The sequence below is a fragment of the Chionomys nivalis genome, chromosome 18, assembly GCF_950005125.1.
Source record: "Chionomys nivalis chromosome 18, mChiNiv1.1, whole genome shotgun sequence".
In the NCBI taxonomy this organism is placed as follows: domain Eukaryota; kingdom Metazoa; phylum Chordata; class Mammalia; order Rodentia; family Cricetidae; genus Chionomys; species Chionomys nivalis.
In genome coordinates, this window is record NC_080103.1 from 10,958,080 (window position 1) to 11,030,168 (window position 72,089).

Below are 72,089 nucleotides of genomic sequence, written 5' to 3' on the forward strand. Positions count from 1 at the left end.
CGGTCCACTGGATCGGACAGGAAGAAGGAGAGGTGTGAACGAAGCCAGCCGTCCCTCAGGTGGTGGCGCTGTTTTATTTGCTGGGCACACGGCATCCTAATGTACAACAGCTGCTCTTCTCGGACGCTACCAAAGTGGCCAGCGTGTGACAGAAGTAGTCAAGTGGTTGAGCACCATTTGTGTGGAAATACGTACCATTCTTAGTTCTTAAGCTGCTATTGATTCTTTGTGGATTTCACACCGTGCATCCTGATCCCACCCATTTCCCTATACCATTCTTAAAACTGCCCAGGAGATGGACAAAAGCAAAAGAAGAGCCCTTTGATGACTGTGTGGCTATTGCGTGGCTATTGTAAAGCTCAAAGTGGGGCTCCCTTAGAGAAGCCTGCACCTATGCCCTCTGGTATGTCTCGCCTTCTTTCCAGAGTGCCTCTTTCTTTCTTTTGACCTTGAGCTTAAAATCTTTATTTAAAACGTCCTTTAATAAACCTCAATTCGGAACTGGCAAGATGGCTCAGCAGGTAAGGTCTCTTGCTACAGGCCTGGTGACCTGAACTTGACCCTGAGATCCTCCAAGGTTTTCTGACCTTCACACCTGCAACAGAACTTGTGCCCCACCCTGAACCCCAGAACAATGGTACTTGTGCCCTACCCCGAGCACCAGAATAAATGTTTAAAAAAATTAAAGGAACCCCAATTGTACTTTATAGTGACTAGCTACACTGAAGTTCTTTTCTGCCGCAAAGCCAAAGATCTGATTTTTACCTGATGGAGGTCCTTAGAGATAAAGGGACCCTGTAGAGTGCTGCGGGCTCCAGCATAGAACTGTGCCTGCCCTTGTCGCCACTGACAAGGACACAGTGAAGTCAGGCAGGATGCTGATCATATATCTAGGCGGTCCAAAGTCTGCTCACTGCCCAGTATTCTCCCCTGTGTTGACCATGGTCATGAAGAAACGCTGTATAGAAATTTATGGCTGGTGGATATGACCAGTGAGCAGTTTACCCAAGATAATTTTATCATGTAAAGGTTTTAAGAACCACTGCATAAACAGTGCCTGACTAGCTCAGTTAGTAAAGCGTGAGACTCTTAAATCTCAGGGTTGTGTGTTTGAGCCCTACACTGGCTGCATAGCAATATTTTGTGGGCTGGAGAGATGGTTCATTCTTCCAGAGGTCCTTCAGTCCCCAGCAACCACACGGTGACTCACAACCATCTCTTGTGGGATCTGATTCTCCCTTCAGGAGCACATGAAGATAGAGCACTCATATACACAATAATACATACATAAATACATAAATCTTAAAAAAAAAAAAGAATACCTCACCAGTCAGCCATATTGTTGCACGCCTTTAATCCCAGCACTTGGGAGGCAGAGGCAGGTGATTCTCTGAGTTTGAGGCCAGCTTGGTCTACAGAGAGAGTTCCAGGACAGCCAAGGCTACACAGAGAAACCATGTGTGGAAAACAAAAAGCAACAACAAAAAAGATGACGGCCTTCTCTTCGGGATGTGCTCGAGGCCATGGGACTGAGCAGGGACACATCCCTGAAGATGTGCATTCACAAAGAATGCTTTGTAGTTTGAAGGAGGTTGTTCAAGACGACCTGATAAAGAAGGGCTTCTCCATCTGGCTGATCCAATGGGCATCTTTTCTCACAAGTCTTTAGTGGTTAATCTTCAGGCTGTAAATATGGCCCAAATATTTTATTACCAGGATCTGGGAGGGCATCAATATTATATATTTTAAAAAATTAAAATTGTATGTGTATGTGGTGTTTTATCTGCATGTGTGTCTGTGTACCATGTACATGTCTAGTACCCAGTGAGGTCACAAGGGGACGTCAGATATCCTGGGGTTGTTATTGAACCTGGGTCCTCTGACTCATTTCTCCAGTACCCCATTACCATATTTTAATAAAGATTTCTGTACCTGTCCTAAATTAATTATGTGTTGATCATTATTTGGGTTTGTTGGAGCTATTATGGTCAGAGGTTAGAAAGGGCCAACGGTTGCCGGGCAGTGGTGGTGGCAGGCCTTTATTACCAGCACTCGGGAGGCAGAGACAATCAGATCTCTGTGAGTTCGAGGCCAGCTACTACAGAGTGAGTTCTAGGACAGAGTCTGTCTCAAAAAACAAAACAAAAAGGAAGGAAGGAAGGAAGGAAGGAAGGAAGGAAGGAAGGAAGGAAGGAAGGAAGGAAACAAGCCAACAGTAAAGCCTCTCACAGGGCTGAAGTATGAGGAGACCTTATGAATAATTCTAGTTCTTTGTGCAGAACAGCTTTTCCTAACTAGGATGTTGTGGAGGTGAGGATTTATCTCTGACATTTCTCTTCCTACATCCTTGCATTCCACAGTTAGGGACACCAATGTCAATAAGACCAAACTGTCACAAAAAGTCCTGATGTTTGGATTGTGTCTCTCCAGTGACAGCACCTGAACTTCTAAAAGGATCAAAGTCAGTTTTCTCTTAACATTATGGATTCTTTGGGGACTTGTCAAAAATTTCTATTTCCCTCAGAAACATTAAGCCCCTTTCCTCCTTAACCTACCCAACCAAATGCTTATGTTGTTGTTGTTTGAGATACATTTTATATACCACAAAACTCTTGTGGAGTGTGTACGGAAGTGCCATTTAATTTATTCATAGGCTACGACCTTCAAAGTTATCTGCTGCAAGAACGTGATCTGGACAGGAGCCATTCCCAGCCACCAGCCACTGTAATCTATTTTCTGTATGTATTTTTCTATCTGCATTTCTTTTGGGTAGTAAGTCTAGCTAGCTAAGCTCCTGTGTGTGCATTTCATATACGTGAGATTGTACATGTGACACTTTTTATGACAGATTTCTTTTTGGGGGGGGGTTGTTTTGTTTTGTTTTTGTTTGTTTGTTTGTTTGTTTTGTTTTTCGAGACAGGGTTTCTCTGTGGTTTTGGAGCCTGTCCTGGAACTAGCTCTTGTAGACCAGGCTGGTCTCGAACTCACAGAGATCTGCCTGCCTCTGCCTCCTGAGTGCTGAGATTAAAGGCGTGCGCCACCACCGCCCGGCATGATAGATTTCTTTTACAAAGATTGATGCTATCAAGATTCCTAGTGGAAATGCCAGAGGCGTATAATCACTGCCTTGTGTTCCTATGACTGAATCATATTCCTTTGTATAAGTTTACCCTGATGCCTGTGCCCTCATCTGCTGATGGGTAGGTGTGTGTGGCTCCTGGGACTGGTACTGTACATGCTTTAGTGTGGAAATCTAGCTTCAGCTCTCTTGGCTGTGTGTGCTTAGGAGTGGATTGCTGACCTCTGGGCCCAATGTCTAGGGCTCTCTCTTGGGAACTGCCAAGCTGACTCCAGCTGCAGCTGCACCGCATTGTCCACAGCAATGCATGTCTATCTTATCACCACCTCTACTTCTTTTCTCCTCCTTTTCTCCGTCCTCCCCTTTCTCCTCCACTTCTTCCTCTCCTCCCTTCTTCTTCATCTTTATATAGGGTCTCCTTATTCAGGAGACCTGAACTCACTCTAGAGAAGAGGACATCGCTGAACTTCTGGTCTTCCTGCCTCCATCTCCCAAGTGTGGTGGCATTTCAATTGTATTTTAATAAATAAAGACTGTCTGAAGATCTGAGAGTAAAACAGTTCCACTGGTCAGCCTTACAGACCAGGTTATGGTAACACACACCTTTAATCTCAGAAGCCACAATGACACGCACCTTTAATCCCAATAGCCACAAGGACACGCACCTTTAATCTCAGTGGTGCACGCCTTTAATCCCAGCCCTAGAGAGGAATAGAAAATGGAAGGAGACAGCTCTCAGACACACAGTCTCATTCTGAGATCCCGGGAGGCAGGGTCGCCATTTCAGACTGAGGTCGAGATAATAGCCAGTGGCTGGCTGTTTTACTTTTGGATCTTCAGGTTGAACCCCAATTTTTGACCCTGAGCTTTTACTAATCGTGCTTCACCCTAAGTGCTGGCATAGCAAGTGTACAGCACCTCACCGGCAGCTCTGTGGAAAACGGACACACGTTTCCTACATTCTAGGTAGGCAGGTAGGTCCCTTACCATCTGACCTACATCTTATCCTTCTTACCACTTACCATACGCTTTGATTGTTTAAAAAACTCAATACTCCTACTAGTTATAAAATAGTATCTGGTGTTCACTTTCAATGCCAAGTGGCTAATGATATTGAATATCTTTAAAAACATGAACTTGTTGGCCAGCTGTATACTTTCTGTATATCTGCAAAATGTTTTATCTCTTATAAATTGACTGTCTTTTAGTTGCTGAACTGTAATCAGTTTTAGTGATTTTTTTTTAAAAGAGAACTTTTTTTATATATATATATATTTATTTATTTATTCTGTGTGTGTCTGAAGGCCAGAAGAGGGCGCCAGACCTCTTTACAGATGGTTGTGAGCCACCATGTGGTTGCTGGGAATTGAACTCAGGACCTTTGGAAGAGCAGGCAATGCTCTTAACCACTGAGCCATCTCTCCAGCCCAGTTTTAGTGATTTTGAGGATATAAGGGTTTTTTTTTTTGAGAATACAAGTTCTTTACCCAATGCATAAATTACAACTATATTCTCTCCTTACCAAGAGATCTTTTTCTTGAATTCACTTAAATATTTTATTTCTACATACAGCAGGGATGATATTTTGGATGCAGGGTTTGAGTGTGTCAAACCCAATGAATTCAGGTCACTCCAGAGACTCAGTGGGAAAGATACTCAACACCATTATTGATCCGGATCTGCCTAAAATGGGGTGTCATGAGGAGCCAGTGATGGCTCCACTGCTTTGTTTCAGTGGTAACTTCTGAAGAAAAAACAAACCCTGGGCCAAGAGAGGTGGCTGAGAGGATAAGGGCCCTTGCTGTTCTTTCAGACGACCTGAGTTGGGTTCCCAGTGCCCACATTGGGTGGCCACAGCTGCCTGTTAACTCCAGCTCCAGAGAATCTGATGTCCTTTTCTGGCCTCCATGGATGGCTGCACACATATATACCACCTGTGACGGCTCTATTCTTGGTTGTCAACCTGACTACATCTGGAACTAACTAAAACCCAAAATGACTGAGCACACCTGTAAGGGACTTTTTCTCAATTAAGCATTTGAAAGATCTTAGAGGTGGGAAGATAAACCTTTAATCCAGATTGGGAGGATTCACCTTGATTCTGGACCACACCTTCTGCTGGCAGTCCACTTAAGAACAGGAAAGAAGGAAGCTCTTTCTCTTTGCCTGAGTTGTCTTGCTTTCCCTGGCAAGTCCATTCCTCCACTGGCATTAGAGCCTCCTTCTCCAGTACTCCACTGTGTACTGAAGACCAGCTGTTGCCTTTAAACCCAGCACTAGGGAGGCAGGAGCAGGCGGATCTCTGTGAGTTCAAGGCCAGCCTGGTCTACAGAGCTAGTTCCAGGACAGACTCCAAAGCCACAGAGAAACCCTGTCTCAAAAAACCAAAAAAAAAAAAAAAAAGCCAAAAAAAAAAGCCAAAAAAAAAAAAAAAAAAAAAAGACCAGCTGTGACATCTAGCCTCATGAACTGAACAACTAACTACTGGATTTTTGGACCTTCCGTTCGTAGGTAGCCACTGTTGGATTAGCTGGGCCACAGCCTGTAAGCCATTCTACTGAATTCCATCATATATATAATTAATTAAAATTAATCATTCTTTAAAAAATAAGCAAGCAGCCGGACGGTGGTGGCGCACGCCTTTAATCCCAGCACTCGGGAGGCAGAGGCAGGCGGATCTCTGGGAGTTCGAGGCCAGCCTGGTCTACAAGAGCTAGTTCTGGGACTGGCACCAAAGCTACAGAGAAACCCTGTCTCGAAAAACCAAAAAAAAAAATAAGCAAGCAAACAAAAACACCTGTGTGTTAGAACACGGTCCATGAATGAAGTTGCGTGAGAATTCTGAGTGCTTGTGGGGAAACTCAAGAAAACAGGACAAGAGTCTTGTGACCTCAGAACGCCAAAGCACAGGGTCCTTCTTGGCATGTGCTTTTGTGCGCTTCTCAGGTGTAGGAAATAGGAGTGGGTTTGCTTCAGATTACCCATTGCCATTCACTGTTATTATTCATCCCTGCACAGCATGTCCTTGTGACTGTATACAGTTGGAACTCATAAACGTTGCTCATATGACCTTGCTTGACCCACAGAGTATAAATTGTCTGATGCGCTAAATAAGATTGACTATTGCATCAAACTTTAGTGTGCCTCATTTACAGACTCCATTTTCCCAGATCCCACGGCTTCTAAAGCCGTCGCTGTGAAACCAAACAGGGGCCACATTGCTGTTAAGAAGCCACATTGTTATACATTGCTATTAAGTCCCCATACCTTACAAGTATAAGTTTCTGTTTCCTAAGCCTGACATATCCCGTAGATCATGGTTTTCAACCTGCATTGAACTTGTGACCTCGTGACCTAGATCCACCTCTTTGCCTGGTAAACTCCTCAACCTGTGATATATGACTGTGCCTTTGCCTTATGAAACTGTGTCTTCCCAGACACCTTGATGCCTGCCCTCCCGCACGATGGATTCTGGCTCTTACTTTTATTGCCTCATTTCTAACCACCAACAGCTGTTTTCTATCCCACTTCTCTACCCCACAGGCCCCCTTGTGCCCTGAGCCCCTCCCCCTTCTGTCCAGGTGCTAAAGGCCAAATTGTCTCACAGCTGTAGTCAATCAACCTTAACCCGTCGCCATAAAAGGGACCTCAAAAGCCAGTGAGGGGTCGCTCTCTGAAACCCCGACTTAGGGGGAGGCAGTCATCTGGCCGTCCCTTTAGCGCTTTGAAAAACAGCTTGCTTTAATTAGAATGCTGTGGAAATGGTTTTGGTTTTTTTTCCTGCAGATCCAGCATAACACCTGTGGAAGGCTGCTGGGTTCGACTGTAAAGCGGTTCCCGTAGGCTCAAGTGTCTGAATACTTGGTTCCCAGCTAGTAACACTGTCTTGGAAGGCTCTGTTTGACCTTTGGGAATGGGAGGCATTCAGGAACAAGTAGGTCACTAGAGATCAGCTTTGACACTAGATAGCCTGAGCCTACTTCCTCTCTGCATTCTGCTTCCTGATTTGTACTCAGTATAATGGGGCATCTCAGGCACCATTCTGCCCTCACCTTTATTACGAATTGTGTCCCCTTGTACTGTAAATCCAAGAGAACCCTTCCTCTCTTAATTTTCCTAATGTCAGGTGTTTGGTCAAAGCAACAAGGAAAATAACCAATTCGAGGAATAATAGAGAAGGTTGTCAGCATGCTAATTCTGCTTGTACGGTGAGAACATGAATCCCCACATCCAACACAAACAAAAGCAAGTCATAAAGAAAACAGAAGAGCACTGGGCATGGCTTACACCTTTAATCCTAGCATTTAGGAAGCAGATCTCCAAGAGTTCAAGGTCAGCCAGGACTAGGGCTATGTAGAGAGACCTTGTCCCCAAAAAAATGGAGAAAAGAAAAAGGAAAAAGACGAGGAACAAATGTCTGGGACCATCAAATTTCCCCTTTCTGTTGGACAAGCTGTTTGCAGGAGCGAGGTGGGCTGCCTTCAGTCAGTCTTCTCTGGGCCTGTGCAAACCCCAAGGACTCAGTTATCATCAACTGGAAAGCAACCATGGAATATCAGGCAGGCCAAGGCCCAGGGAGCCATTTCCATCAGTGAAACAGAATCAGACATGTCCTGGTGTTAGCATTAGGAGACAGGACTTTCAGTTATTATGCGTGAATTCCATAGGCCCAGATCTTCAAAAGGAGATTCAGAATGTGTAAAATCAACCAAGTGAGATAGCAGAGATTAAAAGTAAGATGTTAGAGAAGGCAGCTTCCTTAGAGGGATTAGTAGCAAGTTACACATCGCAGAACACCCGATCAGGGAAATATATCCTTGAGCAATTGAGAATGTCCAATCTGGGGCTGGAGATGGCTCAGGGGTTAAGGCCACTGACTGTTCTTCCAAAGGACCCACGTTCAATTCCCAGCACCCACACAGTCACCCGTAACTCTTACTCCAGTCTCGGGGTCTGGTGCCTTCTTCCGGCCTCCTAGGGCATCAGGCACACATGGGTTGTGCGTTTATATATGTTGGCAAAACCCTATACGTATATAAAAAACTTAAAAATGTAAAAAGAAAATATTCAAACTGAGATTTAAGGACAAAAAAAGACTTGAGGAACTCAATCCAGGAGTCATTGTGCAGAATAAGCCCCAGACAGGCTGTAGTCAGCTCCAGGGAAAACAGTGTTGAACATGCACAGGAACAGAGAGGAAGCACATGTCAGATTTCTTTCTGCAATTCCCAAGACTCCATCTGACGGCATGTAAAAGAGGACACAGCAAGGAAAACCTATGCTATAACATAATCTTTTATGTTATAATCTTTTTGTACACTGTGAAGATGTGTCTTTGCCAAGGTGCCTTCTGATTGCTTTAATAAAGAGCTAGGCAGGAAGAAGTGGGGGGGGGGTGGGCAGAGAGAAGGAAAGAGAGATAGGAAGAGGTTAGGTGGGACTTCCAGCTAGAGAGAGAAAGAGGAGATGAACTTAGGCTCTGGAGAGACATCAGAGGACATGGAGAGGAAACAGGAGGTACAAGATGGACGAGAGGTAAGAAGTCACAGGGCAGTTGTAAGCTAATTTAAGTTCTAAGAGCTAGTGGGACAAGCCTGAGCTATAGGCTAAGCTCTCATAATGAATAAGACCATGTCATTATTTGGGAGCTGGCTAGCAGAACAGAAAAAGACTTATTAAAATAATATTTATCTTCTAAAAATTGATAAAAAAAAATTCAGGCATAGACCTGAAATCCCAACAATGGAAAAACTGAAGCAGGAAGATGGGGAGTTCAAGGCCATGTTCTACACATAGGGAACTGAGGCCAGCCTGGGCTACATATGGTGCTACTTTAAAAAATAAGTCATCTAAAGAAGGGCACTTCCGGAGATGCTGAAATATTTCACTGAGAGATGACGCACTGCTTAAGTTGGAAAGGGAAGAATGTCATTTAAACATGGTCCGTGGAAAACAAAAGGATGTCAGACAACCCTATAGCAAGTACTAAAAGAGTTTTAGAAAATACACCTCCAAAGGAGAGAAAAAATTAATGAATGTTTTAAAAAGTAAAATATATAAACACTAAAATAGGGCAACTGGGCTCCCCCACCCCCAGAAAAACTAAGATCAGGCCGGGCGGTGGTGGCGCACGCCTTTAATCCCAGCACTCGGGAGGCAGAGGCAGGCGGATCTCTGGGAGTTCGAGGCCAGCCTGGTCTACAAGAGCTAGTTCCAGGACAGGCTCCAAAGCCACAGAGAAACCCTGTCTCGAAAAACCAAAAAAAAAAAAAAAAAAAAAAGAAAAGAAAGAAAGAAAAGAAAAGAAAAACTAAGATCATTGGTCAAAGACATGGGGACAAGAAGGGAACCAAAGCTCATGTCAGAACCAAATTAATTCAAATTGACACAGAAAAAAGGCAACGGAAAAAAAAATGCCTCTATGGTGAAAAACTCCGAGACTACCGGTGACTGTTTTGTTGTTTCTTTTTTTTTTTTTTTTTTTGGTTTTTCGAGACAGGGTTTCTCTGTGGTTTTGGAGCCTGTCCTGGAACTAGCTCTTGTAGACCAGGCTGATCTCAAACTCACAGAGATCCGCCTGCCTCTGCCTCCCAAGTGCTGGGATTAAAGGCGTGCGCCACCACCGCCCGGCCCTGTTTTGTTATTTCAAAGAGTCTGTGTACAGCGGGTTTCCTCGTTGGCTCTTTGAAAGGATCCCAGGGAATGACTTTTAACTTTTATTTTTCATTTGACTATCCCGTTGTTCTTTTGAGTAGGGTCTTACTGTGTACCTCTGGCTGAACTCACTATGTAGGCCAGGCTGGTCATAGCTTCTCGAAGTGCACCAGACACAGCAAAGACTTGGAAGGCAATGAAAGTGTCTTGCGAACAGAAGCACAAAAAGAAAAATGAAAGTAGCGAAGGATCGAACTTTTTACCTTCATCTCATCACACACCCTCACTAGCCAACTGAACCACAGAAGAAAACAAGAGTATCTTCTCTCATTGCAGCAAGAGGAAGTCTCTAGCTCGATGCTAGCCGCAGCCACAGCCTTCTGTGTCACTAGAAACAGATCCATCCGCGCCCCGCTCGCTTCCGGCAGAGCAGCGGGTAGTCGACTTACCAAGAAGGTATCCCGGGAGAAGCAGACGCCCGGATCAGTGCTAGGCAGAACTGAACTAAGGCTTGGACAATTGTGCGAGCGCCGGTGACGTCTGTGTCGTTCGGTGTGTGGCTCGCCGTGATCGTATAGTGGTTAGTACTCTGCGTTGTGGCCGCAGCAACCTCGGTTCGAATCCGAGTCACGGCACTATCGTCCTTCTGCCCGGCGATGTTTTGCTCCAGCTCTGAGCTCGTCCCTGCCAATCCTCTCCTCTGTTCAGCAGAGCACAAACACCAGGAACTGCTCTCTCTCAAGCCCTGGGATGGGCGACGACACTCCCCCCTCTCCACTTCCTCCACTCCTTTACCAGCAGGTGGCAACCTTACGCTAGGGCCAGCAGGCACTCACAGCCTCACAGATGTTCCTAGCTTCACCTCCAAGATCTGATATTCAGGCAGATTTCCAAATTCAGCTCCGTTTTTTGTATTTATATTTTCTTAGGTGCTATTTAGCATACATTTGTATATCAACGTATCACCATCTCCTTGAAGTACTTTATCAGTAAAATTTAAGGTTTGGTCTGTGACACATCAAATTCAGCTGGGTGATATTAGGACTCAAACCCAGGACCTTGTACATGCTAGGCAAGCCCTGTACTACCTTAAACCCACAGCCTCAAATTCATGTTTATGTACAGTGTTCTACAGAAATACAGTTGATGACGTTTTGTTCTCCACCGTGGACACTGTGTTAAGTTGTTCTGACGCCATGTATTAACGCTATTTTCTTTCCCTCTCTGAACTACTTCAGCTGAAACCTAATTGATTAAATAACTACGAATTGATTTCAAATCTCATTATTGGTGCTTTATGTATTTGTGCCTCCTGTTGCTACTACCCGTTGTCTAGTCTGACGTGGCTTTCACTAACTCTAAAGTCAAGTAGTTTGTCCGTTTCCTCCAACGACACACCACTGGGCATAGCAACCACACTCCCGAGCAGGCCTGTGTTCAGGAATAGTTGTCCAGCAAAAAATGAATTTCTCATTTGTTTTGTGGACTTTTTGTTTTGTTTTGGCATCTTTTGTCTTATTGTGTTTTTGTTTATCTGTTTTTATTTTCAGTGTTTTGTTTTGAAGAATGTGAGAGGGAAAGGGCGTGAACGTGAGTGCTTGGGAGGATTCGGGAGGAGTCATGGGAGGGAAAAACAATAAAAATATATTGTATGCAAAAAATTGTGCCATTATGTCTGCCTATATTTCATCTTCTTTTTTTTTTTTTTTTTTTTTTTTTTTTTTTTGGTTTTTCGAGACAGGGTTTCTCTGTGGTTTTTTGGAGCCTGTCCTGGAACTAGCTCTTGTAGACCAGGCTGGTCTCGAACTCACAGAGATCCGCCTGCCTCTGCCTCCCGAGTGCTGGGATTAAAGGCGTGCGCCACCACCGCCCAGCCTTCATCTTCTTATATAGTTCAAAATATTCTGGGATCTTACCCTTCACAGTCATTGTGAGTACATGCCTTCCAATACGGGCTGGTTGTCCCCTGTGGCCAAAAACTCCAGTAGGCCAGGCAGGGACTGGAGAATTAATATTTTCAGGTGTGTGACTTTTGTTTATACTGCATTTGGTTAACTTTGTGAAGCTGTGGTTCTTTGCCTGTCTAAAACACCTGATGGTCTAATAAAGAGATGAATGTAAGGGTGATCTGGCTGTGACATCTGTCACCCCCTTGATCGCCAGGGTTGATTCGGCTGATCTGGATGGCTAGGCAGGTTGTCCCCTTCCTCCCTCACCGCTCCATGTCCCTCCAGAAGCTGCACCCAGTCAAAGAGGACGACCTTCCCTGAATAGAGGAGGACCGGTCTTCAATCAAGGGTACATGAGTAGCTGCGCTCCCCTGCTAGAACCTCCAAACAAGCTCTCTAGAGATGAACGGCCAATAGCGAGGCAGAAGCAAGGATTGACAGGGCTGGCAGGCAGAGGGAATAAATAGGAGAAATCTGGAAGAAAAGGAGCAACGAGAGAACAAGGGAAAGAGGACATCAGGCCAGCTATACAGCCAGCCATCCAGCCACGGAGTAAGAGTGTAAGTAAGATACACAGAAGTAAGAAAAGGAAATAGCACAGAGGCAAAAGGTAGTCAGAATAATTTAAGAAAAAAGTCAAGCTAACGCCGGCATTCATAACTCAGAATAAGCCTGTGTATGTGTGATTTATTTAGGAGCTGGGTGGCGGGTCCCCCAAGAGTAGAACATCCACAACATGGAACACACTTACAGACCAATATATGATGCTGTATTGGTGAATCCTAAGTTGGAATGGAGAGCCGAAGATGTTGGAGATGCCGGGGTTGTAGGCCTACCTCCAGCAAGGACAGGCACAAAGCTCTGGATCAACCCAGCAGCCTGTAGCAGCTCAGATTCCCACCCTGCTGTCATATAAATCTGCTTGCTTTTCTGCCTTTTTGCTCCTCTCTCTGTCCCCCCTCCCCAGTAGGCCTTGGTAGGGTGATCCCCAATAGATCTGCTTTTCTACCCACAGAGTAGTCCAATTGGGTAGTTTCTCTGTCCAGTCAATTACACTCATTTGCACCCTTTTGGAATGGGGATATTTATGGTTTGCCATTGTATATTGAAAGTGTGTAACTTGAGATTTTGATTTCATAGTGAAGAATCCAAGAATAAGAATATAGAAATATAGGTCCCACAAGTAAAAATGTAGAAATACAGAAGTATAAAGTTGTAAGCCCAGAAGAACGGCAGCGGGCTGTTAGCAGCTTTTTCAGCAGCTTAAGGATTAATTGTTAACAGTGGGGGTACTTTGCTTTACAATCCATAGCTCTGTCTGCAAGGCTGAAGCAGCTCTCTGCAAACCGAGGGTCAGCTTTTAGATAAATAACCCTGGCCACTCATGACCAACAATTGATGTGAGCTGAGTTAGCCTTGAAAGGATGCGGTGTATGTGACTTTTTGGTTATACACTGTCCCTGCTCTGTAAAACTGGCAGCATCGGGGGAGGGCAGGGAGAACAACGACTAAAGACAAACGCTCCTGTAACTAAAATCCCTGCTGATGGAACTAGTAAAAAAAGGGCAATTTGTATCTGAGTTTTACCTCAAAATTGTAAAACTTTCTTGTTGCTTCTTGTTATGAAAAGGGGAGTCCAGAAACACCCCATGACCACAGCCATCTCTGGCTGTGGCCTCAGCTAGCTGGTAAGCTTTTGTGCCCCATGGAGATTTTTTTTTTTAATTTTATTTTTTTCCTGGAATAAAGTCTGTCCCCATCTTTGCACTACCCCTATGGGCCCAACAATAGTTAAGAATTGTCTTGAGTCTCAAAAGTGACTGAGCTGCTGTACGGTGCTGGAACTGTTGAGACTACGGGACTCTTGAAGGTGAATTGCACTTTGCTCTATGAAATGACTCTGATGGAGGAGGAGCAGAATGTTCCGGCGTGAATATAAAATATCCGCTCCAGGCTCTCGGGATGGAGCACACGTTCCCCTGTTAAGGGGCTATCCAGAGAGCTTGTCTTTCTCCGCCCACCAAGATGTGGATACGCACAGTGCAAGGGCTGAGCTACTGTAGCTGCCCTGCCTTCTCCCCTGCAATGCTCTGCAGTCTCTGCAACAAACAAGAGTAAACCTCTCTTCCCTTAGGGTTCTCCGCCGGGTCCTTGTCACTTCAGTGAGGAAAGTGAGTGGTGCAAGCAGAGATACAGGGAGGAGACATAAGCTAGACTCTGCAAGCTGAAATTAGGGCCTGAGTCTGGACACCTGATTTTGGAAGACACTGATGGGCTCATGCAGACAGGACAGTCACTGGAAGCAGCAGATAAATGAAGGACATTTTACAGTTTTCATTTACATGCGATTCTCTTTTTTTCCTATTTTTGTAAATATGGTGACCCCAATATGTGCCAAACGTTTGGTTTTGTTTGTTTTTATGTTTTCCAAGGCAGGGTTTCTCTGTGTGATCCCCGTTATCCTGGAACTTATTCTGTAGACCAGGCTGGCCTCAACTCATTGATCCACCTGCCTCTGTCTCCTGAGCGCCGGGATTACAACATGGGTCACCATACTTGTCAAGTTAAATACATTTTTGCAATAAACTGTTGTGTCCCCAATTTTAGATAAAAGAGCTCTTAGAAGCAGTAGAGCTGCAAAGTAAAAATCTTCATCATGGCACCGGGCCTAGGCACTCCCCACTGGAAGAAGGGGGGAGTGGCAGCAATATTGGGATACACACACAATTGATGGGGGAATACAGAGATGCAGGGGTCAACCATAGGTCAGCCAATCAGGACGGACAGAATATCCACAACATCACAAAAGCAGAACTGCCTGTTTACAGAAGAGTTTAGCGAACGATCAGCCAACTGGAGTAGGCTGCATGTTTATAACCTTAAGATTAGGACAAACTTGGTATCATTCCTTAATCATCATTGTGACAGGTTTTACACCTCATGCATTTTAACCACCTCTAAGGACTTTACAAGTCCATGTTTCTGTTGTGGGATATCTGTACACTGTGTGAAGGTGTATTGCTGTGGTCGATGTAAGAAAGAGCTGAATGGCCAGTCGGGCAGTGGTGAAGCGTGTTTTAATCCTTGCACTCGAAAGGCTAAGGCAGGCGGATCTCTGTGAGTTCGAGGTCAGCCTGGTCTACAGAGCAAGCGCCAGAGACAGGCTCCAAAGCCACAGAGAAACCTTGTCGGAAAACAAACAAACAAAACAATCAAACAAACAAAAGAAAGAAAGAGCTGAATGGCCAATAGCTAGGCAGGAGAGGATAGGAGGATTTCCCAGGAGAGAGAGGAAGAGGAATCTAGGCGACTGGATTTCACCAAAGACTCTTAAAAAGTTGGACATATGGTACAGATCAGAGGTAACCAAGCCACGTGGAAGAGTGCAGACTAAAAGAAACAGGTTAAGCTGGGGGGGGGGGGTGCTCGCCTTGAATCCCAGCACTCCAGAGGCAGAGGCAGGCGGATCTCTGTGAGTTCGAGACCAGCCTGGTCTACAGAGCTAGTTCCAGGACAGGTTCCAAAGCCACAGAGAAACCCTGTCTTGAAAAACCAAAAAAAAAAAAAAAAAAAAAAAAAAAAAAGAGCTAGTGGGACAAGTCTAAGCTAATAGCCAGGCTTTTCATAATTGTTAATAAGTCTTCATGTAGTTACTTGTGGGCTGCTGAACCTGATGAGAAAGTATAACTACATGTTTTTCCTAAAGCAAATGTTTTCACATGTGTTTTTGTTTTGTTTTGTTTTGTTTTGTTTTGTTTTGTTTTGTTTTGTTTGGTCTGCTGGTACACACCAAAACCAGCGACAAGGCTGTGAGGCCATAGCGGCGGGCAACCATCAGCTATTTGGAAATTGGAGATAATTCAAGATGATTTGTCTCTGATCCTGCAACACTCCATCCAGCTCTCCGCTAGCAAGAAAGTTCACCAAGCCTACAGGGCAAAGGGGAGGAGTGTGATGTCACCCCTGGGTGCCGGTTGGAGGCGGGGTCTATGCAGATGAGGGGCGCGCAGGGACTGTCGCGTCCGCAAACTCTGCGGAAACGCGAGGGATTTCCAGTGCGGAGTGGAAGTCACCGCGGGTTCACCAGTAGCAGCGGGGCCCAGGAATGGGGTGCGCGTCCGGGGAAGTCCTGAAGTATGCACGGCAAAATGACCGTGTGTTCAGAGCGCAGGGCCGGTGGGGCTGAGTCTGGGCTGCAGGACAGCAAAGCATACTTACCTGGCAGGGGAGATACCATGATCACGTAGGTGGTTTTCCCAGGGCGAGGCTCACCCATTGCACTTGGGGTGTGTTGACCCCTGCGATTTCCCCAAATGCGGGAAACTCGACTGCATAATTTTTGTTAGTGGGGGACTGCGTTCGCGCTCTCCCCTGGTATGATTGTAAGAAAAACAGGCTATATAAACCGCGTTTGTGTTTCTAGTTAGCTGAAATAGACGTGAGAAATTTGCAACATTTTTACTTTCTTCTTATGCACCTGCCTTTTCCTGCTATTTGTTAAGAAAATTGGTATTGACTTTATAGAAGTTATCCCTTCGGTACTTACTGTGTTAATGAGAAAACGTCGAAAGCTTTGAAATTATGAGTTTTTTACTTGAAAGCCTGGCTTGAGTACTTTTTGGCAACGGTCAAAATCTAGGTTGGTACTCCACTCCAGCCTTTTTTGCCCTTGGTTCCGGTACTTAACATTCACCAGACCCTGACTGGGGAACAGCACATCCCTTCTCAAAGCGTGTTTAAATTACCCCTAATTGATACCGTTGTTAGGAAGCAATTTTTTTTTTGTCCCTCCTCAGGTGTTTTTACTGTCACACACACACACACACACACACACACACACACACACACACACACACACCCTCATCCTAGTGGAATATCGTCTTCCCAACACGCTCCAGTCTCTTAATAGTCACGGATCAAGTTCGTCCACCTCTCTCCCGTCCGGACTTTCTGAGCACGGGCACCACACTCGACGCCTTTCCTACGCGGGCCCGCTGAGGCTCCAGCACACACCTGGGGTGACCAGCCCCTCTCGCGTCCGTGCTCGAGGTCTGCAAAGGACCGGACCCTAAAGCGCACTTGGGCTCTTTCCCCGACCCCCAGGTGGCGACGGGGTCACAACGTTCGCGCGAGGTTGGGGAGCGGGACATCCAGGTGCCCATCCTGTTGGCTTTGAGTCTCCCTGCTCCAGATGCTCGGCTGCAGGCGGGCTTCCCAGGTGTGGCCGCCGTGGTGACGCCTGACTCACCAAGGAGACAGGGCATTCGTTTGTGCACCGTCTCTGTGGCGCAATCGGTTAGCGCGTTCGGCTGTTAACCGAAAGGTTGGTGGTTCGAGCCCACCCAGGGACGATGGCCCTCGGGCTTTTAACAATCCAAATACACAGGTTAGTCGCTCGTGTGCGAGCATACTGATTGTCAGTTTGAAAGTGAACGCTTCTGCTGCTTTCTCAATAAGCCTCCGAAAATCCCTCACTTAAGTGCCAGCCACACGTTTTTTACGGCCTGGCCCTCTGGCAGGGAAAACAACAAAGCTAATTTTTATTTGGGGCGGGAAGGGTGAGACCTGTGGACAACCCCCACCTGCTGTCTTTAGTTTACTTGGGGACGGGTAGAGTGGGAATCCTTTCTTAATAAAGGAAAACTATGGAAAACAAGTCACCAAAGCACAGGAAACGGACCAGATTTTAATAAAACAGGTAAAGTACACCCCTGGCTAAAGATTTGCAGACGACAAGGGCGATCTCAACGTAATTCCTAATCACAAACCCTAGAACCGATTTCTTTCGAAAACCATGTGGTGTGGAAACACCAAAATAAACCACAGAAACGGGCAGGCCCGGCCGTGTTTGGTAAGGAATCCGGGAACTGGCGGTGGCGGGTTTGGCCTCTGTAGGCGGGCAGCGTCTAGGAAGGCTCTGGACCTCTGGTTTGCTCCCTAGCTCTTCGGAAGGACCCCAGGACAGTTCGCCCCCTACCCGGGTACCCCAGTCGCCGCGGAGAGGAGGGCGATGGAGGGCTATCAGGTGCTGGAGGGAAATACTGCACCTGCAAGAGTGGCATCGACCCGCCGACTTCACAGTTAGCGACTGCCCTCCCTCACCACCCAACTGAGGCACAGACGTGTTCACTCGCGCGGGCGCTGCTCCCAAGCTCCCAACCCAACTGAGTTGGAGAAATTCCTTCTGCAGGACAGGCCGGTCATAAGTCTCGAAAACCAGCTCAGGCTGGCCTGCTCCCAGCTGCCCTGTGCCCAAGCGAGGCGGACTACTCCGCCCCCGCACCGATGCCAGAAGGGAACAGATGCACTTCTGGACTGAGCTTTTATCGTTAGTCGTGTGACTTGCCACGATCTTATAGTGCTCTGTGTTGTGGCTGCAGCAACCTGGGTTCGAATCCAAGTCATGACACTATTGTCTCTCTTGCCCATCCCAGCATACTGCTGTCTTACCCCCTGCACCCCACGCCTAGCTAATTTAATGTCTTGCCACAGACTCCAGTCTCCCTTGTTCAAGCCCAGTTGACCGAGGAACTCAAACATTATCATTACGGTTTGCTGCTTGCAGTCTTCTCTGTCAATCATGCTGTCTCAGGTGAACTCCCACAATCGCCTTCACTGTCAATCACCCTAAGACCCAGGGCATAAGAAGCACCATCTTTGAGCAAATGAAAGACCTCTGGATCGGGGAGACTCTCACTCAAGTCTGGGTTAATGTGACCCCCCCCCCCCAGGAACTCACGAGAGACCGTGAAACAAGAAAATGAACACACCAATTGAAGGTCGTGGGCTACATTTTTAGGTAAACATTCTGATGCTAGAACAAGACAAATAAGGCTCAGCTCACACCCTAGACCAAAATATTCTGTAGGCACACCACTCCCTGGGTGGAATCCATTGTTATCTCCTTAAGGGAGTAGGACCTTAGTCAGATCCTTAGACTTAGTTTGGGAAAGAAACACATCTATTTCTCTATTCCTGAAATACAAGGTCTGCATATTAGCCACACCTGCTGACAATAACCTTGAGAGAGCAGAACTCTTGGCTCTAAATCTAGGTGGGACCTTTTTTGGGGGTAGAATCAGACGATAACCTTGAAGGAATAGAGCTAAGTTCCTACTCTCTGACCTTCTCGCTCAAGGTGCTAAGTTCCTACTCTCTGACCTTCTCGCTCAAGGTGAAAATACGCTCACTTTTTTGGGCCTCCGCCCCAGAGTCTATTGGAGTCTGTCTCTCCTTAGCTCTCAATAATAAGGCACAACCTGTGGTGAGGATCAAACCAGCCAATCACAAAAACTATCCCTTCAGCAGTGGCTGGGATGTGGCACAGGGCACTGACTTATGGAGGGGAAGCGCTCCTACTTGGATCCCCACACTGCAGAATCAGGACGTCATAAAAACTGACTATGTTTAAGTTACATGCTCTGTACATGGATGCCGCAGACTCTGCCACACAGAGGAAACTTTGCTGTTTGCTCTCCCTGCTATCTCCTGGGCTGGGGCATCCCAGAAAACTGGAGTCCCCAGTAGGTGTGCTCCTCGGAGAGAGAGTTCAGACAATCTGCTACAGCATTCACTATGGGATCTTCTGCTTGTTACAAGGAAACGTTGCTTAGAATTCTAGCCTCAAAATCTGCCCAGATGGGGACTGGAGAGATGGTTCAGAGGTTAAGAGCCTTGCCTGCTCTTCCAAAGGTTCTGAGTTCAATTCCCAGCAACCACATGGTGGCTCACAACCATCTGTAATAGGGTCTGGTGCCCTCTTCTGGCCTGCAGGCATATACACAGACTGAATATTGTATACATAATAAATAAATAAATAAATGTAAAAAAAAAATCTGCCCAGATGGACATGGTTTTATTTTATTTTGAGGCAGGGTTTCTCTGTGTAGCCCTGGCAGTTCTGGAACTCTCCCTGCTGTGGGAAGTAAAGGAAATGACTCCTTTTGTCAGATGGGAACTGGCCACACAAGTTCCTAGGGAATGCTGACTTTATCTAACTGCCAGAAATCCTCCTGTAGTCCAGGCTGAGCTCGTGTCTAGATGCTTAGACTGCCTTTCGGAGTTGGGGGAACTGGAGTTTCTTTGGACTTGGTAGCCTCAAACTGAGAGATCTGCCTGCCTCTGAGTGCTGGGAATAAGGGCATGTGCTACCACATTCAGCAAGTTAAATGTGTTTTTGCAATATGCATTTAATTAAAATGGGTGATCATATTTCAAATTCTCATCTGTCACTATCCTGAATGGCTTCAAGTTGTCATCTTACCTCCACACCACTCTACAGCCTCCACAGCACATACATGTACATGACACACAGCCTCCACAGACACACATGTACACGACACACAGCCTCCACAGACACACACATGTATACGACACACACAGCCTCCACAGACAAACACGTACATGACACACAGCCTCCACAGACAGACATGTACATGACACACAGCCTCCACAGGCACACACATGTACATGACACACAGCCTCCACAGACACACACGTACATGACACACAGCCTCCACAGACACACACGTACATGACACACAGCCTCCACAGACAGACATGTACATGACACACAGCCTCCACAGGCACACACGTACATGACACACAGCCTCCACAGACACACATGTACACAACACATACAGCCTCCACAGACACACACGTACATGACACACACAGCGAAATTCTAATTGGATTTAATAAATAAAAACCCAAGTCAGATATGGAAGTAAATGCTGAAAGATCAAAGAAGCAGAGCAGACAGCCCCTGGTTCTTACCTCTAACAAATCCTCTGACTGAATGGGCGATCCTGTCTCTCCCAAGTACTAAAGTTAGTAACCTTTCCACCTGATTGTGGGAATTACCAAATCTTTGTTTGGGGAATAAAGAGAAAGTCACATTAGAGACAAAAATCACATAACTAGGTGGTTGTTTTGTTTACAGAAGGACCTGTTTTGGCTTTAGAGACAGCATCTCACTTTATAGCCCTGGCTAGCATGGAGCTCACTCTACAGACCAGGCTGGCCTCGAAATCACACAAACCTACTTGTCTCTGCTTCTGAGCGCTGGGATTAAGGCCGGGCACACCCTGTGGGCTATGTGATTTCTATTTTATGTGTACGGGTGTTTTGCCTGGGTGTGTAGTGTACTGATTATATGCCAAGTGCCTGCAGAGGCCAGAAGAGGGCTATGGATTTCTTGGAACTGGAGTCGTGGCCTTTTGTGGGACAGCGTGTAGATGCTGGAGAATAAAGCTGGGTCCCTGCAGACAGCAACTACTCCTAACAGCTGAGCCACGTCTCTAGCTCCCAATACAGTAGTTTTAAATTTTCTTTCAACAAAATTGCATTTTTAAATGTACCAAATATTAATAGCATGGATTGCAATGAGAGGTTAGTCCTGTCAAATATCAAGACTTGTACGTTTGTGGGCTTAACTAAATACAATTCCCCTTTCTCCCCTCCATTACTATATAACTGTCCATAATCTTAACACTAACCAATAAAATCCTAATAAACTGTTCCAACGCTATAGAATCATATCCACGAGCTTTTTAATGTGTCTGAAATTTCCATCACTTAGCGTTATGGCAAATGCCTAGCCACCCCAAGCGTAGGCACTTCCGGGATCCCCGGCCACGCACGCATCATCAAACATTCTGGCAACTTACATAGCCACCCAGGACCCTCTAGCCCTGTTTGATGATCATCTGCTCCTGTCAAAGCTACAGCAACAAACGCTATGATCCTATGCGCATGCGCCGGCAATGTCTAACCACTGGACACGCCCACTCCACGTTTTCTTCTCAGCATCAGCTCTCCCCAGGCCTGCGCACGTGTCTTTCTCTTTCTCTCTCTAATAAACTCTTTAAGTGGGCTCACTTGTATGTCTTGTGATCCGTTCTTGCTACCGGTAATTTTACCTTTGTGGTGTGTATGTTCATCATTGGATGAGTATTTCAGCTGAATCATTTTAACCTTCTTTGCACCTGAAGCTACAGATAAATTCTTGTTCCAAAAACATTGAAGAAGAGAACGTGCATGTATGACGTCATGATAAACGGTATGATCATCTGTAATGCTGTGTTATGTCTGCACGTGGGCTAAAAAAGTTTTAAGGGGGTCAGGCAGGGTGGCAGCAAGCTCTTATTGCCATCACTATGTAGAAGACCCTGTCTGGGACGGGGGTGGGGGCTTGAGGGGGAATGCAGAGAGGCAGAGAAGAACAGAAAGGGAGAGATTTTAAAGGGACAGAGAGAGGGCTTATAGGCAAGGGCAAGGACACTCGCCATCAGGCCTGACCATCCAAGAGCTTGATCCGCGGAGCAGGCATGGCAGAAAGAGATCCGACTGCCACAAACTGTCCGCTGGCCTCCACATGCGAGTCATGGCTCTCACACACCTGCCCCTCCCCCACATACACAACACAGAAAAGAGTACTTATTTATTTTGTGTATGTGTGTTTGTGCCTGGTTGTATGTGTGTGCACGACACACATGCAGGAGGCCGAGAGAGGGCAGAGTGGATCCCCTGGACCAGGAGCACAGACTCGGGTCGCCCCAAATACCATGTCCAGACTTAGTGTCAGTTTCATGGTGTTTCTGTAGAAGAGAACAGAGAAATCCATACATCAAGAGCCTTGTAAAATGCAGTGGTGGAGATATGAGGTGGGCAGGTTCCAGCGAAGCTGGAGACCTCTGCTGTAGGGCTGGCTCACTTGCTGCCTGACTTCTCTGACTTCGTGTTGATGGAAGATAGGGGTCTGTCGCTACACAGGAAAACCAGCGACAAGGCCACGGCGGTGAGCAGCCATCGACTATTTGGGAATTGGAGATAATTCAAGATGATTTGTCTCTGATCCTGCAACACTCCATCCAGCTCTCCGCAAGCAAAAAAAATTTACTAAGCAAACGGGAAAAGAGGATGGGTGTGATGTCACCCCTGGGTGCCGGTTGGAGGCGTGTTCTATGCAGATGAGGGGCGCGCAGGGGCTGTCCTGTCCGCAGACTCTGCGGGAACACGCTGGATTTCCAGCGCGGCGTGGAAGGGTGCGCTGACCAGCGGAGAGCATCGAGTAGAAGAAATGAGGTGCGCGTCCAATAAGGTCCTGGAGTATGCGCGGCGAAGTGACCGTGTGTTGAGAGTGCAGGGCCGGTGGGCTGAGTCTGGGCTGCAGGACAGCAAAGCATACTTACCTGGCAGGGGAGATACCATGATCACGTAGGTGGTTTTCCCAGGGCGAGGCTCACCCATTGCACTTGGGGTGTGTTGACCCCTGCGATTTCCCCAAATGCGGGAAACTCGACTGCATAATTTTTGTTAGTGGGGGACTGCGTTCGCGCTCTCCCCTGATACCTCTTGTTATAAAAACAGACAACTATTTTTTTCTTCTTACAGCTTTTTTTGGTCTCTTTTTATTCTCTTCTATGCTTCTAAATATGTGGTCTAAACTGCCAAGTTAACTTAAGCCAAGTTAACTTAAGCCTTAGAAGTGAAATCTTTAGGAAGTAGGTCTGGTCTCTAGACTCATGAGAACATTTCTTCAATTCTGGACTTTTTGTCTTAAAGTCCAGGAGCAATTGTACTTGAGACTCCAGACTCTCCTTAATTCTTTTCTGCTCTTAACCTGCACCAGATCCGGGCTCGGGACCAGCACACCCTTAACTGAAAGACAGAAATCGTTGCTAGGAAGTCATTCTTCTGATTCATACAAAACACCTAACATAAATTGCTTTCAAACTGCATCAGCTCAGTTCAAACGCGCGTTCTCTCGGACGTGTCCTGGGGCTCCACCTGGCTTCTCCGCCGGTCTCCGCGGTGCGTATCCCCCATTCCCACTCCCAGGCTACCCTCGCCCCCTTCGGTCCCTCTCCACTCCGGGTCAAGTTCGTCCTTCTCCCTCCCGTCCGGACTCCCTGGGCACTGGCACTGCACTCGCCGCCTTTCCCACGCCGTCCACGCGGAGGCTTCAGCACACACCCGGGGTGACCAGCTGTCGGGCGTCCGTGCTCGAGGTATGCAAAGGACCGAACCCTGAGGCTCACTTGGGCTCCTTCACGGAGTCCTGATGGGCGCCCGGAACGCGACTCTGCCAGCATGGAGTCCTAGGCGGCCCCGATCCCCGGGTAGCTGCGAGGTCCCAGCGTCCCGGAGGCGCCGGGTTCATAACGTTCGCGCGAGCTTGGGAAGCGGCCATGGGGCCGGCAGGGAGCCCGGCAGGTTGGCTTCGAGGTCTCCTGTTCCAGATACTCGGCCGCGACACGGTGGATATCCCAGGTGTGCCCGCCACTGTGACGCCTGATTCACCAAGGAGAGGCGGCTTTGTCATGTCAAAGTCTCTGTGGAGCAATGCGTTAGTGCATTATGCTGTTAACCGGGAGGTTGGTCGTTCAAGCCCACTCAGGGACTACGATCTTTAGGCGTTTAACAAACAGCTTTCTAAATTTACAGTCCCTTGTGTGCTAACTTGGCAATGGAAACACTCCTACTTCTCTGAAATACCGGAAGCCCACTAAATAAGAAAAAAAAAAGCCCTATGGACTTAAGATACTTAAGGCCTTACCTTTCTGTCACACGCTATTTATAGCCTGTACTGAGACAGGGTAAACAATAAAGCCAATTTTTATTTTGGAGGGGAGAGGGGGAAGACGACACCTGTGGACAACCCCCACCTGCTGTCTTTGGTTTATTTTGGGATTGGTAGAGTGGGAATCCTTTCTTAATAAAAGAAAATTATGAAAAACAAGTCACTAAAGCACAGAAAACAGACCAGATTTTAATAAAACGGGTAAACTTTACACCACCGGCTAACGATACGCATATGACAAGGGCGACGACAACATAATTCGTAATCACGAACCCTAGAACCAATTTATTCCTAAAGCCAAGCCATGTTTAGTAAGGAGTCCAGGGACTGGCAGTGATGGTTTTTGGCCTCTGTAGGCGGGCGGCGTCTACGGAAGGCTCTAGACTGCTGGTTTGCTCCCCAGCTCTTCGGAAGGACCACAGAGCAGTGCGTGCCCTCCCCAGGTGCCCCAGCCACCGCGGAGAGGAGGGCGATGGAGGGCTCTCAGGTGCTGGAGGGAAATACTGCACCTGCAAGAGTGGCATCGACCCACCGACTTCACAGTTAGCGACTGCCCTCACCACCCAACCGAGGCACCGACGCGTGCGTGCTCTCTGTGCCGCTCCAACCTCAATGGCTTTGGAAAAAATCACTTCTGCAGGACAGGTCGGCTGAAGGAAGCCTCGGAAACCGGTCTGCGCCGGGCTGAGCTTGACTGAGGCTCAAGTGAACACCTGCCATAGTCAGGCGCGTGGCTGGCCGTGATCGTATAGTGGTTAGTACTCTGCGTTGTGGCCGCAGCAACCTCGGTTCGAATCCGAGTCACGGCAGTTGTTGTCCTTCCTGTCTGGACTGCTGCTTTTTTTGCTCCATGCACCCCATGCCTAGCTAATGTCTTGACACAGACTCCAGTCTCCCTAGTTCAAGTCCCGCGGACATGGAGGAACTCAAAATAGTATTATTACAGTTTGCTCTCTCTCTCAGGCAGACTCACAAAATTGCCTTCACTGTCAATCACCCTAAGACCGAGGGCATGTTAGGATAAGGTCTTTAATTTTAATTGGGCAGGTAGATTTGATGAGCAAAAGGGGGCTTAGGATGACGGGAGTTTAATAATTGATTGCTAGACCTTGGTGGGTGGTCAGCTTCAGAAGGAGGAAAGGACCACATAAGGGAATAGACCTTTTGGGGTTTTCTCCAACACTGGGAATGGAAACCAAGATCTCACACACACTGGACTAACACTCTACCTCTGAGCTATAGCCCCAGGACAGACCCTGTGCTAGCAAGGCTGAGGCAGGCGGTTAGAAGTTCAGACCAGCAGGGCTACTCATCAAGACCATGTCTCACATGAAAACATAATAAAGAACACACAAATTCAGAGGAAGGCAGAGATGGAGACTGGTGGGATGTGACCTGAGACTCAGGCCATCCACGTCCAAGATCCTGGAAGAGGCAGGAAGGAGCCTCCACTTGGACTCTCTGAAGAAAGCAGTCTCTAGGATTCGGGACTTTGGGTCACCAGAACCAGAAAATTCCATCCCTGCTGCTTTAAGTCATGTGTATTGTAGCCACTTACGACAACCCAACACCCACTTCCAGGTGCCCAGGAAGGTAGACATTTATTAATTAGAGCTTCACCATCTGAAATAACACAGATCACTTGACAGACTCATCAGTCCTAAGTTGCAAGTACCATGTTTTGGTGGAGAACATCCCGAGATCTGGAGAACAAGCAATTCAGGCTGACCACGGACTGGCTTCCCTTACAGGGACTGTCAGGATACGTAGAGAGGTGATGATGGCTATAAAACACCTGTGTGGTGCAACAACTCTGACTCTCTCCCCTTGCCTGCCCTTCCCATGCTCACTCAAAGCTAGCAGCGCCACCTATTGAAGAGCATGGGAATTGGAACACGTGGCTCCAGAAAAGGAATTTGGCTTTTGTTTGCTGGTTGACACAGCATAGCAGTGATCGACATCACGTTCTGCACCGGAACTGTGTGATTGTGTGCTGGTTTTCTATTTACATATGTGTGTGAGTGTGCCAGTTTTCCTATTTATGTATGTGTGCGTGCTTGTGTCTCCATCGCTATAGTCTCCTCTAGATGGTGCACACTGAACTCTGGTTGACAATACTCTTTCCTCAGTCTATTGATTCAATGTTGGGGCCATCATACTCTTTCTGTGACTGTTTTCTTTCAATATCTGAAGGCTCACCTGGGCTCAGTGGTTCCAGGTAGACCTGCCAAGAGCTAGTCACATCTTCACTACCAACCTCCTAGCGTCTACTATATGTTTGAACCCTCCAATCTCTAAAAGTCTGAGGATCTGCACCAGGGCTTGTTCACTTCAGAGATCTCATCTGTTCTCCTCCCTTTATCCTGACCTCATTTCTAAGCATCCTTTGTTTCTCACATTACTTGAGTGTGGATCTTAAGGAGGGAAAAGCCATCCCTGGGCAGTGATTGGAATGTGAGCTTTCAACTTCTCACATAAAACGTGAAAAGCAGAGGGCTAGATTTCTGGTTTTAGAAAGAAAATGTACCTAAAGGCTTCTACGCTGGCTGCAGAGAGGCTCTTGGAAATGGCACCTTAGCTTCAGGTCACTTTTGGGTGAAGTAGTTAGCAGGGGTTAATAGCTGTATCATATGACGTCAGCAGTCCCCCACCTGGACATTCTACTGTATCCTGGAGAGCCTGGAATTCTGTGATGTCACCTGTGTTGTGGCAACGCCAACTGCCCTTGAGGCATTCGTTCAGTGCCTGTATGGTTCACCCACAGCCATGCTGACACGACTGAACAGGCTGCTTGGGAGACAGGATGGAGAGTGCAGGGAGACCAGAGTGAGGCACAGCAAAGATGGCCTTCAGTCTCTGAGTCACACATCAAGAAATAAATGGTTTTGGGGAAAGCACAGTGAGTCCTGGGCAGGGAACAGAGATTTCTGAAGTATGAAGGCTTCAGTTGATCGTTTCAGGAGTGGGACTCAGGAGGTTGGAGTTTCTGGGAAGCGATGGTCCTCTTCCGCTTTTCTGAGTTACTAAAGAGCAGACCCAGAGTCGAGGATTTGTGATGGTGTGTTTGGCAGAGAGCCAGGGATGGTCAAGGCTTCAACTGCTGTGCTGAGAGCCCTCTGCTTTCCCTCTGCCTCTGTGAGTGAAGCACAGAGGGACCACAGTGGTTCCAGTCCAGCCCTGCCCTTCACTGTCACTGATTTTCTTTTGCTTGTGTGTCACTAAAAAGAGGGAGAGTAACATCCCCCAGACAAAGCAGGAGGTCTTACCTTTTACATCACAACCTCTTGCAGGGCAGGAGCCACCAATTATTGCTGCATTTCAGTGACCCCTAAGGTAGAATTTCTCTCCTCTTGCTAGCCAATCATCTCCCTTCTAACTAGAGTGCAGGAATGGGCCTACACTCTTTCTGCAAGTGTTTATTCCTGTTGTGATGGGGCTCTCCTGGGGATACCCAGGCTTAGGTATATTCAGCCTTAACTACGAACAGTTGGTCATGCCTTTGCTAACAGTGTGAGGGCTGTAGAGTATTCTTCTGAAGCTTTTGATAAATTTTTCATTATTTCCTATGTGATATATTAATGTTCTGACAGGACACCGCAATCCCCCACCACTATAACATTGTTTAAGTCCCATGCATCTACCCCGATGTGCTTCTTCCCTTCATGGATCTGATCTTCCTTCCCCATCATCCTGAGCTAATGTCTTCGCATCCTTTATATCTCATTTTATTGATTAGTATCTTAAGGATGGGAACACTCATTCTTGGGCAGTGTCTGGAAAGTAAAACTTGACCTCCACACAGGATGAACTTGTGAATTAGAATGAACTAGATTCTAATAATCAGGGACACCACTGGATTGACAGGAAATGGTGCTCAAGGGCTTCCGCTGTGTTCCAGGGAAGGCTCCTGGAAAGGGTAGCTTGGTTTATTGTGAATTGGGAAAGAGCTATCTATCAGATAGGCTATGATCCTACAAGTCTCTTGTCTGGACATTTTATTGTATCCTAAAGAGCCCTTGGCATCTTCTATGAAATCACCAGTGTAGTGGTAGTGCCAACTGTTGCCCTTGAGGCATTCATTTTTTATATGGTTCACCAAGAGACGTGTTGGCAGGACTAAACACACCAATTGGCAGAGAGATCTCTGGTTGTCTAAGAAGGTGAGACTCAAATGGGACCTTCTAGAAATGGGGTTTGGTAGCTGAGACCATCTGAAGCAATGGGCCTATGCCCCTTCTCTGGGTTCCTAAAGAGCAGACCACAAATTGGAAGGTTTCTGATGTTTAGTTTGGCAGAGAGTTAGGAATGGTCAAGGCTGCAGCCACTGTGCTGGGAGCTCCTTACTATAATTCTGAGTGGAGAGAATGCAGCAGGAGACAGTGTCACTGTGAGTCCTCAGGGTCGGGTGTCCCTGCACTTCATCCTCACTGGATTTCTGTAGGTTCTGTGGGAATCTGATGTGAATATCTGGGAGGGAAACTCCCCATTCTTGCACTCAGCTCTGAGACACTCAGTTGCTTTTAGTCTTGGACACAGGTTAGCTGGTCTGGGAGGTGTCAGGACCTTCCTGCATCTCATCAGACAGGAGCTGACATTATTAAACCAGCATGACTGCGCTAGCCTGTACCTCCCAGGGTCAGTGGGGCTGCAGTTGGGACTGAGGTGTTGTGAAAAATTTTACTCCTTTGGCTTTCTTGGGGCGCCTGACAACAAGCTCCCAAGTAAATCACACACAAAGGCTCATTCTTTTCTATGCCCAGCCTTAGCTTGTCATGTTTATTGTCTGCTCTTCTTGACTTAAATTATCCAGACGACCTTTGCCTCTGGGCTTTTATTTTTCTCTTTTTTTTTTTTTTTTTTTTTTTTTTTTTTTGGTTTTTCGAGACAGGGTTTCTCTGTGGTTTTGGAGCCTGTCCTGGAACTAGCTCTGTAGACCAGGCTGGTCTCGAACTCACAGAGATCCGCCTGCCTCTGCCTCCCAAGTGCTGGGATTAAAGGCGTATTTTTCTCTTCTGTAAATATTACTTTCGCTCTTACTCCATGGCTGCTGAGTGAGTTGGTAGCTGACTTCTGGAGTCCTCCCCTGTTGTTCTTGGGCTCATCCTTCTTCTCCTCTCAGAGTTCACCTTCTGTTTATACTCTCTGCCTGCTAGTCCCACCTAACCCTGCTCCTGTCTCACTATAGGCTGTCCATATCTTTATTAGGACCATGAGGTGTTATAGACAGGCACAGTAACACACCTTCACAGAGTTAATCAAATGCAGTAAAAACAAGGTCACACACATGAAAATAATATTACCCAACATTGATGGACATATGTAGACAGTGACTGACAAAAGAGACATGACTTGTGGGTCCCAACTTGAGGATAGTTGTTCTGCTCTTTGGGGTCTTCAGTCAGTTCCATGCATTCCCTCTTCCTCAGGCCTCTCCTAGGAACTCAACATGGTCTCTCATGGCCCTGTACCATCTAACTGTACAAATTCACTGATGTTTATCTACCTACAGGGAGTGCTGGAAAGGCACGGACCTCAGCCTCCCTCACTGAGCAGGAGCAGCAGATGAACAAGGTTGATGAACTGACCCTTCAGCTTCAGATGATGACCAATAAAAGGAGTGAACCTCGTGCAGTCCTGGCCAATTTTACCAACACTGATGTGAACAACAGGTAGTCATTATGTCCAGTTCTCTGGTGACTGGCTTGACCCTCCTGTGTCAACCCCAGCATTCTCATGTCACTTGAGGCTGCACCTCCAAGATATTCTCCTGCCCAAACTACTTTTCCTGAGTGCATCTGAGAGGCAGAACTGAAGCCTGGGTAGGAGTGAGATGGGGACGCAGGCTGTTCTGCTTCCTCCCAATGAGAACCAAAACCTGTGACCTGAGTCACATTCTATGGATGGGGCAGCAGTGTGTGAGCTCACAACACGCATTTCAAAGAGGCCGTGACAGGTGTTGGCTTGTGAGAGATGCTGAGCGCTGAGTTCATGGGAGTCTTTGTATTTGACTGGGGGATTTCTAGCTGGTTGCTCTGGGAGCAGGGCCTGGGCCCACTTGGTTTATCTCAATGTGTGACCAGAAGGCCTGGAGCTCATCCTGGAACCTCTCTGCACCTGTTCCTTGTACTCTGAAATAATGCGACCTACCTGCATGTGTCTGGCATCCTAATAGTGTGTGGGTTCATTTGTGTGAAGAGCTAACGGGATCAAACATTGAAAATGTGGCCGTGGCAGATTTTGCCCTTTTCACTTCCCTCTCCCTTGGTAAAATATTAAATTGCATTCCTTAATTTGTCTCCAAGGTTCATACTCTTATTTGGCCACTGACTCATTCCTGAAACCAAATACCAAGGTCCAGCTATCCAAATCCATTATTTGCCTATTCTGGCTTACCTGTCCAATCAGGTCTCACCAACTCATCCTAGCACAGACTTCACCTTATCTCTTTTAAAACCCACTGCTGAAAAAAACACCCATTGCTTGCTCTCAGCCCTTGCCTGATACAGAGGAACCCCCCTCCCCCACCAACTTTGTGATTGCTCTTCTAAGTCAATAAATCTCCTTTATGCTGTGGTGTCTGGGTGTGTTCTGTACTGTCTCTGAGGGGTGTGTGTGTGTGTGTGTGTGTGTGTGTCACCCAGATCCTGTGAGTAAGAGATTGGTAGCAAAGCTGAGAATTTGTCTGTCTCAGAGTTTCAGGTGATATAAGGGTTGAGGCCCTGGAGTCCCACTTTGAGCATCTCTGCCCTCTTTCTCTGTGCTCCTCTTGGTGACTGAATGGAATTCCCTGGAAGTTTATAAAGTCATTGTGCTGTATGGTCTCCTCCATGGAAATCCTGATTATGAGTTCTTGGCATCATTGTTAAAACAGGAACACAAAATATACATTTTTTTTTTGAAGACAGGAGACATGTCATCAGAGTTTTCATGTAGGCCCAGACTCATAGCACAGACTCCTGGGACATCTGAAAAAGAGCTAGTCTGTTCCTCCAGGCCTACGAGGAAGCTCATGTAGCCCTGTCTGTCTCCCTCTTGATGCTCTGCCTTTCTGGCCCTGGAGCAGCTTAGCAAGGCTAATAACATCAACAGGTCCTAGTACCAAGATTCAGGATGTGACATCCACTGGACTAGGATAATCTAAGACACAGCCTTAAGTCATGGGTTCATGAGGGTCTGATGACTGTGTTTATGGGATTCTTTGTTCCTCGGCCCATGCTCTACCACAGGCTGAATGCTGAGCTTGAGGAGATGAATATGGATCATCAGAAGGAGATGTCAGAGTTGGACAAATTCAAGGAAATTAGTGAGGCTTCTTCCAGGTGCAAGGAGCTGACTGAGACAAACGCCTGCTGGTGAGTGTCTGATTGGATAGGACCCCGCACTAGGGAAGGACAGCTGCTGCACTTATTTCTATTTGAACCAAAGTGGGGGCTGTGCTTCTAGCTTGTTTACCCTGTACTTGTCCTCCCAGACTGATTTCTCCCAAGTGCAAGGAGTCTGAGAGCCCCTCCCAACATTGTCCTGTCAGCTTCAGGACCATCTAGATAAAAAACATGGTTTGTACCATGGATGGTCTTTGAGACTCTGAGAGGGGTTTACAGAGCCTGTTGCTAACAGACACAGATGTGGAATGTATTCCTCTTGGGTCCTCTGTCCTTCCTCAGACCATGCTTGCTCTATACCTAATGATGGTCTCCCAATACCATGATCACTGTAGGACCGGTGTGTGTTTGGGTACAGAATCCTGTTCTCAGAGGTACAGCACCTTGTGATACTGGCATGGCTAATGTGGGCTGCAGTCTGGGGCTGTCTGAGGACATGGGACCTTGCAGGGAAGGTGGTATTAGTGGGTAGGAGTGGCAGATGGAGGTGGACTGGAGCTCATCATTGTTTGTGATGGTTAAGCACCCTCCACAGCCAGTTTCTGAGGGAAAGGACAGAGACGAAGGAAAAATTGGGCATGTTGAGAGAGGACAACAGAAAGCTGCAGCAGGACCAGATCTTCCTGCAAGAGTCCTGTGAGGAGACAAAGAGGCTCTGTGAAGAGGCCCTTGAGAAGATCTGTGACCTCTTGACAAAGCAGCAGCAGGTAAGCTGAGGCAGCAGGAGCAAGCTGCCTACCGATCTAACCACACACATGTACACAGTCATGTAACCGTCCACTCAGTTACCCAGCTGACCACCTCCATTCCATCTAAGAGTTCATTTCTGGGATTCTTCACAAGTTTTTCTGGGGAGTTCACCTCTTGGAAGACACAACCTGACTGGAAAACAAACCATCCCGCTCTGGTAGAAGCTGCAGTTCTTTGAGGGAAAGGGGTAAATCACATATCACACACCTACATGTCAGTACGGTAGAAAGGGTTCCATGCTGGGAGCCACAAGGGAGACTCACAGAGCTTTGAGAGAGCGTGTGAATGCGGACAAGGGCCTGTGGATCATTTGCTTGCTAGAACAGAATATTTTTGTTCTGCTTAAGCTACCAGGCCAGAGCTCTTTGGATCTCCTGTCTCCTCACAGGTAGAGCTTCCTATCTTTTTCTGTCTCATCTTATACTAACTGCTTTGTTTAGTAAGCAAGAGAAAGGACTAGGTGTTTTCTCTCAATTTTTAAACATTTTTACCACTTTGGAATTAATGAGTATTGTAATAAAATATTCAATCCCCAGAGCTATTTAGAAAGTAAAAAGTAGACTTCTTTCCTTACACTGAACTAAGGTAACCGCCCAGGAAATGTTTGTTTGTCTGATTGGCCTCACAACACAGAACCTGCAATCCATCTCTTTGCTGACATTGTGATGCTCATTCTATCATGCACATGGTTATGTCTTAGTACAGATCCCCTCCTAGCTGTGCAGAGTGCTGATTTCAGAACAACACTGTGCTGACCTCACTGGGCTCCTACTGACTGATCTGGGGCTATTGTCATGTTATATGCCCAGTGTCGTGATCCAAAGTTGTTGGGTAAAGTCCATGGGTCAGTCTCCTTCTCTAGTGCTATCACGGTCTTCTCTGAAAAATCATACATAGCTTCTCTTAGGGCTGCATGGTTTTACACCCCTAGCAGTAACTGAGGGTCCTCATTTCTGCCAACCCCCATCAGGCCAACTTTAACTCAGTGTACAGAAGCTTGGAATGGGAGCAGCTTCTGAGCGCTACAGACACAACATGCAGTGAGTGCTTGAGACGATGATGAGCCTAAGTGGGCTGCACTAGACAGCCTGTTCTCACAGCTCAGCATGGATTTTAAGAGATTCTGAACTGCAGAGGTGCTCCCCCCCAGCCTAAGTCCCATAGCCATGCTGAGCTATGTATAATTTTTCAGAAACGTGGATTGCATTCCAAGATGACTCTGTGATTCCAGAAGCAGAAGTAAGGGTCCACAGAGAATCTAGGGGACACCCGGGTTATAGAAGAATTCCTCAGAGCACCGCCAAACCAGAAAATATTCAAATGCCTTCAATGATGAGTAAAATTTCAGTGAAGTCAAGCCCTTCCATGAAATATTCTTAAGCATGAAACAATAATGCACTCATTAGGCCGTGCATCAGCCTTCTTCTGTTACTTAGACAAATTCCTGACATAATCATCTTGCTGGATACAAATATTTATTTGAATCCTGGTTGTAGAGATTTTCTGGTTTTCTGACCTCATTTCTTGAACTCATTGGGCCCAAAATGAGGTAACTTGTGGTTTAGAGAGCTCCTATTGGAGAAAGCTGCCCTCCTTGGAACCACGGAGAAGAACTGAATGAGAGGAAGGGGCTGGTCCACCATCAGGCAATGGTCCTGTACCACGGAACTAAGCCTTTAGTACAGACTGGAAAACTTGTATACAAGCTTAGATAACTGATCAAGGAAGCCTGGCACCCAACATTTTGTGGCCTGGGTGTACAAGGCAAGCACTACATTGACTGCTCTGCCCACTGTGTTCTTCTCCCAGGGACCAGGCGGGCATGTGGTGCATAGACACACAGGCAGGCAAAACCCCCACACTTATAAAGTAGAAATAGAATGTAAACTCATCAAAACCAAGCGAAAGTACAGAATCCTCACCACATAACCACATCTCTGTGCCTGGTTTAGAATACGGGGGGAGAGGGTGTGGGCTAATGGTAGTTAACTCTCTTCTTTATAGGATCCCAGGTGATCTCTTCTTCCATTAGTGTTAGCTAGGAACTACACAAGAGGATGCAATGCAGAGTGCTTGTATGTGTGCATCCATGTACTTGTGATGATCAGGATTGTGTAAGCGCATTTGTTTGTGTTGTGTACATGCATGCACACATGGGTACGTTTGTGCAGACAACCCTGCCCTAAAAACACAATCCTCTAATGAATAGGAACATCAAAGACTGGAGGAACACCTTCAGTTCCTGCTGAAGCGGAAGGAACTGGCTACCCAGCAAAGGGACTTGGCAGGAAAGCTGCAGCATCACTTCACTGAGTCCCAGACCAGGTAGGAGCATGGACTGACAGAAGCAGTTGTAGGCTAGTGGATCCTCTGTTTCGGGGTCTCTGACCTGTTTGGGTCACACCCACATCCTGGTAAAAAATCAGAATATGATTTGGCTAATCACCAGAAACTTTTCTCCAGGAAACTATATGGTTGTTTATTATTCTTCTGGGCATTGTGTCCCTTCTTCTCTTGTGAGAAGCGGGAGGTCAATTGTGAAGGACAGTGTGTCCTCTGCCACTTTATTTTCCTTCAGGAACATCACATTTAGAGATAAGTTTCTAATCTTCTTGCTAACTTGGATGCAGCCCACTTTTGCTGATTGCAGGCTGTCTGCAGGGTTCATCAGTTTCCTGTGAGAAGATTTACTCCTGCCATAAACAGATTAGGGGTTGACAAATTAGCCCAAGGCACCTTCTGGGCTATAGGGATAATCAGAGCCTTACCTGCAGTGTTGCATAGCCTCCACTAGAGGGCAGACCTAGAGTTTTACAGGTTGCTCACATTCACCTGGAGTCTAATTCAGGCCAGGAATATCTTTACAGAACTGGGACTCAGGTACTGATATTTCTCCAAAATAATTTTTGGACTATTGAAAAAAATGCTGTTTTTTTCAAGTCCAGCACAGTGTATTTTCCAGTTCAACTTATAGCCGTTTTTAAACGTTGAAAATAAAATCCATCCCAGGGGCACTCCGACTTTTTCCCTTAGGGAAGCAGTCAATGAGCTCAGCTAAAGGGCATGGATTTTCTAACTGGTGGGGGCTCAAAAACTGACATGGCAGGGCCCCACCAGGCCTCTGTCTCAGCTGCCTTCCTCTTCTAGGTTTGAACATCTCCAGCATGAACTAGAACAGACCACAGCCCAGGAGGAGAGCCTCCTGCAGATGGAGCTGCTGCAGCTGGAGCGCTATGTGCCAGGCAAGTGAGCCACCATTGAGCCCCATTACCACCAACAGGGGATTCACAGTGTGGGTTTCTTTCCTTGACTTTTCTTTACTATCCGTGAATAGGCCCTGATTTTCTTCTTGCCTGTGCCCCAGAGAGACTGTTTCTATTTCTTCTCTGACAGCACCTCGTAAGAGAACTGAGAAGCCTGAGGGAAACCAGAGACACCTTGAAGGCATGACATTCTACACTCCAGGATCCAGGCCTCCTCTGAAAAAGCCATGTCCCTTTCTGCTGTGAGCACAACATTGAGGCAAATATCAATCAATCATCAGAGGATCCAGCCACAATCTGATCCACCTCTGTAGGTTCACAATTTTCAGAGAAAAGACTGCATCAGAAATAAGCTTGAGATTCAGAGGACACCCCACAAATTACTCAGAAGCTGAACATCCATCACCAAGTGGCCCTAGTGTGGGCTTAACAACATGGAGGGAGATATGTGGGTGAACAAGAGTCATTCTGTCAACTACTGTCAAGGGCTTTGGCAGCTAACTCATATGTGATGTGGTTTCTGACAAGGAAGACTCTGTCACACTGCTATCCAGACAGACCACACCCAAAAGCCCAAGATTCTCTCTCTAGTGCAGGGCTGACCCTGACCCCTTATCACGTACAAGTGTTGGTGATGATAATTCACTACGGAGACTAATGCACTTCCTCGTATCTCATGTTATTGATTTGCTTTTTCTTAAAGAATATTCCAAGGGAAAGTGGGAATTTTAATTTTGTTTGTTTGGTTGTTTTTGTTATGTTTTAGATTGTTTTGTTTGGTTTGGTTTATATCTTGGGATATCTGTACATTAATTTTTTTGTTTTCTTCATTTTAGTGTAAGTTTTTGTTATATTTTGTTATTTCTTTTATTATTTCCATTGCTTTAGTAGTTTGCTAAGGCTGTACACTGTCTGTAATGACTGCTCTTTTGAAGTGCCTGTAGAATACAATGAATGTTCTATGAATAAAAAACAGTTTTCAACTTTTCACTTTAAGACTCTTTTTAGTCAGATGAGCTATCACACTCCTGTAAACACACAACTCACAGGTGTGGATCAATATCAGCAATTTCCAGGCAATTTGGAATACACAATGATTTTCCAGCCATGGTCTACACAGGCAGATGGCACCTTGGATGTGGATACGGACGTCATTGCCTGCTCCTTGTATTCCCACTAGTCTACAGAAAATTAGACATATTGCATCCCTGAGGTCATATATTTCCCTACCATTAAAATGTGGTACACACACTGTACAACATGTTCATGACATCATCATGAAGAGCAAACTGAAGGGAAACACAATTAACTGTAGCCGGAAGCTTTTCTGTGTTCTGCCCGGTCCATGACTGCTTATAAAGTATACTCAGAGGCTTAATATTAATTACTATTATTCGGCCAATGACTTGCTAGTTCTTACTTTAACCCATTTCTATTAATTAGCCTAAAAACAGACAGGAGGACCAATGGAGCCAAATGAAGACCCAGATATTAAGCCACACAACTTTAAACACCTTATTTTTGACAAAGAACAAAATATATCAAATAGAAAAAAGGCATATTTAACAAATGGTGCTTATAACTGGATATCAACATGTAGAAGAATAAAATAGAACCATATTTATGACCATGCACAAAACTCAAGTCCAAATGGATCAAAGACGTCAACATAATGCCAGACACACTGAACCTGATAGAAGAGAATGTGGGAAGTTCATTTGAATGCATTGACACAGGAGATCACCTTCTGAATATAGGCCCAGCAGCACAGACACCGAGGAAACCAATTAATAAATGGGACCTCCTGAAACTGAAAAGCTCCTGTAAAGCAAAGGACATGGTCCACAAGACAAAATGACATCCTATAGAATGGGAAAAGATCATCACCAACCCCACATCAGACAGATGTCTGACCTCCAAAATATACAAAGAACTCAAGAAATCGGTCGTCAAAAGAACAAATGATCCAATAATGATCTATTCTGGAGAGGTTGTGGGGTAAAGGAAACACCCCTGCATTGCTGGTGGGAGTGCAAGCTGGTACAGCCGTTTTGGAGGAAACGACCTTCCCCAAGACCCAGCAATAAAACTTTTGTATATATATCCAAAGGAAGCTCAATCGTGCCACAAGGACATGTGCTCAACCATGTTCATAGCAGCTTTGTTTGTCATAGCCAGAACCTGGAAACAACCTAAATGCCCCTCGACCAAAGAATGAAAAAGGAAAATGTGGTACATTTACACAATGGAGTACTATACAGCAGGAAAAATAATGACAGCTTGAAATTTGCAGGCAAATTGATGGAACTAGAAAACATCATTTTTGAGTGAGGTAACCCAGATCCAGAAAGACAATTATCACACGTCCTCAATCATAAGTGGGTTTGAAACATAAACCAAAGAAAACCAGGCTAGAAATCACAACCCCATAGAACCTAGACAACAATGAGGACTTTAAGAGAGACATACGTAGATCTAATCTACACGGGAAGTAGAAATAGACAAGATCTCCAGAATAAATTGGGCGCATGGGGACCATGAGAGAGGGTTGAAGGGAGCTGACCAGAGAATAATGTATAGCTCAATAAAATAAAATAAAATAAAATAAAATAAAATAAAAAACCTGTTAAAGTGGGTTCCGTTGTGTGGCTTGTGATCCTGTCTTGCACCCAATAACTTCTCCTTTGTGGTGTGTATGTTCATCATTGGATGAGTATTTCAGCTGAATCATTTTATCCTTCTTTGCACCTGAAGCAACAGATAAATTCTTGTTTCAAAAACATTCTGAAAAGGTTTTGCAACCCAATAAACCTCTCTACCAATGCAATAATCCAAATCAGACCAAATTAAACTGAATCAGAAAAGGCCCCTGTTTTTGAATGAGGAGATGAGGATATAAGAGAGAGAAACCACAAGTTTGTCCCTGGGGGGAGTGGCAGTTTAAACACCCTGTGGGAGTGGTCTTGAGAATCTCTGAGGAGGGATCACCCTTTGGCAGGCTTTCTCTGAGGTGAATTCTGGACAGAGGCAAATACCAGAAGAGGGGATTTGAGGTAGAACTTTCCACTCAAACATTCCAGACTTTTTGTGTATATGGATGCCAGGGGCTGAGGTGTGGCCTCAACCCAAACATAAGAGAAATTGTCGTGTATGATGCAATGATAAACGATACGATCATTTGAAAACCTTAAATTGCTGTATTATGTCTGAACGTGGGCTAAAGAGGTTTTAAGGGGGTCAGGCACGGTGGCACAAAGCTCTTATTGCCATCACTATGTAGACAGACCCTTTCTGGGATAGGGGTTGGGTCTGGTGGGGGGAATGCAGAGAGGCAGAGAAGGACAGAGAGGGAGAGATTTTAAAGGGACAGAGAGATGGCTTGCAGGCAAGGGCTTGCTGTCAGGATTGACCATCCAAGAGCTTGATCCACAGAACAGGCACAGCAGAAAGAGATCCGACTGCTGCAAACTGTCTGCTGGCGTCCACACACGAGTCAGGGCACACACACACCTGCCCATCCCCCACAAACACAACACAGAAAAAAGCACTTACATATTTTGTGTATGTGTGTTTGTGCTGTTTGTATGTGTGCACGGCACACATGCAGGAGCCTAGGAGGCCGAGAGAGAGAAGAGTAGATCCCTGGACCAGGAGCACAGACTCGGGTCACACCGGATACCATGTCCCGACTTAGTGTCAGTTTCATGGTGTTTCTGTAGAAGAGAACAGAGAAATCCATACATCAAGAGCCTTGTAAAATGCAGTGGTGGAGACACCTCTGCTGTAGGGCTGGCTCTCTGACTTCCTGACTTCTCTGACTTCCTATTGGCAGAAGATAGGAGTCTGCCTGTACACAAACCAGCGACAAGGCTGTTAGTACACGACTGTGAGCAGCCATTGGCTATTTGTGGGTTAGAGAAAATTCAAGATGATTTGTCTCTGGTCCTGCAACACTCCATCCAGCTCTCCGCAAGGAAGAAAATCCACCAAGCTCTCCTCTGCTCTGCAAACACCGGGAGCTGCTCTCAAGCCTTGGGATGGCAACAACACTCCTCTCTCCGCTTCCTCCACTCCTTCAGCTACAGCAGCAGAGGAGCTGGCGGCAGCCTCACACTAGGGCCTCACTCACAGCCTCACTGATGTCCCTCGCATCACTGAGGAAATTTTACATCAAATAGGAAAGAACGTCTAAATTCATCCTTACCGTCTGCAGCAGGCAGTCAGCAAACAGAGTTTCCCTTTTTCATATCTGTATGCTAACAAAAGTATTAAAGTATCTTACAATAGAACAGTTTTTAAAAGTCAACTTCTATACCAAGTTTCTGTGAATTCTCCTCCCAGCAAGCCTGTGAGGGGAGGGGTAGAGAGGAAAGGGAACAGGGAGAGGGAGCCATGGTGCAGATATGAAGGTCAGAGGACAGTATTCAGAGTTGAAGGAGCTGGGCTTCATAGGCTTGCTGGAGAGTCTTTTCATCCAGCTTTTAAAAATAAGGCCCACTGCCTTTTCCATTTTGTTTTGTTCTGTTTTTGACAGGGTCCCAGGCTGATGTAACTGGAATTCCTGGTCCTCTTGCCTAGGAGCCTCTGTAGAATTACAGACTATAGCCGACAATCCAGCCTAAGTTTTATTCATGGCTACTAACATGAGTTATTGTGCTTTCGTGGCTTTTCCCAAGATTTATAGTTTTCAGTTCTTGGAAATCTGTCCACTTTGGTGTGGTCGTCCCTCCCTCATTTGGTGTCCTCTCTGGTCTGAGTTTTATTTCGTGTTCTGTTGCTGTAAGAGACGTCATGACCTCAGCAACTCTTAGAAAGGAAAACATTTAACTAGGTCTGGCTTACAGTTACAGAGGTCCATTATCTTTCTTTTCTTTTGTTTTTTGATTTAAATAGTTTTATTTTTCTATATGTACAGCCAATTGAACCTACTTAAGTATCTTCACCAGCAGCTTGGGCGTCCCCGCCCTTTGTGTTTCTGGTGGAAATTACTTGGGCTCTGTGCTCTGAAACCAGCTTGATGAGCCCTTTACTAAGAGCTCCTGAAGGGCTGCCCTGGCCAGGGATCCCTGAACCTTCAGTCTCTCAGGGACCACAGCTGGAGTAAAAAGCTTACAGTTAGGGACTTCCTTACAGAGTTTGTCATATGGAGCCTTGTCAAACAGGACTAGATGGTTGAGTTTGCCCTGAACTTTGCTTCTGGACCACTCCTTCCCTTTGGCCTTGCCACCAGAGTTCTTTACTGGGCCTGTGTCCTTTTGGGCCGAATCTCGGTCTTCTTTCTTCTTGTTGTCGCCCCTGGGCGGCGTGACAGAGCTCGGAGAGTGGGAAGGACAGTGCCGCCTCCCTAAGATGTCGGGAAAAAGTCAGAGGTAGGCAAGAGAAATATATAGCTCACCAGACTTATTTTGTCATCCCACAAAGAAACAAAGAACTTTTCATTTTGCTCTTCACACACACTCTGCTTTTTACCTGGTATTCTTTAAGAAAATTGATATTGGAAGAATATATTTAACAAAAGTATAGAAGAAAACTTTCCCAGCCTGAAGAAGGATATTTCTATGAAGGTATAAGAAGCTTACAGAACACCAAATAGACTGGATCAAAAAAAAAATCTCCTTGCCATATAATAATCAAAGCACAAAACATACAGAATAAGGAAGGAATATTAAGAGCTGCAAAGGAAAACGGTCAAGTAACATATAAAGGTAACCCTATCAGAATTAAACCTGACTTCTCAATGGAAACCATGAAAGTCAGAAGGTCTTGGATAGATGTGCTGCAGACACAAATAGACCATGGATGCTAGTCCAGACTACTAAACCCAGCAAAGCTTTCTTTCACCATCGATGGAGAAAACAAGATATTCCATGACAAAAACAGATTTAAGCAATATGTATCCATAAACCCAGCCCTACAGAAGGGCTAGAAAGTACTAGAAGGAAAACCTCAACCCAAGGAAGCCAAAAATACCCACAATCGCACAGACATCTGATAACCCTCCACCAACACCACTTAAAGAAGGGAAACACACAAATACTACCACAAAAAAAAAACCAGAGTTAACAACCACTGGTCATTAATATTGCTTTATATCATTGGACTCAATTCACCTATAAAAAGGCACAGGTTAAGAGAATGGATACGAAAAGAGGATGCAACATTCTGCTGTTTATAAGAAAGACACCTTAAACTCAAAGACAGACACTACCTCAGAGTAAAGACCTGGGAAAAGGTTTTCCTATCAAAAGGAACTAAGAAACGAGCGGGTGTGGCTATCCTAATACCAAACAAAATTGATTTCACACTAAAATCAATCAGAAGAGATGGAGAAGGACATTTATACTCATAACAGGAACAATTCATCAAGGTGAAGTCTCAATCCTGAATATCTATGCCCCTAATATAAAAGCACCCACATACATAAAAGAAACATTACTAGAACTCAAAGCATATATGAAACCCCACACTCTAGTAGTTGGAGATTTCAACACTCCTCTCTCACTAATGGACAGGTCAACCAGACAGAAACTTAACAGAGAAATAAGAGAACTAATAGATGTAATGAATCAAATGGACTTTAACAGACAGCTATAGAACAGTCCACACAAAGAGGAAAGAATATACTGTCTTGGCCGGGCGGTGGTGGCGCACGCCTTTAATCCCAGCACTTGGGAGGCAGAGGCAGGCGGATCTCTGTGAGTTCGAGACCAGCCTGGTCTACAAGAGTTAGTTCCAGGACAGGCTCCAAAACCACAGAGAAACCCTGTCTCGAAAAACCAAAAAAAAAAAAAAAAAAAAAAAAAAAAAGAATATACTGTCTTCTCAGTACCTCCTGAAACCTTCTCAAAAATTGATCACATACTCAGTAACAGAGCAAACATCCACAGATACAAAAATATTGAAGTAAACCACCTGTGTCTTATCGGATCACCATGGAGTAATGTTAAAATTTAACAACAATATAACCCCCAGAAAGCCTACAAACTCATGGAAACTGAACAGTCAACTACTGAACCACCCCTGGGTCAAGGAAGAAATAAGAAAGAAGTTAAAGTCTTTCTTGAATTCAACGAAAATGAAGACACAATATACCCAAACCTATGGGGCTTTATGAAAGCAGTGCTAAGAGGAAAGTTCATAGCACTGAGTGTCCACATAAAGAAAACAGAGTTAATAGCATTACAGACTTAAGAGCATACCTGAGCGATCTAGAATAAAAAGAAGCAGACTTACCCAGGAGGACTAGAAGACTGGAAATATTCAAACTGAGGGCTGATATCAACTAAATAGAAACACACATACACACACAAAAAAAACAATCAGTGAAATACAGAGGTGGTTCTTTGAGAAAATCAACAAAACTGACAAACCCCTATCCAAACTAATCAAAAGGCAGAGAGAGAACACTCAAAAAACAAGATCAGAAATGCAAAGGGGGACATAACAACAGACACTGAGGAAATTCAGAGAATCATTAGGTCTTACTACAAAAGCCTGTATGCCACAAAATTGGAAAATGTAAAGAAATGAAGATTTTTTAGATAAATACCACACACCAAAAGTAAATCAAGGAAAGCTAAACAATTTCAATAGACCTATAAGTCTTGAGGAAATACAAGTCATCAAAAACCTCCCAACCAAAAAAAAAAGCCAAGGGCCAGATGGTTTTAATCCAGAATTCTACCAGAACTTCCAGCGAGAGCTAATACCTATATTCCTTAATGTGTTCAACATAATAGAAACAGAAGAGCCATTGCCCAACTGTTTTTATGAAGCTACAGTTACCATGATACCTAAACCACACAAAGGCTCAACCAAGAAAGATAATTACAGACCAATCTCACTCATGAACATCGATGCAAAAATTCTCAATATAATACTGGAAAACCGAGTCCAAGAACATATAAAAAAATCATCCCTTATGATCAAGTATACTTCATCCCAGAGATGCAGGGCCGGTTCAACATACGAAAATCTATCAATGTAATCCATCATATAAATAAACTGAAAGAAAAAACCGTATGATCATTTCATTAGATGGTGAAAAAGTATTTGACAAAATTCAACACCCATTTTTGATAAAGGTCTTGGAGAGATTAGGGATGCAAGGAACATATAATATAATAGTAAATATAATAAATATAATATACAGCAAGCCAACAGCTAACATCAAATTAAATGGAGAAAAATTAAGTCAGGAACAAGACAAGGCTGTCCACTCTCTCTATATCTTTTCAACACAGTGCTTGAAGTCTAGCAATAGCTATAAGACAACATAAGGAGATCAAGGGGATTCAAATAGGAAAGAAAGAAGTCAAACTTGCATTATTTACAGATGATATGATAGTGTATATAAGTGACCCCAAAAACTCTGCCAGAGAACTCCTACAGTTCATAAATGCCTTCAGTGATGTGGCAGGATACAAGATCACCTCAAAAAAAATCAATAGCCCTCCTATACACAAACGATAAAGAAGCAGAGAGGGAAATCAGAGAAACATCACCTTTCACGATAGCCACAAATAGCATAAAGTATCTTGGGGTAACACTAACCAAAAGAGTGAAAGATCTACTTGACAGGGACTTTAAGTCTTTGAAGAAAGAAATTGAAGAGGATACCAGAAAATGGAATGATCTCCCATGCTCTTGGATTGGTAGGATCAGCATAGTAAAAATGGCAGTTCTACCAAAAGCAATCTATAGATTCAATGCAATCTCCATCAAAATCCGAACAAAATTCTTCACAGACCTTGAGAGAACAATAATAAACTTATATGGAAAAACGAAAAACACAGGCTTGCCAAAACAATTCTATACAATAAAGGAACTTCCGGTGGCATGACCATCCCTGACATCAAACTCTGTTACAGAGCTACACTAATGAAAACAGCTTGGTATTGGCATAAAAACAGAGACATTGACCAATGAAATCGAATCACAGACCCCGATATTAATCCACAAACCTATGAACATCTGATTTTTGACAAAGAAGCTAAAATTATACAATGGAAGAAAGAAAGCATCTTTAACAAGTGGTGCTGGCATAACTGGATGTCAACCTGTAGAAGAATGAAAATAGATCCATACCTATCCCCATGCACAAAACTCAAGTCCAAATGGATTAGAGACCACACTGAAACCGATACAAGAGGAAATGGGAAGTAGCCTGCAATACATGGGCACAGGAGACCACTTCCAACGTATAACTCCAGTAGCACAGTCAATAAGAGCAACAATGAATAAATGGGACCTCCTGAAACTGAGAAGCTTTTGTGAAGCAAAGGACACTGTCATTAAGACAAAAAGGCAACCTATGGGATGGGAGAAGATCTTCACCAACCCCACATCAGACAAAGGTCTGATTTCCAAAATATATAGAGAACTCAAGAAACTAGATATTAAAATTCTAATTAACCCAAATAAAAAATGGGGTACTGAGCTGAACAAAGAATTCTCAACAGAAGAATTTCAAATGGCCAAAAGATACTTAAGGACATGTTCAACTTACTTAGCTATCAGGGAAATGCAAATCAAGACAACTTACACCTGTCAGAATGGCTAAAATTAAAACCACCAATGATAGCCTATGCTGTTGAGGATGTGGAGTAAGGGGAACACTCATCCATTGCTGGTAGGAATGCAAACTTGTGCAAACACTTTGGAAATCAATGTAGCAGATTCTCAGAAAGTTGGGAGTCAATCACCTCAGGATCCAGCAATACCACTCTTGGGAATATACTCAAGAATGCCCAATCATACTACAAAAGAATCTGTTCTTATTTGTAATAGCCAGAGCCTGGAAACAACCTAGATGCCCCTCAATGGAAGAATGGATTCAGAAAGTGTGGCACATATACACATTACAGTACTACTAGTGGTTAAAAAAAAAAAGACATCTTGAATTTTGCATGCAAATGGATGGAAATAGAAAACACTATCCTGATTGAGATAACCCAGTCCCCAAAATATGAATATGGTATGTAGTCACTCATTAGTGGATTCTAGCCATAAACAAAGGACATTGAGCCAATAGTTCATGATCCTAGAGAAGCTAAATAATAAGGTGAACCCACAAAAAACATATATAGATCCTCCTGGAAAATGGAAGCAGACAGGAATGCCAGGCAAAAATTGGGAGCATGGGGGTATGAGTGGGGTGGGGGGAAGGAGAGAGGGTTAGAGAGAAGGGAGAAGGTGAGGGTTGGGGAGAGCTTGGGAGAGTGGGATGGTTGAGATGGAGGAAGGACATATATGGGAGCAGAGAAGGGGATATTTTAATTGAGGAAGCCATTTTGGGTTTGGCAAGAGGCTTGGCTCTTGAGGGTTTCCCAGGAGTCCACACGGATGACCCCAGCTAAGAGCCTGGGCAGTGGAGGAGAGGGTGCCTGAACTGGCTTTGTCCTGTAGTAGACTGATGGCTATCTTACTATCACCATACAACTTTCGTCCAGAGACAGATGGAGATAGAGACAAAGACCTGGTCTCTGTGGTGCACAGCCCCCAATCCCACCCCCAGGCCACCTCCCCCCCCCCGGGGGTCCCTCTCCACTCAGTGTCAAGTTCGTCCATCTCCTTCCCTTCCTGACTCCCTGAGCACGGGAACCTCACTTGCCGCCTTCCCCACTGGTGTCTCGCTGAGGCTCCAGCACACACCTGGGGCGACCACCCCTCGCGCGTGTGTGCTCGGGGTCTGTAAAAAACCAAACCCTAACGCTTACTTGGGCTCCTTTGCAGAGTCCTGGTGGTCGCCCGGAACCCGACTCCGCCAGCGTGGAGTCCTAGAAGGCCCCGACCCCCGGTGGCGTAGGGGTCAAAGTGTCCTGGAGGCGCCGGGTTCATAAAGTTCGCGCGAGATCTGGAAGCGGCCATGGGGCCGGCAGGGAGCCCTGCAGGTTGCCTTCGAGGTCTCCTGTTCCGGATGCTCGGCTGCGACAAAGTGGACATCACAGGTGTGACTGCCATGGTGATGTCTGGCTCATCAAGTGGATGAGATTTGATCTTTTTAACGACTCTGTGGCGCAATCGGTTAGTGTGTTATGCTATTAATTGAGAGGTCGAGCCCTCCCAGACACCACAATTTTTAGACTTTTAACAAACAGCTTTCTAAATTTACAGTCCTTGTGTGATGACTAGGCAAATGGAAATTCTCCTACTTACTTCTCTGAAATACTGGAAGCCTAGTAAATAAAAAAATAAGAAAAAAACCCTATGGACTTTAAGGTACCTAAGGTCTCACCTTTTGGTCACATCGTGTCTATTTATGGCCTCTCCTGTGGCAGGATAAACAATAAAGGCAATTTTTATTTTGGAGGTTAGTGTGGGAATGGTGACAACCCCCACCTTCTGTCTTTGGCTTATTTGGGGATGAAAAGAATGGGAATCCCTTTTTTTTTCTTTTTTTTTTCGAGACAAACAAAAGAAACTAGCTCTAGTAGACCAGGCTGGCCTTGAACTCACAGAGATCCGCCTGCCACTACCTTCCGAGTGCTGGAATTAAAGGCGTGCGCCACCACCACCCGGCAGGAATCCTTTGTTAATAAAAGAAAATTATGAAAAACAAGTCACTAAAGCACAGGAAACGGACCAGATATTAATAAAACGGGTCAACTTTACACCACCGGCTAAAGATACGCATATAACAAGGGAAACGACAACGTAATTCGTAATCAAAAACCCTAGAACCGATTTATTTCAAAAACCATGTGTTGTGGAAACAACAAAATAAACCAGAGAAACGGGCAGCCAAGCCGTGTTTAGTAAGAGTCCAGGGACTGGCAGTGACGGTTTTGGACACTGTAGGCAGCAGCATTATGGAAGGCTTTGGACAACTGGTTTGCTCCCCAGCTTTTTGGGAGGACCCCAGAGCAGCTCTTCACCTCCCCACCTGCCACAGCCAATGCAGAGAAGAGGGCGATGGAGGGCTATCAGGTGCTGGAGGGAAATACTGCACCTGCAAGAGTGGCATCGCCCCACCGACTTCACAGTGGTGACTGCCCTCACCACCCAAACAAGGCACAGACGCGAGCAATTGGCAACGTTATAAGCGCAGCAGCTTTGGAGAAATCCCTTCTGCAGGACAGGCCAGTTGAAGGAAGCCTCGGAAACCGGTCCGCACCAGGCTGAGCTTTACTGACACTTGGGTGAGCACCCACTTTAGGGCTCATTGTTTGGCATGTCGTACTCTGTGTTGTGGTCTGAGCAACCACGGTTCGAATCCAAGTCACGGCAATTATCATCCTGCCCATCAGGTCTGACTGCTGCTTTCTTGCTCCCATGCACCCAAGCCTAGCTAATGTCTTGACACAGACTCCAGTCTCCCGAGTTCAAGTCCCGCGGACAGGGAGGAACTCAAACACTATTAGTACAGTTTGCTGCTTGGAGTCTTCACTGTCAATCATGTTGTCTCAGGTGGAATCACAAAATCGCCTTCACTGTCAATCATCCTAGGTCCAGGGCATAGTAAGCACCATCTTTGAGCAACATCTCTACCCCTGGTTTTGGTCGTGTCAGCATGATGCAGGGTCTGAATGTTCCTCTCTGAATGTCTTAGTAATAACACATCAGTGGGAAAGCTTGTTTTATACGCCCTGCCCTCCCTTTATGTGTCCTCCCCCCCCCCTTATTCCTAGTGATGGCTCCTAGTAATGGAGTCTCAGCTGGCCGTCTCCTTCACCAGGCAAGGATTCCAGTGGTAGGACTGGGCTGCATTCAATTCAGATGTTGGTCAAGGGTGCCCCATAGAAATCTCCAAACCACCCAGGCTGCTGCTAAGACACAGGGCTGCTCTCCAGAAATTGCGAACAGGACCCATTGCTGAGGTAACATCCACACATGGAACATGGGGAAGTCAAGCTGGCTCATACAGGAAGCCTGCATCCCTACCTTCTAGTCTCTTGGGTGAGAGAAGGTACTCTGTGGGCTATCGAAAGAGAAAAGCAGATGCCAACCATTCTAGTCACAAAACCCTTGACCTACAAAATGTCCTGCCTACAAAATATGAAGGACAATGGTGGCACAGAACTTATGGGAATAGCAAACCAGTGTCTGAGTTGACTTAACGCCCACTCCACTAGAAGGAACACACACCCAACACTTGCTTGTGTAGCCAAGAACGGAGTAGATAGATAGATAGATAGATAGTAAGATAGATGATAGACACACAGATGGATAGACAGATAGATTGTAGATAGATAAATAGATGGTACATAGCCCAGTAGTAGGCAGCCCAGAGACCTAGGGAATACCAAATACTACTGGTTTATAAAAAAATATATTTTTCCGTAGGTCTCTGCATATATACTACTGGGCTATCAATATCTACCTACCTATCTATCTATCTATCTATCTATCTATCTATCCATCCATCTATCTATCTATTATCTATCTATCCATCTATCTATTATCAGTCTATCTAACTATCTATCTATCTATCTATCTATCTATCTATCTATCTATCTACCATCTCTCTCCTTTTTTATATTCTTGCACAGAAACACTCTCCACAGGAGGTATGTGGCCCCTGATACAGGCTCCTTTTTCTCCAGCTAGTCATAAGTCTCCTCATAATATTGCTTACTTAGACTATCAAAGGGATTCCTTACCCCACCTCTCTACCCACAATAGAGTCTTCTCAAATTCTGCATTGGATTACACAGTCCTAACCTGCATTGTCAACCTAGGGGAGAGATGAGGAAATCCATTCCAATCACACAGTCAGTGATGCTGGGGCTGCGTCCGGAACCTATGTGAGCCCTGCACGGATGTGTGGCAGCCTAAGACAATTAGCATGCCTGCTTCATGGACCCGTCCCTACAGGTCTCAAGAAACTTCTGTCTTTGGTTGGAGCTGATCAAATCCATTAATAGAGCACATAGGACTGGGAGGACAAAGTCATGTGCAGGGACTGGAGAGATGGCTCATGCATTAAGAGCACTTTTGGCTGTCTAAGAAGACACACATGACAGCAAACAAACCTCTTAAATGTGCTTTCTAGATGAAAACCACTGCCTTCATCTGACCACCGAGGGAATTGCATGTAGAAATAAAAGCATCACAAAATGACCCAACATGTCATGAAGGACATTATTTCTACTGTGTGGTTATCAGTTTTGCATATCACTCACATTTCAAGAAAACCAGAGGCAGATTGCTTTGCATTTCCTGATTTCTTTTGTACATTTCTTTGTTGAATATCCTTGTTTCCTGATAGGCCACAAACAATGTAGATGTGTGATTCAGATGCCTCTCGTGTGTTGTGAATATGTTTTACTAGCATTTGTTAATAAAGAGGCTGATTTGGCCAAGATTAAGGCAGAATATACATATGCAAATCCTAACAAGATACAGAAAGAAGGAAGGGAGTAGATCCAGGAGATGTCACGTAGCCATCAGAGAAGTGGGATGTCAGAGAATTAGTGGTAAATCATAGCCATGTGGCAATACACAAATTAATCGAAATGGGTTAAAGTAAGAACTAGATAGTAATAATCTGAGTCATTGGCCAAATATTTATATTTAATATTAAGCCTCAGAGTATACTTTATAAGCAGTCAAGGGACCGGGCAGAACACAGAAAAGCTTCCAGCTACAGTTAGTTGTGTTTCCCTTCAGTTTGCTCTGCATGATGATGTCATGAGCATGTTGTACAGTGTGTGTACCACATTTTAATGGTAGGGAAATATATGACCTCAGGGATGCAATATGTCTAATTTTCTGTAGACTAGTGGGAATACAAGGAGCAGGCCATGCCATCCGTATCCATATCCAAGGTGCCATCTGCCTGTGTAGACCATGGATAGAAAATCATGTAGTAGCCAAAATTGCCTGGAAATTGCTGATATTGACCCATGCTTGTGAGTTGTGGGTTTACAGGAGTATGACAGACAGCTCATGTGGCTAAAAAGAGTCTTAAGAGTGAAAAGTTGAAAACTGTTTTTTATTCATAAACCTTTCATTGTATTTTATAGGCGATTCAAAGCAGCGGTCATTACAGACAGTGTATAGCCTTAGCAAATTACTAAAACAATGGAAATAATAAAAGAAACAACAAAATATAACAAAAACTTATACTAAAATGAAGACAACCATAAGACTAATGTACAGGTATCCCGAGATATAAACCAAACCAAACAATCCAAAACATAACAAAAACAACCAAGCAACCAAAATTAAGCAAAAATCCCACTTTCCCTTGGAATATTCTTTAAGAAAAAGCAAATCAATAACATGAGATAAGAGAAAGTGGATTAGTCTCTGTAGGGAATACTCATCACCAACACTTGTGTGTGATAAGGGGTCAGAGTCAGCCCTGCACTAGAGAGAGAATCTTGGGCTTTTGGGTGTGGTCTGTCTGGATAGCAGTGTGACAGAGTCTTCCTTGTCAGATTCCACATCACATACGAAGTCAGCTAGCCAAAGCCCTTGACAATAGCTGACAGAATGACTCTTGCTCACCCACATATCTCCCTCCATGTTGTTTTGCCCACACTGGGGCCACTTGGTGATGGATGTTCAGCTTCTGAGTAATTTGTGGGGTGTCCTCTGTATCTCAAGCTTATTTCTGATGCAGTCTTTTCTCTGGACATTGTGAACCAACAGAGGTGGATCAGATTGTGGCTGGGTCCTCTGATGATTGATTGATATTTGCCTCAATGTTGTGCTCACAGCAGAAAGGGACATGGCTTTTTCAGAGGAGGCCTGGATCCTGGAGTGTAGAATGTCATGCCTTCAAGGTGTCTCTGGTTTCCTTCAGGCTTCTCAGTTCTCTTACGAGGTGCTGTCAGAGAAGAAATAGAAACAGTCTCTCTGGGGCACAGGCAAGAAGAAAATATTGGCCTATACACGGATAGTAAAGAAAAGTCAAGGAAGGAAACCCACACCGTGAATCCCCTGGTTGGTGGGAATGGGGCTCCATGGTGGCTCACTTGCCTGGCACAGAGCGCTCCTGCTGCAGCAGCTCCATCTGCAGGAGGCTCTCCTCCTGGGCTGTGGTCTGTTCCAGTTCATGCTGGAGATGTTCAAACCTAGAGGAGGAAGGCAGCTGAGACAGAGACCTGGTGGGGCCCTGCCATGTCAGCTTTTGAGCCACCACCAGCTAGAAAATCCGTGCCTTTTAGCTGAGCTCATTGACTGCTTCCCTAACGGAAAAGGTTGAGTGACCCTGGGATGGATTTTTTCTCAACGTTTAAAAAATGCTATAAGTTGAACTGAAAAATACACTGTACCGGACATGAAAAAAACAGCATTTTTTCACAGTCCTAAAACATTAATTTTGGAGAAATATCAATATCTGAGTCAAAGTTCAGTAAAGATATTCCTGGCCTAAATTAGACACCAGGTGAATGTAGGCAACCTGTAAAACTCTACGTGTGCCCTCTAGTGGAGGGTACACAACACTGCAGAGAAGGCTCTAATTATCCCTACAGGCCAGAAGGTGCCTTGGGCTAATTTGTAAACCTCTAATCTGTTTATGGCCAGAGTAAATCTTCTCACAGGAAACTGATGAACCCTGCAGAGAGCCTGCAATCAGTAGGAGTGGGCTGCATCCAAGTTAGCAAGAAGATTAGAAACTTATCTCTAAATGTTCCTGAAGGAAAATAAAGTGGCAGAGGACACACTGTCCTTCACAGTTGACCTCCTGCTTCTCACAAGAGAAGAAGGGGACACAATCCCCAGAAGACTAATAACCAAACATATGGTTTTGTGGACAAAACTTTCTGGTGATTAGCCAAATCATATTCTGAGGTATTTTCTACCAGGGTGTGGGTGTGAGCCTTGCCAAATACACTAAAACCCAAAGAGGTCAGAGACCCCGAAACAGAGGATCCACTAGCCTACAACTGCTTCTGTCAGTCCGTGCCCCTACCTCGTCTGGGACTCAGTGAAGTGATGCTGCAGCTTTCCTGCGAAGTCCCTTTGCTGGGTAGCCAGTTCCTTCTTCTTCAGCAGTAATTGAAGGTGTTCCTCCAGACTTTGATGTTCCTATTCATTAGAGGATTGTGTTCTTAGGGCAGGGTTTTCTGCACACACATATACATGCGTGCATGCATGTACACAACACAAACAAATGCGATTACACAATCCTGATCATCACAAGTACATGGATGCTCAGATACAAGCACACTGAATTGCATCCTCACGTGTAGTTCCTAGCTAACACTAATGGAAGAAGAGATCATCTGGGATCCTATAAAGAAGAAAGTTAACTTTCATTAACCCACACCCTCTCGCCCCATATTCTAAACCAGGCACAGGGATGTGGTGATGTGGTGAGGATTCTGTACCTTTGCTCTGTTTTGATGAGATTTTATTCTATTTATGCTTTAAATGTGGGGGTTTTGCCTGCCTGTGTGTCTATGCACCACATGCCCGCCTGGTCCCTGGGGGAAGAACACAGTGGGCAGAGCAGTCAATGTAGTGCTTGCCTTGTGCACCCAGGCCACAAATGCTTGATCCCAGGGTTCTTGATCAGTTATCTAAGCTTGCATACAAGTTTTCCACTCTGTACTAAAGGCTTAGTTCTGTGGTACAGGACCACTGCCTGATGGTGGACCAGCCCCTTCCTCTCACTCTGCTACCCCGTGCCTCCAAAGACAGCAGCTTCCTCCAATAGGAGCTCTCTAAACCACAAGTTACCTCATTTTGGGCCCAATGAGTTCAAGAAATAAGTTCAGAAAACCAGAAAATCTTTACAACCAAGATTCAAATAAATCTTTGCATCCAGTAAGATGATTATGTCAGGAATTTTTCTAAGTAACAGAAGAAGGCTGACTCATGGCCTAATGAGTGCATTATTGCTTCATGCTTAACAATATTCCATGAAGGGCTTGACTTCATTGAATGTTTACTTATCAATGAAGGGCATTTGAATATTTTCTGGTTTGGCGGTGCTCTGAGGAATGCTTTATAACCCGGGTGTCCCCTAGATTCTCTGTAGACCCTTACTTCTCCTTCTGGGATCACAGGGTCATCTGGGGACTGCAATTCAAGTTCTGAAAAATTATACATAGTTTCTCACAGGGCTTCGCCATTTTACACCACTAGCAACAACTGAGGGTCCTCATTTCTGCCAAACACCATCAGGCCAACTTTAACTCATTGTTAGGAAGCTTGGAATGAAAGCAACTTCTGAGCGCTGCAGACACAGCATGCAGTGAGTGTTTTAGACGATGAGGAACCTGAGTGTGCTGCAGTAGACAGCCTGTTCTCACAGCTCAGCATGGCTATGGGACTTCTGCTGGGGGAGACACCTCTGCAGTTCAGCATCTCTTAAATGATAAAATGCAGGCCAAGATCCAGGGACAAATTAACTGAATCAAGATTGGACAAAGGTGAAAGGAAAATGGCCATAGGCATTGATGAGGAGAACAAAACAGGATGCAGAAGTCGTTAGTGGGCAGTCACCTTGCACCCAGAGCACAGAAGGACACACATCCTCAACCGGGCTTCCCTGCTCTCAGGCACCTTGATTTACCTCAGCAGCCTCTTTCTCACCTCCATGTCCTGCATTACCTTGGTTTTCTGTAAAGGATTTCTTTGCCGATGAATATTTATGTCTCTACAAACATCTGTTTTGTGGTCCTTGGTTCTAGTTAGCTGTGCAAAAGATGGGCAGCTCCTTGTGCTCCGTGACTGATGCAAATTAAAGCTAACCACAGCAGAAACAGTACTTTCTATTAACATTGCTCTTCATCATCCTTAAAGATGTCCATCATTCTATGAGTGGACACACACATGAAGGCTCAAACACATATTCTGAAACCCACAAAAATACATGTAAACACAACACACACACACACCTCCTGAACTCAGAAAATCAGAGGAGAAGACTAGAGTGTTGCAGCACCTTTCCTTCATAGGGGAGGCAGCGGGTCCTCAGTGCTGCCTCTCAGCGCTCTTAGACTCAGTCAGGCTTCTGCCCTCGTCTGAACTTCTTTTCCCTTCCAGGAAAGTTCTTCATATCAAGACTTACTGATTATACAGGAGCGGGTAAACCTCTGGACACCTGAGTTCGACCACAAATGAGAAAGTCCCAAAGGAAGAGGCTTGCACATGAAGCCTCCCGATAGCTCTAAGCTGACCCATTGAAGTCTCCTAAGAAACATTACCCAGGCTCCTCCAGAGAAGACCTTGATAGCACCAGAGAATATGAGTGACCCAACAACTTTGGACCATAACACAGGGCATATAACATGAAAATAGTTCCATATCAGTCAGTGGGAGAATAGTGAGGTCACCACAGTGTTGTTCTGAAATGCAGCACTCTCTACAACTATGATGGGATCTGTACTAAGACATAACCATGTGCATGATAGAGTGAACATCAAAATGTCAGGAAAGACATGGACTGCAGGTTCTGTGTTGTGAGGCTAATGAGACAAACCAGACATTTCCTGGGAGGTTAGCTTAGTTCGGTGAAAGGAAAGAAGTCCACCTTTTACTTTCAAAATAGCTCTGGGGCTTGAATTTTTTATTAAAGACTCATTAATTCCAAATAGTGAAAATGTGGAAAAATTGAGAAATACACCAAGTCCTTTCTCTTTCTTAGTAAACAACTCAGTTAGCATAAGATGAGACAGAAAAAGATAGGAAGCTCTACCTGTGAGGAGACAAGAGATCCAAAGAGCTCTGGCCTGGTAGGTTAAGCAAAACAAAAATATTCTGTTCTAGCAAACAAATGATCCCCAGGCCCTTGTCCTCACTCACTCACTCACTCACTCACTCACTCAAAGCTCTGTGATTCTCCCTATGTGGCTCCCAGCATAGAACCCTTCCTACCGTACTGACATGTAGGTGTGTGATATGTGATACTAATCTCCCTCAAAGAACTGCAGCTTCGACCAAAGCTGAATGGTTTGTTTGCCAGTCTGGTTGTGTCTTCCAAGAGGTGAACTTTCCAGAAAGACTTGTGAAGGATCCAAGAAATGAACTATGAGATGGAATGGAGGTGGTCAGCTTGGTAACTGAGTGGACGGTTACACGACGGTGTACATGTGTGTGTGTGCAGTTAGATAGGTGGGCAGCTTGCTCCTGCTGCCTCAGCTTACCTGCTGCTGCTTTGTCAAGAGGTCACAGATCTTCTCAAGGGCCTCCTCACAGAGCCTCTTTGTCTCCTCACAGGACTCTTGCAGGAAGATCTGCTCCTGCTGCAGCTTTCTGTTGTCCTCTCTCAACATGCCCAGTTTTTCCTTCATCTCTGTCTTTTCCTTCAGAAGCCAGCTGTGGAGGGTGCTTAACCATCACAAACAATGATGAGCTCCAGTCCGCTTCCATCTGACATTCCTACCTACTAAAACCACCTCTCCTGCAAGGTTTTATGTCCTCAGCCTGTCCCAGACTGCAGCCCACATTAGCCATCCCAGTATCACAAGGTGATGTACCTCTGAGAACAGGATTCTGCACCCCTAACATGCATGGTCCTACACTGATCATGGTATTGGGAGAAAATCATCAGGTATAGAGCAAACATGGTCTGAGAGAGGACAGAGGACCCAAGAGGAATACATTCCACCTCTGTGTCCCATAGCAACAAGCTCTGTAAGCCCCTGTCAGAGTCCCAGACACCATTCATGGTGCAAACCATGTTTTCTGTCTGGAAGCTCTGAAAACCCAGAGGACAATGTTGGGAGGGGCTCCCTGACTCCTTGCACTTGGGAGAAATCAGTCTGGGAGGACAAGTACAGGGTAAACAAGCTAGAAGCACAGCCCCCACTTTGGTTCAAAGAGAAACAAGTGCAGCAGCTGTCCTTCCCAGGTGTGGGGTCCCATCCAATCAGACACTCACCTGTAGGAGTTGGTCTCAGTCAGCTCCTTGCACCTGGAAGAGACCTCATTAATTTCCTTGGGGAATTTCTCCAGCTCTGATGTCTCCTTCTGATGATCCATCAGCTCCTCAAGCTCAGCATTCAGCCTGTGGTAGAGCATGGGACCAGGAACAAAGAACCCCATGAACACAGTCATCAGAACCCCATTGACATATGAACTAAGGCTGTGTCTTGGATAATCCTAGTCCACTGGGTGTCACATCCTGAGTCCTTGGTACTAGGACCTGTTGATGTTTATTAGAATTGTTTCTCTGTCCCAGGGCCAGAAAGGCAGAGCATCAAGAGGGAGATTGACAGGGCTACATGAGTTTCGTCAGTAGGCCTGGAGGAACAAACCAGCTCTTTTTAAGGTGCCCCAGCAGACTGTGCTATGTGTCTGGGAATTCATGAAAACTCGGATGTCTTGTCTCCTGTCTTCAGAAAAAAATTTATTCTGTGTTCCTGTTATCACAGGGAAGCTCAGAACTCATAATCAGGATTTCCATGGAGGAGACCGAAGAGCACAATGACTTTATAAACTCCCCCGTGAATTCCAATCAATCACCAAGGATAGCACGAAGAATGAGGACAGGGATGCTCAAAGTGGGACTCCAGGGCCTCAGCACTATATCACCTGAAACTGAGACAGACAAATCCTCAGCCCTGTTACCAATCTCTGACTCACAGGGTCTGGATGACACACACACAAACATACACTAAGGGAACCCCTCAGAGACAATACAGAACACACCCAAACACCACAGCACAGAGGAGATTTATTGACTCAGAAAAGCAACCCCAGAATTGCGGGGCGGGGGGAGGGGGGTTTCCACTGTATCATGCAAGGGCTGAGAGCAAGCAACGGGTGTTTTTGGTTTTTTTTTTTTTTTTTTTTTTTTTTTTTTTTTTTTTTTTTTTTTTTTTTTTTTTTTTTTTTTTTGCCTGCAGTGGAGTTTTAAGGAGATAAGGGGAGTCTCTGCTAGGACGAGTGGTGAGACCTGATTGGACAAGTAAGCCAGTGAAGCCAAATAATGGATTTTGATTTCGAGACCTAGTGTTTGTCTTCAGCATTGAGTCAGTGGCCAAAAAAGGGAATGAGCCTTGAGAACTAATTTTAGGAATTCAATTTTATGTTTGACCAAGGCAGAGGGAAGTTAAAAGAGCAAAATCTGCCACTGCCATATTGGCAATATTTGGGCCTGTTAGTCCTTCACACACATAAACCCATACACAATTAGGATGCCAGACACAATAGGTAGGTCGCATTATTTCAGAGCACAAGAAACAAGGGCAGAGAGGTTCCAGGATTAGCTCCAGGCCTTCAGGTCACACATTGAGATAAACCAAGTGGGCCCAGGCCCTGCTCCCAGAGCAACCAGCTAGAAATCCCCCAGTCAAATACAAAGACTCCCATGAACTTAGCACCCAGCATCTCTCACAAGCCAACACCTGTCAAGACCTCTTTGAAATGCGTGTTGTGAGTTCACACACTGCTGCCCTATCCATAGAATGTGACTCAGGCCACAGGCTCTACTTCTCATACGGAGGAAGCAGAACAGCCTGTGTCCCCATCTCACTCCTACCCAGGCTTCAGTTCTGCCTCTCAGATGCACTCAGGAAAAGTAGTTTGCTCAGGAGGACACCTTGGAGGTACAGAATCAAATGCCATGAGGAATGCTGGTGTGGACTCAGGAGGGTCAAGACAGTCACCAGAGAACTGGACATAATGACTACCTGTTGTTCACATCAGTGTTGGTAAAATTGGCCAGGACTGCATGAAGTTCATTCCTTTCATTGGTCATCATCTGAAGCTGAAGGGTCAGTTCATCAACCTTGTTCCTCTGCTGCTCCTGCTTGGTGAGGGAGGCTGAGGTCCGTGCCTTTCCAGCACTCCCTGTAGGTAGACAAACATCAGTGAATTTGGACAGTGAGATGGTACAAGGCCATGAAGAACCATGTTGAGTCCCCAGAAGAGGCCTGAGAAAGAGGGAATGCATGGAATCCACTGAAGACCCCAAAGAAAAGACAATTATCCTCAGGTTGGTCCCCTTACCATTGCTCGATTTATCCATCAATATTGGGAAATATTTTTATTCAGGTGTATGACTTTTCTTTATGCTATATATGTTTAACTCTGTTAAGCTGTGTTACTGTGCCTGGCTATAACACCTGATGGTCATAGTAGAGAAATGGACAGTCAATAGTGAGACAGGAGCAGGGATCGGTGGACTAGCAGGCAGAGAGTAAATGGAAGATGAACTCTGAAAAGAGGAGAATGGGAAGGAGACCAAGGACAAGAGTAGAGGACTCCAGGGTTCGGATACAAGCTCACTCAGCAGCCATGGAGTAAGAGTGAGTGTAAGATTTACAGAAGAGAAAGATAAAAGCCCAGAGGCAAAAGGTCGTCAGGATAATTTAAGTCAAGAAGAGCTCACAAGAAACACGCCAAGCTAAGGGCAGGCATTCAGAAGAAAGAAGAAACCTCTGTGTGTGATTTATTTGGGAGCTTATCTGGGGGACGTTACTCTCCCTCTTTTTAGTGACACACAATCAGAAGAAATCCAGTGACAGTGAAGGGCAGGGCTGGAACTGGAAATACTGTGGTCCCTCTGTGCTTCCCACGCAGAGGCAGAGGGAAAGCAGAGGGCCCTCAGCACAGCAGTTGAAGCCTTGACCATCCCTGGCTCTCTGCCAACACACACCATCACAAATCCTCAACTCTGGGTCTGCTCTTCATAACTCAGAAAAGCAGAAGAGGACCTTTGCTTCCCAGAAACTCCCACCTCCTGAGTCCCACTCCTGAAAGGATCAACTGAAGCCTTCATACTTCAGAAATCTCTCTGTCCCCTGCCCAGGACTCACTGCGCTTGCCCCAGAGCCATTTATTTCTTGCTGTGTGAATCAGAGACTGACGGCCATCTTCCCTGTGTCTCTCTCTGCTCTCCCTGCGCTCTCCATCCTGTCTCCCAGGCAGCCTGTTCAGTCGTGTCAGCATGGCTGTGGGTGAACCACACAGAAACTGAACAAATGCCTCAAGGGCAGTTGGCGTTGCCACAACACAGGTGACATCACAGAATTCCAGGCTCTCCAGGATACAGTAGAATGTCCAGGTGGGGTACTGCTGACGTCATATGATACAGCTGTTAACTCCTGCTAACTTTACCCAGAAGTGACCGGAGACTAGGGGGCCATTTCCAAGAGCTTTTCTGAGGCCACTGGATAAGCCTTTATGCACATTGTGTTTCTAAAGCCAGAAATCTAGCCCTCTGCTTCTCAGGTTTTATGTGAGAAGTTGAAGCTCACTTCCCAACCACTGCCCAGGGATGGCTTTTCCCTCCTTAAGATCCACACTCAAGTAATGTGAGAAACAAAGGATGCTTAGAAATGAGGTCAGGATAAAGTGAGGAGAACAGATGAGATCTCTGAAGTGAACAAGCACTGGTACAGATCCTCATACTTTTAGAGATTGGAGGGTTGAAAAGAAAGAGAAGACACATAGGAAATAATGAACTCAAGCTATGAAGTTGATAGTGAAGATGTGAGTAGCTCTTGGCAGGTCTACCTGGAACCGGCCCAGGTGAGCCTTCAGACACTGAAAGCAAACAGTCATAGAAAGAGTATGATGGCCCCAACCTGGAATCATTAGACTGAGGAGAGAGTAGCGTCGACCAGAGGTCAGTGTGCACCATATAGTGGAGGCATTAGTATTGGAGACACAAGCACACGCATTGGAGACACACACACACACACACACACACACACACACACAGAGAGAGAGAGAGAGAGAGAGAGAGAGAGACATAGGAAGAAATAGGAACCTAGGTTTTGAGTATCCTGAGTTGATACTTTTCCTTTTAGTGTGTTTTCCTACCCTGTAGAAGAAATGGGGTTCTCACAGCTTCAATGAGGTCAAGTCTGTCTTGTGTGATGTTTTCTTTACCGTACACCCCAGAGGTCCTCTGATTGTAGAGGTGCGGACAGGTCAGCACAGTACTCAAAATGTGATGGCTGGAGGGGCAGGAAATTGATACTAGCCTGGGCTACATAGAAAGACCCTGTCCACAACACAGTGATTTCGAGTGTGGTAAACACACAATTAAGCTATCAGCTATTTGTTAGAGGTGCCCTTGACTACCATAACGCATTTATGTTCAGCAGGGTGGTGGAGGTGCACAACTTTGATCCTAGTGCTCAAGAGACAGAGGCAGGCAGATCTCGAAGTTCCAGGACAGCCTGGTCTACATAGTGAGTCACAGGACAGCCAGGGCTACGAAGAAGGAGAAAAGCCTTCATATTGAATGGATAAAGAGATAGGTTTTTGGTTAGGGGCTCTGGCTGTTCTTGTAGAGGATCCAGGTTTGATTCCCATCGCGCAAATGGAGGCTCACACCTATTGAACTCCAGATCCAGGGGATCTTACCCCCTTTTCTGATCTCCACAGGCACCAAACAACTATGAGACCCACATATATGCTATGTGATATGTGTGTGTGTTTATATTGTGCCAGAAAGACGGGAAAGGTGTTTCCGTTAACACTGAAGACTGAAGTTCAATGTCCAGATAGATTTAGATAGATAGTAGTAGATAGTCCAGAGACCTAATGGAAAACCAAACACTACTGGTTAATAAAAGAAAAAAAAAGGTTTTACCCTAGGCCTCTAGGTGATCTACTGTCTATTTGTCTGTCTGTCTGTCTGTCTGTCAGTCTGTCAGTCTGTCTATCTATCTATCTATCTGTCTGTCTGTCTATCTATCCATTTTGGTTTTTAGTTGCCCAAGCAAGTGTTGTGTGTGGGTTCCTTCTAGTGGAGTGGCCTTAAGTCACTTCAGGCACGGGTTTGCTATTCCCACAAGTTCTGTGCCACCATTGTCCTTCATATTTTGGAGGCAGGACATTTTGTAGGTCAAGGGCTTTGTCACTGGGTTGTTTGGCATACACTTTTCTCTTTCGATAGCCCACAGAGTACCTTCCGTCGGACAAGAGACTAGAAGGTAGGGATGCAGGCTTCCTGTATGACCCAGCTTGACTTCCCCATGTTCCTTGTGTGGATGTAACCTCAGCAATGGGTCCTGCTAGCAGTTTCTGGAGAACAGCCCTGTGTCTTACCAGCAGCCTGGGTGGTTTGGAGATTTCCATGGGGCACCCTTGGCCAACAACTGAATTGAATGCAGACCAGTCCTACCACTGATATCCTTGCCTGTAGAAGGAGATGGCCAGTTGAGACTCCATTACTAGGAGCCATCACTAGTAATGGGATAAAGGGCACATAAAGGATTAGGGCCATGGAAAATCAAAGACAAAGGTGGGTTATGGGAGCCGCTACTGAGAGACAGGTCTTATGGCCCACCACTTCTGGCAGTGACACCCTCGTACTCAGAGGAATAGTGAAGACAATTGTGGAGTTTGGTGGGAATCAAGGTAAGCATCCCTGAAATGCGGACAGGCCCCAACTACAAAGTGACCAGTGTACCTATTGTAAAGAATTAGGCCATGGGCAGGTGGTGGTGGCACACACCTTTAATCCCAGCCCTCGAGAGGCAGTGGCAGGAGGATCTTTGTAAGTTCGAGGCCAGCCTGGTCTACAAGAGCTAGTTCCATGAGAGGCTCCAAAGTTGCAGAGAAACCCTGTCTCAAAAAAGCCAAAAACAAAAAAAAAAAAGATATAGGTCACTGGGTCAAGTAGTGTCATAGGAAGGGAGGGTGCAGAAAGCCTTGACAGGTAATGGTGGCAGAACAGGAAAGAGAGCAAACGAGGGGAACAGGATTTGGATCCGTTCCCCAAGTCTATTCTGGCGCAGATTTGGCCCTCATCCACAGTCTGCCCAAAGTCTGGCAGTCTCAAAAACAGAGGAATGGTGGCTAACTGGAAGCAGAAAGTATAGACTTGTTGGGACACATCCAACGAACCACTCCTAAAAAGACTGAGGAACTGCTCAGGCGGTCTCACCTCAAGATTTTCTGCCTCGGAGACAAGGTAGAGCAAGTGGTCTCCAAATGTCTAGCCTGCCAACTGACAAATGTTAAGCCCACCAAGAGAAAACCCAGAGCTCTACCAAGAGGATCTCCACCCGAGTCCCACTGGGAAACTGACTTCATTGAGGACAAACCAGGAAACTATGGCTATAAATATTTGCTAGTTTTTATGGATGCCTTTTTAGGATGGGTAGAGGCTTTTTCTAAGAAACATGAGAAGGCCCAGGTGGTAGTCTAGAAACTGCTGGGAAACACCATCCCGAGGTTCGATACTCATGTTTCGCTAGGTTCAGACCACAAACTCACATTTGCTGCCCAGGTAACTCAGAACTTGGCCAATGTGTTTGAGGGCAAAATGGAAATTACATTGTGCATATGGACCCCAAAATTTTGGGCATTAGAGCGTATGAATCAGACCCTAAATGACACCCTTGCCAAATTAACCATGGAAATAACTGGATATTCGGTGACTCTCATTCCTTTTGCCTTATTCTGAGTCCAGAATTCCCCATAAGCCCTTGGACACACCCCCTTTGAGTTTATGTTTGGCAACCCCCACGCAGATTCCCTAACTTAAGGTAAAATTTGCTTAATGAAATTAATGATGTTGACTTTTTTTCTTCCCTAGAGGCAGCAGCCCTGGTGTGCAAAGACATTTGGCCAAGACTAAAAAGGTGCATGCGCAGCACTGCCGTGTATGCCACATCCGTTCCAGCCAGGAGACCAGGTCTGTATCCAGAGACACCAACAGAAGACCCTAGAGCCCCGCCGGAAGGGACCTCATACTGTGAACCTGATCACCACCACAGCTATCAAGGTTGACCATTCACACACTCAAGTAGCAGATTCAGAATTGACTGGGCCTCCAGAACCACAGCCAGACAACACCAAACTCCTCTGAGGTTGAACCATGAGACCAGACCCTGTTAACCCCTCAAACTACGACTACAGTGGGTAAAGCCATGACATGTCTACCCCTTCTCCTATGGCTGCCATGCCCCACTCAAGGTTCTCCACATACCCTTTGGAGGCGAACCTGAATAATCTCCAACCCTCAAGCAGGTAAGACACTGAACCTTGCTTCTGAGACGGGACCAGACAATACTTGGTACCCAGATTTGACCTTTGATCTCTGCGCCTTGATAAAAGATTCATGGGCTTTTCAAGAGACTGAAAGGACCATCTGACACGCATAGCCCATCTGGTATGCCTGCCCAGAGGGAAAAAGAACTAAAAATTGTGGGGGACCTGAAAGTTCTTGCTGCACGCCTGGGGATGTGAGACTAGAGCCTCCAACTGGAAAGCGAAAGGGGGTGATTTGATTAGCTTCATTAGAACCGTCCAAGGGGAGTCCGACATTACAATGGGGTTCCAGCAACCCCCAATCCCTCAAGGTCCTTTGGCAAAGGGAGGATCAGGCTATATCAACTGACCAAGGCCCACAAAGGAATTCCTTATACTCTCCAGCTCCTTCTGACCCCAAAGAATCCGTGAGTTCCTATAGGACCTATCCAGGTTTTGGTTGCGCCAGTTCTCCCAAAGTCCACTACCACTCGCCCTCCTACTCCATGGTCCGGCCCAACACCAGATGCCGAGCTGTGACCCAGATCCACTCCTGGGACTATTGGACATTTCCTACCAAGTCCTACATGCCTCTAGACCAGACCTCACACACTCCTGCTGTGGCAACTTCCTTGCAGACTTTGCTGATCAATCAACTCAAGCCAAGCACCCCGAGCCTGGGCAAACACCAGTCCTGGGTCTGTAATTATGCAGATTTCAAGATCCCTTAGCCCTTTTTTATTGTGCTGTAACCACAATAAATACCTGCTGCTCAAGGTCTCTCCTGTTCCACCACTGTGTCAGAAAGACACAGGACCCGAGTTCAAACTCGAAATTAAGATTTTTGCTATTGCATATGGACTTGGTCTCTCGGTGGTCTTTGGGCATCTGGACTCTGGGAATAAATTAGTAGGGCATGTGCTAGAAACCTCAGAACTGCATAAGAAACACCATGATAATAGAAGGGGTTTGACAAAGGAATTTTCGGTCACTTGGCAACAAGCCACAGAAATTTGAAGGAAATGTCATACTTATTCTCTGTATAACCAAATTTCACTACCTGCAGGGATTAACCCAAAGGATGCTCAAAAAAAAATAGAATTTGGCAGGTGGATGTGTTTCACTTTGCAGGGTTTGGAAAATTAATATCTGTACATTCCCTCATTGATGCATATTCAGGTTTTGTGGGGTTTTTGGTGGATTATTTTGTTTTGATTTTGTTTGTTTGTTTGAGACAGGATATCTCTGTGTAATAGTCCTGGCTGTCCTGAAACTCACATTTTAGACCAGACTGGCCTTGAACTCACAGAGATCAACCTGACTCTGCCTCTCAAGTGCTGAGATTAAAGATATATGCCACCATGTTCAACACCATATTCAGGTTTTCAGTGGGCAACCGCTTTGAGTTCCAAAATGGTTGCTATGGTTACACATACAAACGCACATCATAAGAAAACCTGTACAACTTAAGACGGACAATACTTCAGCATATATTTCTAGTAAAATGAAACAGTTTTTTTCACGAATTACAACTTTAAGCATATTACAGGTGTACCACACAATCCTACAGGACAAGCATTTATAGGAAGATCTAGTTACATTTTAAAAGTAAAGCTTAATAAACACAAAGGGGTAATAAAGACCCCTGAGATAGACTGCACAGTGCTTTATTGACTTTAAAAATTTGAAAGCTACATGAAAAGGTAACAGCAGCTGCAGCAAGACATTGGAAAAGAGAAAAAAAAACCCACTGAACTAAATTATCCAATATACTTTAAAGATCTGTTGACCTCAGAATGCAAACCAGGATATGTGTTATGCTGAGGAGGTTTTGCTTTTGTTTCCACCGGAGAAGAAAGGCTATGGACATCATCAAAATTGATAAAGATTTAATTCAACGAGGAGAGACCCCTTAATCAGGAGAAGTGATAGTTCTTCAATTGTAGTGGCAATACAACCTGATGAAAGGGACAACTCATCAAATTAGGGTCAGGCCGGGTTTTGTTTTTGCCTTTCCAGGAAAATAAAAACATCCAACTGAGAAATATAAAGACCTTTGGACAAATGGAACATCAAATAAAAATGTAGAACCGTCTGAAAAAAATACTAAGAAAAGGAGTAATACGGCTTAATGGTGTAGAATACTTTTTACAGGGTAAATTTCATAAACCTTCAAAATGTCTGTTTCTGCTGGTCTCTACAGACATATACACAGGTGGTCTTTATGTAGCCTCAACTCAGTTAAAAACTAAAGCTGGGGTTGCTGGAGAGATGGCTCAGAGGTTAAGAGCACTGGCTGCTCATCCAGAGGTCCTGAGTTCAATTCCTAGAAACTACAGGGTGGCTCACAACCATCTATAATGAGATCTGGGGCCCTCTTCTGTCATGCAGGCACACACGCAGGCAGAACACTGTGTACACAATAAATAGAGAGAAAAAAAACAACTAAAGGTGGCTTTGGAGTTGGAGTGTGGCTCTCCCCTTCTCTAAACCTAAGCATGTTGTTAAAAGAAAATTCAAAATCTCTCTCTCTTATCAGAATAGCCACCTGGTATGGGACAGAAGAAAATCAAAATCTAGGGACCATTATTGTCACAAACCTCTTTCCCCTTGAACTTATTTTGACTTTTTAGAAATTTCCTGAAGGTATAAGAACTATCTAAAAATTTCAACTTTCTGTTTTGATATTAATTATATCATAAATTACTAACTAAGGATGACTTTAGGTTTCCTGTAGCTTCCTGTACATGATTTCAGGTTTGAGTTTGATTAGATGTTTAGGAATTAAGCCTGGATATCCCAGATGTATTTCATAGGTCATGATCCTTTTACAAACCTAAGACTGCAGCATCTGACACTGTGTTTAAGTTTTCTCCAGTGAATGATAAATTTCCCACAGCAATTTCTGGTCTCCAAAAGGATGATGGGCCCCCACAGTGATGATTCTACCTGGAATGTGATAATGCTACTAAGCCAATAAACACCACCCAAAGATCAACATTGTACTACAAATTACTCAGGATAATTTCAAATTGGTTAGCTGTGATGGTTTTTATTATCTTATATATTATTCATACACATTATAATATAATGATATATAAAATATTTTATTATTATTTTATTTATTTTCTTTGAGATTACTCAGGGTAAGTAAATACTTGTAAGATTGGGATAGGTAGTAGTGTGATCAGGAATGAAAGGAAGTACAGTTTAACTATTCCTTTTTGATCACTAAGGGTTGAAGAGATGTAGGTATGGAAGGTGGAGGTGATACTGGGAATAGATTTTTCTAGTCACATAAGATCTAGTAGGGTTAAAGCTGTTTTAAAGCTTATATTAAGTGTGCTGATAGGGAGGATTTGATGGATGATGGTTGGGAAATACCTAGGGAGGTAGAAAATAAGTCAGTGGGCGAGGGTGTGGTCGGTGAGAGATTATTGGTTAAATTATTGAGTTCTAATGCAATGGCAAATCCTGCAATGGTTCCTATTGATGCTGTGGGTTTTAAGTATCACGGTATAGTTCTAACTTGGACAGTTGTGGGTGGGATGTTGTAGGACATGAAGAACCCTGCTATAATGCTTCCTAGGGCTAGGCGTTTGATTGTGTTAATTAGTAATGGGTCATTTTATTTAATTATAATTGAAGAGGGGAATCGAGGCTTAGTCATTAAAACAAAGTAGATGATTTGTATGCTATAAACAGCTGTTATTGAGGTGGTTACTAGTGTTACTAAGAGGGCTCAGGCGCTGATATAGGAGGTGTTGGCGGCTTCAATAATTAGGTCTTTTGCGGAGAATCCTGTGAGGAAAGGCATTGCGTGAGGGCTAAGGTAACAATGGTCAAACATGAGGATGTACATGGTATGGCTTTTGCTAGGCCACCTATGTTTCGAATGCCTTGTTCGTCATTTAGACTGTGGATAATGGATCCGGAGCATATAAACAATATGGCTTTAAAGAGCGCGCGTGTGCAGGTGTGTAAGAAGGGTGGGTGAGCTTGGTTAATACTATTATCAGGCCTATCGGCTCGATGTGGAGGATGCTACAGTTTGTTTTGATGTCATTTTGGGTGAGTGCACAGATTGCTGTAAATAAAGTGGTGATTGCACCGAAGCATAGTACAGCTGTAAAAACTGTGCTTGTTAGAGGTAAGGGGGTGGAATCGGATTAGGAGGAAAATCACTGCTACAACCATAGTGCTTGAGTGAAGGAGTTGGTCCTTCTATGGCTGTGGGAGCCATGGGTGTAGGCCAAATTGTGCTGATTCACCTGTAGCTGCGATCAGGAGACCTATTGGGGGACAATATTTGTGTTATCTACCATGAAGATTTGTTGGAGTTCTCAGGAGTTGGCGTTTATGCAGAATCAGGCTGTTGCTGGGAAGAGCCCAGTATCGCCAATGCGATTATAGAGGATAGCTTGTAGGGCTGCTGCGTTTGCGTCAGCTCAACCACACCATCAGCCAGTTAATAGGAAACACATGATTTCTACGCCTTCTCAGCCAATAAAAAGTTGGCATAGATTATTACCTAAGGTGAGGATAACTATAGTAATTAGGAAGTATTTAATAAATCGATTTAGTTGTGGATCTGAGTGTATATATTGTGTGGAAAACTCTATAATTGATCATGTGACCAATAGAGCTACTGGTAGGAAAATAATTGAGAAGAAGTCAAACTTAGACTTAGGGATAGGTTTATAGTACCAATAGTAACCCAATGTCACATGGTGATTATGAGTTCTGTGTTAGAGTTAAAGAATGAGGATAGTGGAAGAAGGATAATAAAGAATGCGTATTTAATACACAGAATTACATAGTTAGGAAAGTTACTATGTTTGTTACATTAGTGAATTAAAGATTATTGTGAAAACTAGTAGTATGAGGATCAGGAAAATTGAGGATGTCATTGTGTTTATTACTTTCATTTGGAGTTGACTCAGTTTTTGGTTCCTAAGATCAATGGATTACTTCTGTCCTATAAAAGCCTAGTAAGAAAGCTGTATGTTTAAATACAGAGGCAGGAGTTAGCAGCTCTTGCATGCTTTCTTGGTAAATGGGGAGATTGATATCCTATCTCCAGATTCACAGTCTGGTATTTTTAAACTGGATTTACATAATGGGAGTCGTATGAATAGCTTAGGGTTGATTGTGAGTAGAATACGGACAGGATATGAAAGGCTATTAGTGTGAGTTCTCGTGTGTGTGAGGGTTGGAGGTTATATATGTGACTGGTTTGTTTGCCTCGTTGTGTAGTGAGAATTATGTACCTGGAGCACAAGGAGGTAAGTAAGATGTTAGTTCCTAGCAGAACAATTGAGGGGTTGGATCAAGAGAATAGTGAGATGGTAATTATTAATTCTCCAATTCGGTTAATTGTTGGTGGGAGGGTAAGGTTAGCTAGGCTGGCTATGATTCATCAGGTGGATATTAATGGAAATAGGATTTGTAGCCCTCAAGCTATAATTATTCTTCGGCTATGAATTCGTTTGTAGTTTGTGTTTGCTGGGCAGAGTAATAGTGAGGATGTGAGACCATAGGCAATCATGAGTGCTGTGGCTCTTATAAAGCTTCATGGTGTTTGAATCATAACAGCTGCAGTGACTAGGGCCAGGTGACTTACTGAGGTGGAAGCAATGAGTGATTTTAGGTCTGTTTGTCAAAGGCAGATGGAGCTTGTTAAGATTATTCCTCCTAGTGATAGGAGGATGGTGGGTAGGCTATAGAATTGGGTACTGGGCCTAGGAGTATGGAAATTCATATCATACCACATCCCCTAATTTTAGCAGAATCACAGCTAGGTTTATAGATCCTGCGATAAGGGCTTCTACATGGGCTTTGGGAAGTCACAGGTGGACTCCATATAATGGTATTTTAATTATGAAAGCTATTATGCATGTTAGTCATAAAATGCTGTTAGATCATGTTTGGTTAATAGGTGAAGAATTTAATGATATTAGGTGAAGTTTAGTGTTCCTGTTGAAGTTTGGATGTAGATAAGGGCAATCAACATGGGGATAGATTCTATTAGTGTATAAAATAAGAAGTAGATTCCTGCATTGAGTCTGTTTGATTCCCTCATCATGTAATAATGATAAGGGTAGGATTAAGGGTGGCTTCAAATAAGACATAAAATATAATAAGTTAGTTTGCAGAGAATGTTATGATAAGTAGAATTTGTATGGAAACTAGTAGGGAGATAGAAAGTTTTGTTATGTTCAGGTTCTTTTTTGATGTGATTTTTGGCTGCCCAGAAGTGGAAGTGGAAGGAGTCAGGGTGTGAGGACTAGGAGTGGTGCGGACAATGATTCTGCGGAGAATGTGACAGAGAAGTTTGGGCTGTTTTCATTATTTTGTCATAATAGGTTGATGGACACTAGGTTAATAAGAAGGCTGTAGGTTGTGATGTTAATTCATACTTTTTTATTATTGGAGAACCAAGTCAAGAGTAGTAGTATGAGTGAGGGGAAAATAATTTTAGAATTGGAGCAATTTTAGTTTTTGTACGAAATCGGAGCCGTATGTGTTTGAGATTTTTTGCCAGTAGGGCTAGTCCTAAGGCTGCCTCGCAGGCTGCGAACACGAAACTTACAACGGGGATTGGAAATATAATTACTGAGTGTGTGTTTAGAGGTGTAAATGTGGCTAGAATAAAGAGTGAGAGCATATTCCCTCTAGGCATAGTAGAGTTGAGAGAGGTGGGATCAAAATATTAGCGTTCCTAAGAATGGAAAGATAAAGGCCGATGTAAGCTTAATACTGCAGGTGTCATTTTTGATAATTATGATATTTATGATAATCTAATGAGTCAAAATCATTATTTTTAATTAAACGGATTACCAGCTATCCTGTTCATTCTGGGCCTTTTTGTGATCACTCATACGCGAGGCCTAGGCTAGGATAGTAATCAGGATAAATGCAATCAGGGTTGGTAGATTTATGTTAGAGAATTGCATAGCTCATGATAGGGGTAAGAGTAGTGCAATTTCTAAGTCAAAGAGCAGAAAGATGATTGCTACTAGGAAAAATCTTACAGAGAAAGTAATCTAGCTGTGTTTATCGGGTCAAATCCGCATTCCTATGGGTTAGCTTTTTCTGCGTACATATTTAGATAAGGTTGTCAGAATGCTACAGAGATTAGGATAATGGTAGGGTGATGTTAATTAATAAAATTAGTAGTATGTTAATTACTTTCTTCTAGACTATGACTAGGGCTAACTGATTGGAAGCCAGACGCAATGGCTTTACTAAGAAAGTAAGATCTCATCAACAAATAGAAAAGTACAAGAATAATCAAACTGCATCTACACAGTGTCAGTATCACGCTGCTGCTTCGAAGCCAAAGTCATGCTTGGATGTTAACTGAAATTGTCATTGTCAAAGACGACTGACGATGAGAAAAGTGAACGCGATGATTGCATGAAGGCCATGGAAGCCTGTCGCTATAAAAAGTGTTGATCCGTAAATCCCATCTGAAATGGAGAATGAGGTTTCGAAGCATTCTGAAGCTTGTAGAATAGTGAAATAAACCCTTAGGAAAATTGTATTGGTAGGGCTTGATGTATACTGTTATGCTTTCCTTCTATTAAGCTGTGGTGAGCTCATGTAATCGACACTCATGAGGCTAGAAGTACTGATGTGTTTAGAAGGGGGCTTCTAGGAGACTGAGTGGGAGCGTTCCTGTTAGTGGTCAGCAGCCTCCTAGGTCATGTGTTGGAACTAAACTTGAGTGATAAAAGGCTCAGAAAAACCCTGCAAAGAAATACTTCAGACACAATAAATAGGATTATTCTATAGCGTCGGTCCTTTTGGACGATAGGAGTATGGTGCCTTGTTATGTCCCTTCTCGGATTATGTCACGATATCATTGGTTTACAGCCAGTGTGTTTGCTAGTAAGCCTAGTGAGGGGAGGGTAACTGAGATGTAGTGGAATCCTATTACCAGGCCTGAGGTTAGTAGGAGGGCAGAAAAGATCCTGTGAGAGGCCATGGGGTTGGATAACTATGTGAAATGCATGTGTTTGGTGGGTTATTATGTGTTATCATGTAGGGAAAGGCTGACTAGAAGGCTAAATATGTGGGCTTGAATTAAGGTTACAGCAAACTCTATAATGGTGAGTAGAGCTAGGATTATGGATGTAATTGTAGCAGTAGGTGGGCTAATACTTGTAAGAACTAGTGTGGCTCTCCCTATAAGTGATTAATAGATGTCCTGCAGTGATATTGGCTGTTAATGGACTGCTATGGCTACAGGTTGAAGGAATAAGAGAATAGTTTTGAAAATAATAATGATAAGAGAAATTGAAGTGCCTTGAGGGTAAGATATCGACTAATGGGGCTTTTAGTTTGTGACGGAATCCTAGAATGACAGCCCCGGCTTATAGAGGGAATGCTGTTCCTAGGTTTGTAGACAGTTGTGTTGTGGGAGTAAATGCATGTGGTAGTAGCCCTAATAGATTTGTTGAGCCAATGAATATGATTAAGGATAACAGTATTAGAGATCATGTACGTCCTTTAGGAGAGCAAATAAGTATTATCTGTTTAATAATAAGTTTCCCTAATCATTGCTGGAATGAATGAAATCGATTAGAG

General features: G+C 44.9%; 5 non-coding genes and 1 pseudogene across 5 annotated transcripts; 5 read left to right on the top strand and 1 right to left on the bottom strand.

Annotated features, from left to right (window-relative positions):
* Positions 1-10,296: 10,296 nt before the first annotated feature.
* On the top strand, positions 10,297-10,368 carry Trnah-gug (transfer RNA histidin (anticodon GUG)). Its single transcript has one exon. It is a non-coding gene; the product is annotated as a tRNA-His (tRNA).
* A 5,524-nt stretch (positions 10,369-15,892) lies between these two features.
* Positions 15,893-16,056, top strand: LOC130890271 (U1 spliceosomal RNA). The gene has a single exon (XR_009058714.1). It is a non-coding gene; the product is annotated as a U1 spliceosomal RNA (small nuclear RNA).
* A 903-nt stretch (positions 16,057-16,959) lies between these two features.
* Positions 16,960-17,033, top strand: Trnan-guu (transfer RNA asparagine (anticodon GUU)). Its single transcript has one exon. It is a non-coding gene; the product is annotated as a tRNA-Asn (tRNA).
* A 5,833-nt stretch (positions 17,034-22,866) lies between these two features.
* LOC130890272 (U1 spliceosomal RNA) lies at positions 22,867-23,030 on the top strand. The gene has a single exon (XR_009058715.1). It is a non-coding gene; the product is annotated as a U1 spliceosomal RNA (small nuclear RNA).
* Positions 23,031-25,002: 1,972 nt separating this feature from the next.
* On the top strand, positions 25,003-25,074 carry Trnah-gug (transfer RNA histidin (anticodon GUG)). Its single transcript has one exon. It is a non-coding gene; the product is annotated as a tRNA-His (tRNA).
* Positions 25,075-40,589: 15,515 nt separating this feature from the next.
* Positions 40,590-46,529, bottom strand: LOC130889979 (40S ribosomal protein S25-like; annotated as a pseudogene).
* Positions 46,530-72,089: the final 25,560 nt, after the last annotated feature.